The sequence below is a fragment of the Vombatus ursinus genome, unplaced genomic scaffold (assembly GCF_900497805.2).
Source record: "Vombatus ursinus unplaced genomic scaffold, bare-nosed wombat genome assembly UNPS02014807.1, whole genome shotgun sequence".
NCBI classification, from domain to species: Eukaryota; Metazoa; Chordata; class Mammalia; order Diprotodontia; family Vombatidae; genus Vombatus; species Vombatus ursinus.
In genome coordinates this window covers 50,960,417-51,032,505 of record NW_020954585.1, presented here as the reverse complement: position 1 = coordinate 51,032,505, position 72,089 = coordinate 50,960,417, and the positions used below count along the sequence as shown (strand labels likewise).

The following is a 72,089-nucleotide window of genomic DNA, read 5'->3' as shown; positions in this document are numbered from 1 at the left end:
TCACAACAGCCCCAGGACGCAGGTGCTATTATTATCCCCGTTTTGCATATTTGGAAACTGAAGCTGAGAGAGGCCAAGTGACTTGCCCCCAAGTCACACAACTAGTAAGTGTCTGAGTAAGAATTTGAACTCAAGTTTTCTTGACTCCAATCCAGTCCTCTATCCACAACCTAGCAGAACCTAGCTGCTTCAAAGTAGCCTTTGGCTATTGAAACTCTGGCCTCTCTTGGCTTTTGAGGAAAGCTGAAGACCACCTGTTTGCTTCAAACTTTTCCAATACATCACCTCTATAGAAAGAGGACAGAACATTTTCAGGGACAAAGCTCTCGGAGCCTTCACACTTGTCAGCAGTACCATCTTCTTTAGCCTTATATCAATGAACGAGCATGGACCTATGCCTATTGAAAATAAAGAGAGAGAGCTCTGGGGTATTTCATAGGATTGTGGATTTAAAATTAGAAGGGACCTCAGAGGTCATCTACTCCAGCCTCCTTTATTTTATAGGTGAAAAAGCTGAGGCCCAGAAAAGTAGAGACTTGCCTGAGCAAGTAAGAAAAGCAGGGCTGGGATGTAAACTCCACGCCACAGCTAGGTAGTACAATGGTTAGAACACCAAGCCTAGAGTCAGGGAGACTCAACTTCCTGAGTTCAAATCTGGTCTTAGACACTTACTAGCTGTGTGACCTTGGGCAACTCAACCCTGCTGGCTTCAGTTTTCTTATCTGTAAAATGAACAGGAGAAGGAAATGGCAAACCACTCCAGTATCTTTGCCAAGAAAACCCTAAGTGGGGTCACAAAGAGTCAGACGCAACCGAAATGACCGAACAACCTTTGTATGGCATAGTGGATAAGGCACTGGATTTGGAGTTAGAATGACCCTTCCTCAGACATCTACTGGCTGTGTGATTCTGGGCAAGTCACTTCACTGGATCAGTTTCTGTTGTAAAATGAAGGGGTTGGACTGGATAATCTCTGAGGTCCCTTCTTCCCCTAGATCTATGACCTGACGATGCCAAGTCTGGCACCCTTTCTGTTGTCCTTCACTGCCTTTCTTTCATCTGTGGTAGATGGGAAGACAGTATGCTGTGTGGTCCCTTTGTTTATTTATTTATTTATTTATTTATTTTTGGTAGGCAATTGGGGTTAAGTGACTTGCCCAGGGTCACACAGCTAGTAAGTGTCAAGTGTTTGGTCTGAGGTCACATTTGAACTCAGGTCCTCCTGACTTCAGGGCCGGTGCTCTATCCACTGCGCCACCTAGCTGCTCCTATGTGATCCCTTTGAAATGGCTTGCGAACTAATTTACACATTTTTCTCCTCACTTTTGAACCTCTGAAAGCAATTTACTTTCTTGCTTTTCTGTGTTCCTTTTACTGTTCCTAAGCAGTCATACTGCTATGCTCTTGACACCTCAAAGGTGATCACACATTTGGATTTCCTGACACCTCAGGCTAGTTTTTACTTTGGAGTTATGTCATTTGGTGGCTTAGATCTTCTAAGAGATGATGAATAACTGATGGGAACAGCACTTCAAACCACGTAAGGGGTTTTGTCCAACCAAGATAAAATATGTGTTATGCATATTTATGGGGTGTCTTTTACTGAAGCCCTTTGACTTTCACTTCCTGACACCCGAAAAGAAGAAACAGAGAAATCTAAATGGAAATGTCTGAAGCTTTTGCTGCATCCCAGTACACACAGACACTATCTTTCTCTGTTTCTTCCTCTCTTGTCTCTGTTTCTGTCCCTGTCCCTGTCTCTCTCTGTCTATGCCTTTCTCTTTCTCTCATTTGAACATACCAGTTCAGACCTAACAAATGAATGTGAACTGGTGAAACTCATCTGAAAAACTCTTAGAATTGAAGAGATGGAATACTACTGTGCTGTAAGAAATGATGAGCAGGTTGATTTTAGAAAAACATGGAAAGACTTGAATGAAATAATGAAGAGTGAAATGAGTGGAACCAAGAGAACATTGGATATAGTAACAGCAATATTGTTAGAAGAATAACTGTGAATCACTAAGCTTTTCTGAGTATTATAAATTTTCAAATCAGCTACAAAGGACCCATTAAGGAAGATGCCATCTACCTCTAGAGAAAGAATTGATAAATAGAAGTATGCATAGTACGGTTTTATATACCTCTCTCTTTCTCTCTTTCTCTCTCTGAGAGGTGGGGAAGGGCAGGGAGACAGTTTAAGATTTAAAATGTAACCAAAAGAATTTTTACAAAAAGAACTGAATTGAATCCTAATGGGCTTTAGGGGGGAAATGGCAGAGAACAAAAAGTCCTTTAAATATACGGGGAATTTAAACTTAAATAGCTGTTGTTTATAAGACTGTTCATGAAAGTGAGAGAATGGCTTCTGGCTCTTTGAGCTACTCTATCTAGGATTCTGTTTAAGGATTTTGTTTACTAGGAACAGAAGTGTCCTTAGCAGAGTACTTGGGATTAATTTTGTTACATAAAAATCCATCTCATATGGGGATGTATAATCCTTGCTAGTAATTTATTTACTCTTTTAAAAAATTAATATTGTTATTTTAGTGAGGCAATCAGGGTTAAGTGATTTGCCTGGGATCACACAGCTAGCAAGTGTCAAGTATCTGAGGCCAAATTTGAACTCAGGTCCTCCTGACTCCAGGGCTGGTGCTCTATCCACTGCACTACCTACCTGAACCTTAGTTTATTTATTCTTTAGGAAATCTCCTGTACTTTCTGATAGTTTACAGTCATTGTTATCAACAAATTAATCAGCAACTGATAGAGTAGAAATAATATTAAATTTAATGTCAGAGGACCTGAGTTCAAATCACTTGCAATTGGTGTGACCTTGTCTGCTCACTGAATCTCTCTGGGCTTCAATTTCTTCAACTTTAAAATAGAGGGGTGGGAATAGATGAACTTTAAGGTTCCTTTCAGCCCTGATCATAAGATAAATATTGATTGAGTATCTAAGATGTGACTGTCCTATGCTAGGTGCTCTTGAGATCTGAAAAGAAGTCCCCTCTTGTCTAAGAATTTAATCTAGCTAATGTTACAAAATTAATATATGCAAAATGATCAAGCAACAATTAAGTACCGTCTAAAATAAGTGCAATAGGAATGCAGAAAGATCATCCTTGACTGAAATCTGGTGTTCACATTGGTAGTAGGATTTGAGCTGGGACTTTAAAGGTGAGGAAGATATAGAAAAACAAAGGAGAGTAATAATTCAAGGTGGGGAAGGGAGGAGGCAATGTGAACGTAATGTTTTCCCACTCGACTCTGGAATCATACTATTACTTGGTTTTAATATTGGTAAAGTACTTGGCTTGAGCCACCATCTAGTACATTATTTACCTCCAGTCCGGGCAGGAACTATAAATCAAATAGTAAACTATTTGGTTAGGATAAAATGGCAAATTAAGTAATAAGGGATCATGGGATTATAGATGTAGGAAGGACATTAGAGGTTATCTGGACTAATGGTTCTCAAAATGTGGTCCAGGAACCTCTAGGGGTCCAGAAGGTTAAAACTATTTTCATAATAATACTAAGATATTTTAATTTCTAATATAGTAAATACTGATAAGTATATAACTCACATAAACAAGAGCTTTTGGTGGGGGGGGGGCCCCCGCAATAATTTTTAAGAATGTTAAAGGGTCCTAAGACCACAAAGTTTGAGAGCAGCTCATCTAAACCAACCCCTTTGTTTTATACGTGAAGAACTAAGTTAAAAATCAACCAATTCAATTATTCTCAGCATCTCCCTCCACCCCCATACATAAACAGGTACACTCTCTTACAGAATAACACAGCAATGGATACAGTGAACAATTTAAAAGCTGGATTTGATTTACTAGGCACTTTTGGTGCCATTATAACTTCTTAAGTAGGGAAGTGGTATAATAGAATCAGTATTTCAGGAACAATTCTCCCCCCTAAATGTTTATAGAGATATTTCTATTAATCTAACCTGGCTAAGTATGGAAAGATTCATCACAAACAGGTCTGGTTCTAGGTGATGAACTATTTTGCCATAATGACCCATGAAACCAAGAAAAAAAAATACAAAGTAGCCCTCAGGTGCTTAATAAATGCTTCTTCCCTTTCCTTCCTTTTCCCCTCAGTCTTATGTGGCCTCCTTCTTCTCCTGTGACAGGGAGACAAAAGCATTAGGAATCACACAGATTTTAGACTGTGTGTAAACATTAATTTATCGATACTCTAAACATGGGCTCTTTGTCTGATAGCCAATGAGATGAGATAATGCTAGAAGAATATAAATTGCACATAACTTGTTTTCAATCATCTCACACTTCACTCGGTAATCTATCTCTTTGGAAACCATTTTTCTCCCAGTGATGTTATCTAATTGCAAATCATGGAATATCCCAATCTGCATAGAATCAAAAGACAATAGAGAAACACAGAGAGAGCATACGTGGACTATGGAATATTGCTAACAGTGATTCACATGTAAGATATGGTATAAAAATATCACCCAGAACATGTAGGATGGGGGTCCACTACATGGTCCTTCCATATATTGAGTGATAGGTATAGTAGGTAGAGAGACCAAGACCTAGATAAAGCCCCTTTGACCTGTTGGGTAGATCCATTATGGAGGATTTCTAGGAGTAAGTGGACATAAATCATATAGGTTGAGAAGACAATCTGTACCAGTGGAGAAAGTATCGATTTGGGTGGAATCAAGAATCCAAAGAAGTATTACAGAATGCAGGTATACTTTGTTTAAAAAAAACAAACCCAAAATCTGATGCTATATATGAAAAACTGAATAATTATGATATAGATAGATAAACTGGGTGGGTGGTAGAGGTAAGGTGAAGGAGGAAGCAATACTTTCTAATGGGAAATGGATTTTTTATTTTGTTAAAAAGATGAATTCAATTAAATTCAATCCAAATCAGCAAGCACTTATTAAGTGCCTACTATGCACCAATCAGTGTGATAGAAGACTTTGGGATACAAAGACGAAAAAGGAAATAGTCCCTGTCCTTGAGGAGCTTACATTGTGTAAGGGGGTGGCGGTGGTGGTGGTGGTGGCAACATATACACAGAAAACTGAATACATAATATATTCGAAGAAGATACAAAGTAATTTCAGGCGAGTGGTATATTAACAACTGGGAGGTTTTTGATAGGCTTCCAACAGAAGGCACTTGAGTGGAGCCGTGAAGGAGGCCAGAGATTTCATAAAGCAAAGGTGAAGAGGAAATGCATTCCAGGCATTGGTGCCTGCTTATGAAAAGGCAAGGAGATGGGAAATGGAAAGGTGGATTTGGGGAGCAAGTTTGATTTTCACACACATAGAGAGTGTGAAAGAGAATAACATGAAAGAAATATGGAAAGATAGGCTGGAGCCAGCACTGTAGTACCTGAAGGACTCCTCTCTCACACATGGCAGCCCCAGGAAATCTACCTCAGGTTCAAGGAACTCTGAGAGTCTGCCTGTATACAAAACTATAGTACGTAAGCCCCACCAATGTATTTTGGTTTTTGTGTCAGGGAATACAATTAATTCAAAGCAAAGTCATTTAATGAAATAGAATAGTAAGAAAAGTTGCAATAGAGTATTGCTGCCATCATCAAAGAGTTTCTTTAGGAAGCAGGTATGGTGTATAAGAGAGGAAGGTAATGTAGTGGAAAGAGCATTGTATAGGAGTCAGGAGACTTATTTTAGAGTTTCATTTTTGGCATTTGCTAGTTGTATGATATGGGAGATATCATTAAATCAGACACTCTTGGAGGGAAGAGACCTCAAGGGTCATCTAGTCCATCCCCTCCCTGAAGCATATATCACCTCTCCAAAATTCTTGACAGGTGGTTAACCTGGTTCTTCTTCAAACCCTTCACTGACAGAAGCAACATACTGTACTACTGTCGGTAAATCTTCCTGATGATGAAATTGACCTCCCTGTGACTTCCACCCACTGGGCATAGTACTGCTTGCTGGGCTCTTCTGGGACCAAAAAGAATAGGTAGCATCATTTTAATTCCCTTCTGACCAGTTCTGAAAATCCAGTTTCTTCGTCTGTTAAATGAAACTAACATTACCTGCTCTATCAAATCACAGTGTTTTTTTGTTTGTTTCTTTGTTTTTGGCTAGGCAATGGGTGACTTGTCCAGGGTCACACAGTTAGTAAATGTTATGTGTTTGAGGCCTGATTTGAACTCAGGTCCTCCTGACTCCAGGGCCAGTGCTACAGTGTTGTTTTAAAACATTTGGGTAAAGACACAGTCTCTCCTACCAACATTGTAGACAAGATGGAAAGGTAGATAGATGACAGTACTAAATTACTGTGGTTGACTTTTTGCAGGGGAAGTAGTGTAAAATATATCATTCAGGACTTATATTTTCCTCATTAAGGAAAAGGAAATAAGCTGAAGTTAGTTGGGTTTGGAACAGGTTGAATGACCAGACCCAAAATATAATTATTAATGGGTCAAAAATAATTTGAAGGAGAGATCTAGTAGATTTTCCAGGGGACTATCATAGTTTCTATGCTATTCTATATATATATATATATATATATATATATATTTTTTGGCGAGGCAGTGAGGTGAAGTGAGTTGTCCAGGGTCACACAGCTAGTAAGCGTCAAGTGTCTGAGGTCACATTCGAACTCAGGTCTTCCTGAATCCAGGGCAGGTACTCTATCCACTGCTCTATCTAGTTGCCCCTATTCAATATTTTTAAGAGTGATTTGGATGGAGGCAGCTTCAGATTTTCAGGGAATGACAGCTAACGCTTTGAATGATAGAAGCAGAGTCTAAAAAGATCTTGAGAATCTACAACAATGGAGCTACTCTAATAAAATAAGATTTAATAGGGATGAATGTATAATTCTACATGAGCTTAAAAAAACAATCAACTTCAAAAGTACATTTTAGGGAAGATGTGGCTAGACCAGAGTTCCTGTGAGGGTTTTGGTAGATTGCAAATTCAATGTGAGGTAAAAATGTGATAGAACAGTCAAACAAGATGATGCTATCTGAGGCCACATTAAGAAATTAGTCAGTCGGTCAACAAGCATTCCTGGAAATGACTGATATAAAAACCAAAGGCAATACAAAACTTTTTTTTTAGGCATGAATGTTTATGAAAATACTCTGGAACCTTTAAAACACTTTATGATGACTGAACAACTTTTAGGAACATGCCATCTATCGCATAGTGATTTCTACCTATACTGACCTACTAATATAAATCCGTGAAGGCAGAGATCATTTCAATTTCGACGTTGTGTTCCTGGCACCTAGTAAAGTATTTGGCATATAGTAGGTGATATAAGTATTTATTGATTATGACCAATATTGAAATGTTTTATGTAACTATACATGTATAACCTATGTCAAATTGCTTGCCTTCTCAATGAGGGATGAGGGGAGAGAGGGAGGAAGAGAATTTTCAACTCAAAATTTAAAAAAAAAAAGGAATGTTAAAAATTGTTTTTATATATAATTGGGAAAAATAAAATATTAAATTTAAAAATGGTTCAAATAAATACTTTTTTCATAGAAGATTTTGCCAGTGAACTAGAGGGAGGTCTTCTAAATCGTTTAATGTTTTATGGAGTTCAATATAAGATTTAGATTATTCATTAAAAATACTTGTTGATTAAATTGCAGAGAGAAGCATAAAAGAAAAGAAGCTTTTATTTTCTGGAGAGTTTTTATTTTGCAATTAAGCAAAGATTAAGCAAATTTCCAAAATTTTTATTCTGAGGTCCAGAACTTGTACCATTGGACAGTATATTTAGTCTAACATATATTTATGAAACAGGGTTACTAGTAAATGTGCTTTTAAAAGAAACTGAATTGAATTAGATATGTGAACAACTCAATTAGATTCCACAAAGACTTATTAAGTACCTACTATGTGCAAGGCTCAGTGCTGAGTGCTGGAGGTGGGGATGGCATCTTGGTTGGAGAGTAGAGTGAATGTACAGAAACAGTGGAAGAGAAAGCTAGAAAATTAGGTCAAGGCCATATTGTGGAGGGGGTTTGAGTACCAGTCCGAGTAGTTAGGACTTTATTTGGTAGACAGTAGGGACCCATTGAAAACCTTTGAGTAGGGGAGTGACATAATTGAAACTGTGCTTCGAGGTCCTAGGAAGAGTAATTTGGCAGAAGCACTTAGGTCTCAAACTGCTCATTGTTGTAGATGTCCCTTTCTTTTAATACCACCATTTCCTCCACTGATGCTTTATAGCAGCACAGTCTCAGAAGAGGAATCAAAATCACAAATAACCCAACAGACAATGGCAGCTACAAACCCTAAAATGCCACAATCTCAGAAGAAGCATCTGAATCCCAAATTACCCAATGGGCAATGGGAAGAAGCACGGTGGATGTAAGCAGGCTGCAGCTTGTGACTAAGTGACTTTCACAGGAGAAGTTGTGTAAAAGATACAAGTGAGGAGATAGGTTGTCTCCATTGAGGAGTATTTATGAAAAGTATTTATGAAAAAACAAGGACAAAAATTGCAAGGCATGAGAAGGTGTCAGGGTTTGTGATCAGTGGAGAGAGGAGCCAAACTGATGAAAAATTATTGATCCACCATCTAATGAGAGTATAGGACGGATTGGACTGGGTAAAGACTAGAGATGGGGAGGCTATTGGAAGAGTACAATGGAAAGAAAATGATCTGAACTAGGGAGGTACTTGGGATACATGAACTATTTAGCTTTTTATCACCTGTAGTAGATAGCACTATGCCTTACATATAAGTAGGGGGTGAGGTTGGGCTGGGAGGAAAGGAGGGAATAAGCATTTATATAGTGCTTATTGTGTGCCAGGCACCATGCTAAGCACTTTTACAAATGTTATCTCATTTGATTTTCACAACAACTCTGAGAGGTAGGTACTATTATTATACCCATTTTAGAGTTGAGGAAACTGAGGCAGGCAGTGGTTAAGTGACTTGCTCAGGATCATACCACTAATAAGCGTCTGAGGCTGTAGTTTGAACTCAGGTCTTCCTAACTTCAGGCCAAGCACTCTCCCCACTTATTTGCCTCTAATAGGTGCTCAATAAATGTTTACTGAATGGAGGGAATAGATGCAAAACAAATTGGGAAAGTAGAATCTGATGAGGGATTAAGAGTATTTAGCGACTAAATGGCTTGGAGAGGACCCTGAAAGAGGTAAAGGTGAACCTGAGGTTTTGAACCTGAGTGATTGGTGGTGTCATTTCTCAGAAATGCAGAAATTAAAAAGAAAAAAAAATGGGTAAAATTTGTGAGTTTGGTTTTGTACATATGGTCAAAGATTTAAACTTGGAAGGCGCCTCAGAGGTCATCTAGACCAAACCCCTGTCCTAGTCTCATCAGGGCTATGAATGTTGGAGTTAGCAGGACACTCCTCTCCTCTAGCCTTAGTTCTTGTAAGAGTTGTGCGCTGGGGGAATACCCCCACCAACCAACTTTAAACACATCTCCCTTGGCCTCATAAGTAACCAATAATAAGTAAAGATAACAGAGTAACTGATTTGAGATTGGCCCGAATGGCCAATTGGCACAAGAAGATTAATTGAAAGCACGCTGGCCAGTTGGCAATAAAAGAAACAGCCTTATCTCACTTCAGCCTTTATCTATTTAGACCATCCAGTGTTTCATGCAAGTAGTCTGATACAGCTTATTTGGCATCAACTCCCAGATTATTGGATAGATGGTGCAGTGGATAGAGCAGGAGATCTGGAGTCAGGAAGATCTGAATTCAAATCTAGCCTCAAATGCTTAATAACTATATGACTCTGGGCAAATCATCTTTTTTTTTTGAAAATTTTTTTTTATTTATTGTTAGTTTTCAACATTCACTTCTATAAGATTTTGAGTTCTAAATTTTCTCCTCCTCCCTTCCCTTCCCCTTCCCCAAGATAGCATGCAATCTGATAGAGGCTATACATGTACATTCATATTAAATATATTTCCATATCAGTCATGTTATAAAGAAGAATTAGAACCAAAGGGAGGAACTACAATAATGAAGAAACAAAAGAAAAAAAAAACAAAAGAGAAAATAGTATACTTTGATCTGCATTCAGAATCCATAGATCTTTCTCTGAATGTGGATAGCACTTTCCATTATGAGTCTTTTGGAATTGTCTTAGATCATTGCATTGCTGAGAAGAGCTAAGTCTATCGAAGTTGGTCATCTCATAATGTTACTGTTAGTGTGTACAATGTTCTCCTGGTTCTGCTCACGTCACTCAGCATCAGTTTTTTTAAGTCTTTCCAGGTTTTTCTGAAGTCTGATGGGCAAATCATTTAACCTCTGTTTACCTCAGTTACTTCAATTGTAAAATGGGGATAATATCTACCTTGCAGGGTTGTTGTGGGGATCAAATGAACATTAATTTTTTTAATGTTGAGTTCCAAATTCTCTCCCTCTCTCTAGCCCCTTCTCCACTCATTGAGATGGCAAGCAACATGATACCCTTTATACACGTGAAGTCATGCAAAACTTTTTCATACTAGCCATGTTACAAAAAAAGCAAGAAAAATAAAGAAAGTGAAAAAAAGTGTGCTTCAATCTGCACTTAGAGTTCATCAGTTCTCTCTCTGGAGACAGATAGCATTTTTAATCTTTGGTCCTTTGGAATTGTCTTGGATTATTGTGTTGATGAGAATAGCTAAGTCTTTCACAATTGATCATTGTTACAATATTGCTGTTACTATGTACAATGCTCTCCTTGTTCTATTCACTTCACTTTGCATCAATTCATATAAGTCTTCCCAGGTTTTTCTGAAACCATCATTGAGATCAAATGAAATATTTGTCAAGTGCTTAGCAAAGTGCCTGGCACATATTAGGCACTGTGAAAATGCTTATTGCCTTTCCTTCCCCCTTCCCAAGTTGAACCCTTTGTAAAAACCTCAAATCACCCTGGCCTCTAGAAGACTGCCCTAGCTTTTACAAGAATAGTTTATAGCCATTAGAAACTATGGGCTCATTTTCCCCACTTCATTGGCAGATGGGTACTAGTGACATCTACCCCTCTGGGTTCTAGAGATATCTCTGAGGGGCAGTGGAGTTCTAATGTCCTAATGCTTGAGCTCTCATTCTATAGTGATCTCCCTAAAGTGAATATCCAGTGATTATTGCCCTGATATAATCTAATCAATTAACATCAATAAGCTTTTACAAGAAGATATTTATTGAAAAGATATATCAACAGGCAGAATACATTTTCCCAAACTGGGCATAGTCTTCCCTGTAGCACTTTAGGAGAGTGGTTTCAGACTTAATGTAGTACCATAAAACATTTGTTCTACCAAATTCACTTCCAGGTGTGGCATAGTTACTAGATGAGTTCTTTCCTTGCTGTTACACATGGAATCTTTACTTCTGGGTCGACTCACTGCTAGATTGGGTCAAACAGGTCGCTTTTCAGGCCTGGCTTCCTTCCTTGGCCACTGAACATCTGGTGGCTCTTCCTGCCTTTCAAGATTGCACAAAATCCTGTACCAGAGGAAAGAAGACACAAACAGGAGGTGGTCCTGTCCTAAACATGGGCTCATGTGCTCATGAGCCATTATAGTTGTGGGAAAAGGCACATCTCTTCCTCCTCCCCAACTCCTCGGACCTTTGGAACTCAGAGAACCATTGTTATATCTTGCAGCCAACAGGAAGAGAAGAGAGATATTTTTGGCAAGTTCATGTTTTTTGTACACAGTAGCCAGTTAAAAGACATTCCAGCATCACATAAATAAAGTAGAAATAATCACAGAATGCCTGTACGTGATCTAATGTGGAAGGCAGGACCCACATTCAGCTTTTCAAGGAACAGGTTCCTCAAGCATTTACCTGAACTGCTACCAGGCAGCGCAGACAATGCATGCTCTAATATGAAGAGCCTGGCCCTTCCTTTCCAAATCATCACAGCCTTTCAGAAACAAGTTCCCCAATATGAATTGGCACCAGGCAGAGCTGATTGTGTTTTTTTCCAGGATTGGGCATTTATTGGCCATCCTCCCACCCTCCTTTACATATACATTTTATACATGTGTGGCTCACTTTGTCCTACCCAAAATGAAAAGGCAGGGGGAGAGTGGGGACTGTTATTTCCCAATCTTTGTCCCAGAGTGCAGAGAACATCTTCCAAGGGGAGCCTGACACAGCCTCTAGCTATATCAAGAGGTTGGCTGTGCTGGGGGTGGGTGTAATTTTCCCAAAGGCTCCTGTGGGTGTCTGGTTATAACTACCCTGAGGAGTTGACAGCATAATGGGGTGGGAGATTCTATAGCAATGGCTGGGGGTCAGAATGGGGGAGTTGGACTATAATGGGTGAAGCATAGGTTCAGCTATATTGGAGACAAGACCCATGTTGCCCAGCACTAGTTATGATTCTGAGATATATTATGTGACGACTATTTGGAGACCAAACCCTACCCAAGAAAACAATTACGTAAGATTATTGTGTAATTCCTCAGACCAGAATCTGGCACAGGTCTAACCATGTCTCTCTTCTATTTAGTAAGTTCCCCTAGGATCAAATATAAACTATTTGGCATTTAAAACCTTGGCTCCAGCCTACCTTTCCAGGATTTTTGCACATTACCCTTCATCATACACTCTATTTTCCAGTCAAACTGGCTTATTTTCTATTTTCCATATATTGCATTCATTTTCCATATTTTGTAAACTGTTCCCCCACGCCCAGAACATGCTCTTCCCTCACTTACATCTCATCGTTGCATCCCTACCTTCCTTCAATAAGTGACCTTTCTTGATTTCTCTAGATCAAGGATGAGGAACCTGTGGCCTGGAGGTCCCTGCTCTAGGTGCTTGAGTCCTCCTGAACACAGAAATCACTTTGTATACACAGGGTATTCCAAAGGTCTTAGCGAAATTTTTTTCTTTTTCTTTTTGGTGAGACAATCAGGGTTAAGTGACTTGCTCAGGGTCACACAGCTAGTAAGGGTCAAGTGTCTGAGGTCATATTTGAACTCAGGTCCTCCTGACTCCAAGGCCGGAGCTCTATCCACTGCACCACCTAGCTGCCCCCTTGGCACAGTTTTAAGCTACACTATTTTAAGCTATTAAATCTGAAAACTGCACTAAGACTTTTGGAGGACCCTATATTTTGTACTTACTTATCTGTGTACTTGTTCCTTCTCATCACTTCCTCCTCCTAAAAGAATGTAAACTCCTAAGGGCAGACTGTTTCCTTATTTGTTTTTCTATCCCTAACACCTCCCACTGTGCCTGGTTTATGGTAAACACCAAATAAATGCTCCTTGAATGAATGAATGAATAGCTCTGTGTGAAAAATGATCAATGGTGCTACAAGCTAATTGAAAACACAATTAAAAGACCAAGTTTTATATGAAGCGAAAATATGAGCTTAGTGTGATCTATATTGAGAGAAGTCAACTGGTAACATTTTTCATTACTTCCTATTCCTCTGAGAAGTAGTAAATAAATAAAATCAGCATTCTTAGTTTCTTACCTTGGGCCAAGGAGAGAGATTATTTTTAAGGCTGAATTAGAAATATTATATAGAAATCCACATGGACACAGATGAATTGACAATAGAAATTAGAGAATGGAGTTTATTCCATTTTTTTCCCCTTGACTTTGTAGTACCAAGTAATTTATTTATATGCTTTGGGATCATTTAGCCCTTTCAAGGAAAGATCAGGTAGAATCATTGCCAAGGGAGCCTTGGTTTGGGTTTTTAACAAACGCAGGGCTTTGTGCCTGTTTCAACCCAATCCCTGAAATTGGGTTAAAAAGTTCCAAATAGTGTCTGGCACTTGCAGGGATTTTTTTTGGGGGCCCACAGAGATCAGTGAACACTATAAGAATAACACCAACACAGAACTATTTTTGAAAGGTGTAATGGTGTCACCAAGAAAAAAAGAAGTAAGCAAAAGGTATCATCACTCTGGATTAAGAAAGAATGTGAGATGTCAGGCCAAAGGCATTGGAATAAATGGAGTATATAATAGTTGCCAGAAAATTATTAAGTTTATAACTAACAAAAGTGAAAATGATTAGTCCTTGGCTTCTACCCGGGCTCAGCTAATTTAGAGCATTGAAGTGGAGGCCTGTTTCTATTGGCACCTGGGATGCAACCAACGGATCACAGTTGTGGAAACAGCTCTTTCTCATTAGATGCCAACTATAATTTGGGTTTGCTGGCTGGTTTGCAAGAGAGAGCAGAGAGAAGGGGAGGGGAGAGGCTGAACAACTTGCTTGCTGTCCGATGGACAGGCTTCCATTTTAGAAAATGTTCACACCCTTCTCCCCTACCTGCAGCCCCACTATGATAATTTAGAGGACTCTGTTTGCTCTTGGGGTGCAAATGGAGTATGAAGGAGAAAACCACAGAGGGGAAAACAACTCTGCTCAGTGAGGAAACATTTCCACCCTAAAACAGATGTGGAAAGATCTCAGAAAGGACAAAAGCTGTCCTTAACAGGCGAAGACCAGGAGAGGACCCAGATGGAGGAATGTGTCTGGCTCCATAGAGCTTAGCACATGGAACCACAAAGCAGTCCCTTGGGCTTGGATGGGTGACTGCTGTGTGCTTGGATAGGAGGCAAATTTATTTACTGCCAATGGAAATTAAGTTTTCAAGAGATGCAGCAGCTGTTGTAATCACTATCCAGCTGGGGTCCAAACAGCTGAGAGTCTAGGGATGCTGACTGCCATCTGGTGAAACCTGGCCATGCATCCAGGCAGTCAGTAGGCACATCTGTTCCTTCTGTGAGAGGAAGGCACTACCACGGCAAACTTTTTTAAGCTAGTTGCCTCCAGAGGCACCATGAGCACCAATGGGACAGTGGAGTCAAGGGCACAGAAACAAATGGACACAAACAGAAAATGGTGTAGTGCCAATATTCTAAAGCCCATCTCTATGTGGAGGAGTCAACAATTAGGCCATGAAGATTCTTAAAATAACCCGTTTCCCAATTTTTTTCTTTATGCTAGGCTATAGTGCCTTGAATTCCATTACTGGTACTTGAATATCCTCTATTTTTATGTGGATAAGGTAATTACTTGAAAGTTTTAAAAAACCAACAACTTGGAGGTTTTAGTGGACTGCAAGCTCAGTATGTGTCAGCAGTGTGATGTGGCAGCCAGAATAGCTCATGTGATTTGGGGCTGCATTTAGAGGGGTATAGCTTCCAGGAATAGGGAGGTGATGGTACCTTTGTACTCTGCCCTCATCAGGCTTCATCTGGGGTATTGTGTTCAGTTTGGGGTGCTTTAGTTGAGGAGGGAAATTAACAAACTGGAGAAGGTCCATAGGAGGGTGACCAGGATTGTCAAGGGCCTTGAGTTTAGGTCATATGAGGACCAGATGTAGGAAATGAGTGTATTTATCCTAGAGAAGAAACTAGGGGGGAAGGGATAGGGAGGAACATGATCACTGCTTTCAAGTATCTGAAGTACTTTCAAGTGGAAGAATGATTAGACTTTCTTCATTTGGTCCCAGAAGACAGAACCAAGAGCAATGTGTTTCAGTTATAAAGAGGATGACAGGACAGGAAAAAAAAAACTTCCTAACAATCAGAGTTGTACAAAAATGGAAAGGGCTACCTCAAGAAGTGATGTGTTCCACCCATGTAAAAGTCTTTAGGAAGAGGTTGGATGACCACTTGATGGGTATATTATAGTTATGTCATGGACCCCTTGGGTATAGTTAATACTATTAACTATATGGTAGGGATTACTTTTTGTATATGAGTCAGACCAGATCACTACTGAGGTTCCTTTCAACTCTCAAATTCTGTGAAGTAATCTGAATGTATGAGATCATAGGAACAGGATCATAGATTTAGGGCTAGAAGGGTCCCCAGAGGGCATCTAGTCTGACCCTTTCAATTGACATAGGAGGAAACCAAGGTACAGAAATGTAAAGTGACCTGCTCAAGATTACACAGATAGTAAGTAGCAGTGGTGGGATTTGAACCCTGATCTGATTCCAATACTATTGTTCTTTGTGCCAATATTAAAAGGAATACCTCTAGAGCAGGGTTTCTTAATCTTGGGTTCATGGATGACTAAGGGTTCTATGTATAGATTTCAGGGGATCTGTGAACTTGAATGGAAAAGAGATTTTGATAACTATATTTTACTACAATTTGTTTCCCTTGTAATCCTATGTGTTTATTTTTTGGTATTTAAAACCATTTCTTTAATAAAGTGTCCATAAGTTTTGCTAGATTACCAAAGGGGCTCATGACATAAAAAAGATAAAAAATCCCATTAGAGAGTTTTTTAGCTAGGCTCATTTCATGTAATCCTAGAAGGCAGAAATAGGTTAGATGGGTAGAAATTACAGGGAGGTTGATTTCTGCATAATATAAAGAAGAGCTTCCTTAAATGAGAGCTGTTAAACATAGGTTGAGTGTTCCAGCAGAGGTTTATCACCTATAGGGGATGTTATAGAATGGATCCACTGTTTTGGACTAAGATCAGACTAGTTGACCTATAAGATCTCTTTCAAAGTAGGTAGGACAGGTAGATTTTAGATAGATAGAGAATCAGAGAATGTACTATAGGTACTACAAATTGTATTTTAAGGATACCAGTGTATATAATGGAGGGTTTATATAGGACAGCAATAGGAGGTAATATAAGTTGGACTACTCTATTTTTAAAATGCTATATCTGCATTCTCCACCAGAACTATTAGTTGTTTTTTCTGTGGATATATTTCTATTATCTAAGTCAGGATCTTTTAGCTTTGGCAATAGTATATCTTGTCAGATTATATCCAACAACCCTTAGTCTCACTGGCCTTTTGAAAACAAAATTATAAATGTATTATACAGAATGAAAATATACACTGATCACATTGGGGAAATTTTTCACTCAGAGTCAAATAGGTAACACTATTAATCAAAACGGGAAGTAGATCAACCTTGAGGAACTTAGATATAACAATTTGTAAGTGTACGAAAAGTATTGCCTTAATTATTGGAGTATAAAGACTAAAGATGGCAAGCTTCACCCTATCTCCTCTAGTCTTATTAAGTGAAGCTCCAGGATAATTTGCATCACATTAGGGGCACAATGAGAGTTGAAAAGAATTTACTCACATCAACCAAAATAGCAGCAGGCCTCAGGATTTGCTACTGTAGGGAAAGCAACTCTGTTTAAAAGAGGTTTGGCTTAAGAGAATCTTGCTTTGCTGGCTTGGTATAGCTGTGGGTCTGACTCACCAAAGAGCTAGAATAATGCTAATGCTAGATTCACAGAAGGCCACATAGCTGCTGAAATTTGGTAGAGAACCAACAGATGGCAGCATAGGGGAGAAAGAAGCGTAACATCTCAGAAGCCTCTAGCTTTGTAGAGAAAACACTATAGCATATGTTACAAGGACCTCTGCTGAGAAATAAGCAGCAATTTAAAGGCAGTTGGGATACAATCCTAGAAGCATGAGACATTGAGGCCACGAATGTTTCTTTTTCCACCAGTGAGGTAGAAAGCCATGGTAGACCACGGGTGGGATTTTCCTAAACTATTCTGTTTAACTAAATGTGTTTGCTTTGAGTTAATGTGATCTCTGTTTTAATTGGATGAGGGCTTGTCAGCTGTGGTTTTAAATTGATACTGACCAAAATTATTCCTTGAACTTTGATGATCTTTCAGGGGCTCATATTTGAAAAGAGCTTGGAATACGTAATAGTAGCTTATATTATACACATATAGTTAGGCAAAGAAGCCATAAACACAAATGAAAAGTACCAAAGTTCATGTGAAGATACATGTAACCGTAAACAGAAATTGGGGAGGTTTCAACTTGCAGGGAAAGTACCCAAAGGAAGATAGAACAGAGAAATATGCTTTTTCCTGGGTTCTTTTGAACCATCATCCTTGATGAGCTGTGTATGAAATTCCTTTTTAAGAAGAGAAAGTGAAGGAGACAAAGAGAGAGAAAAGAGAGGACTAATATTTCTTTAAAACAATCAGTCAATGCAAATATTAATTTGCCTCTTTTATAGATGAGGGAATTAAAGCTTCAAAAAGTTAAGTGATTTTACTTGAGGTTTCATAGCTCATAAATTCCGAAGATGTGATATGAGTCCAAGACTTTAAATACCAAGTACTGCACTATGTCATACTAACTCCTCTGAGACAAACAGTGTGAATGATCCCCTTTGGGCCCAAGAGCAAGCTTGCCTTCAGTGAAAGGGAGAGAGAATAAGTGGTCTCTGAGCCCTTCTTCAACTGAATCCACAATTTCTATTCCTTAGTTTAAAATATTTTTCACTTTTTTTTATTAAATATTTTCCCCAATTACATGTAAAAACAATTTTTGACATTTTTTTTTACAGTTTTGAGTTCCAAATTCTCTCCCACCCTCCCTACCCTCCACTATCATTGAGAAGGCAAGCAATTTGATAAAAGTTATACATGTGCAATCATACAAAACATATTTCCATATTAGTCATGTTGTGAAAGAAAACATAGACAAAAAAAAAAACCAAGAAAAAAAGTTAAAAAAAAACAACCCAGTATGCTTCGATCTGCGTTCAGATTCCATTAGTTCTTTCTCTGGAGGTGGATAGAATTTTTTATCATAGATCTTTCAGAATTGCCTTGGATCTCTGTATTGCTGGGAATAGATAAGTGACTTACAGTTGATAATTATACAATATTGCTGTTACTGTGTACAATGTTCTCTTGGTTCTGCTAACTTCAGTTTCTATCAGTTCATGTAAGTCTTTCCAGGTTTTTCTGAAAATTCATCATTTCTTATAGCACAATAGTATTCCATCACAATCATATATCCACAACTTGTTCAGCTATTCTCCAATTGATGGGCATCCCCCCAATTTCCAATTCTTTGCCACCACAAAAAGAGCTGCTATAAATATTCTTGTTTATATAGGTCCTTTTCCTTTGATCTCTTCGGGATACATACTCAGTAGTGGTATTGCTGGGTCAAAGGGTATGTGCAGTTTGGGCATAGTTCCAAATTTCTCTCCAGAATGGTTGGATTGGTTCACAAATCCCCCAACAATACATTATTGTCCCAATTTTCCCACATAAAATATTTTTTTCAAACTGCATAGATATCATTGAAACTCCCATCAACAATCTCTCTATTTTCTATCATAAAGATATATAGGAAGTGTGTTATTTGTTCTACTACATCTCTTTCTGCTCCTGAGTGGGCTTGACATTTTTTTTCTACAAAAGCTTCTTCATAAAAGATCATTATAGAAAAGTTGGTAATCTTCAAGGTCTAGAAGAACTTTTTGTGGATGGGAAAGAAAGACAACCTTTGGAGATGCTGCACGGCCTGTATTTTTGCCAGATTCTGCCCAGATTCTGAATTATAATATAATCCTGCATAGTTTTTTCCCTCTTGTAGAATATTGTCCCCAAATGATAAATTCATTCAGCATATTTCAGAGCCAGCTAGGGCTAGGCAATTGGGGCACTCACAATGCAGTATAGAAACAACTGAGCTCAGTACTTCTTTAACAAGAATTATTAGTTAAAATGGGAAGCTACAAGTTATCAGGCTTTCCCCCTTCTATCAGCTGCGACCGCAGTGGGCTCCTCCCTACCCAGCACCACTCCGCTTTCTTCTCCCCCCTTCTTCTCACTAGTGGAAGCCTCCCTAGATGTGACCTTGAGGTGTCCAGGGCTTCTTTCCCCCTTCCGTGTCCTAGAGTCTATCTCTCTAATATCAGTGTCTTTCATGTTTCTTACCCTGACTAGCATGACGGACCCTGAAGCTCTGAGGTGGATCAGCTGTGAGGGGACTAGGAGAGTCCTACAACTCTGAAGGGGACTAGGCAAGCCTCTAATTGTTAGTTACTGATCTGGTGTGTCTTCATTCTAACCAGTCTACCGTATTTGTATTCAAACAAGTGGGGTGCACTTTTCAAGCATGGAAAACAATAGAGTTCTCAGAGAAGCCCTGACAGACTTGTAAGAGAACTAAGAGAGACCAGCCCTATAGAGTCAGATTGCTTGGAAATGACAAAGTGACGGAGAGGGGAAGAAGTGAAGGCGATGAGCGCAGACTGCTTTTTCTGGTTTGGATGTGTGAGGGAGGGGAATAGTAGGGTCAAGTCAAGTTTTTTTAAAAAAATTATTATTATTATTATTTTAGGGGAGACCTGGGCGTGCTTGGTAGGCATCAGGGAAGAAGTCAAAAGACAATAGAAAAGGAGATAGTCGAAGCTATGAGTTCTCTGAGGGAGAGACCACAGAAAAAAGAGCATCTGGCCGAGGATTACATTTTAAGGAATAAACACAGATGGTGAAAAGGACGAAGGAGAGTCACTGAAGAAAACAGGAGCCGCTGGAGAAATAGAAGAACGAGGACAGCGTAGTGTGGGACACTAGAGAAAGAGTTTCAAGGATAATCAACGGTGTTAAATTCTGCAGAAGGGTTGAAGAAAAGGTCATTGGATTTAGTGCTCATTATTGAAAGGGGCGATTTAATCTGGGGCTTTAGTGATCACAGGATATCTGGATCTCTCTAGCTAAAGCTAACATTTCTCAGACGAACTCTTGCCCCATTCGAGTTGATTTTTATCATTTCCCCAGTTGCAATGGATGTTTCTAAATTAGCAAAGATTGTAACTGATAACAGACGTTGCAATAAACGGAAAATAAACTGATTACCCCTTTGGGTGGGTCCTTTTCTGGGATGAGGAAGTTAGCAAAGGGCTAAGCACATAAACGGGCAGACAGCTGCCGACCTCTGCCAGTTTCTTAACCCCACCCCCTTCTCTTTCCAAGCACCAACTAAGACAGTGGGAGGCGGGCACGCGACTTAAGGCGGAGCTGAAGGGGGCGGGGACAGAAAAACCCTAGAGGATTGGCTGGAGAGAGAGGGGGCGGAGCTTGGTAAGCCAGGTGGACGGTGCTCATCTCAAATCATAAATAAGGCGCCACATGGCAGGGGAGGGGAAGAACCGACGGTGGGGAGAAGGAAAAGGGAGGGATTTAAAAAAAAAAAGGCAAAAGAAGGAGCTAGAGACGTCGGCGCAGGCGCAATATCGCATCTTTCGGATCCAATTCCCTCTAGCTCCGCCTCTTTCTCGCGAGAATCCGGAGTCGGAGGCGGTGCCTTTCGGCGGCCGGGGGGGCGGGGCCCGGGAAATGGGGCGGCCTCTTTATGATCCGCTACTCGCGGGGCGGCGGCGCGACTGACTGACGAGGAGAGGTGAGGCGAGGCGGGCGGGCGGCGCGAGGCGGGCGGCGGGCAACGGCCGAGGGAGCGGCGAGGCTGGGAGAGGAGAGGAGGGGAGAGGCGAGGCGAGGTCCGGGGCAGTGAGGCGGGAGGAGGAGGGCGGGAGCCGGGAGCCGGGAGGGGCGGCCGGCGGCGAGCGGCCGGGGACCTCAGCCCCGCACCGACGAGCTGCTGCCTAACGGTTCTTGTTGCCCGGCGGGTCTCGGCTCTTGCTGGATCCGCTCGAGGGGCACCGGAGCTCGGGGCTCGCCTGGTCTCCTAGCAGCTGCGGGGGGCTGCCGTGACCTGCTGCAGCTGAGGGGTCTGGCCCCCTCACTCGCGCACCACTCGCACACCCTTGCATTCACACTCATCCTTGCACTCACACACAGCACGCAAGCACACACACACACACACACACGCGCACACGCACACACACGCACACTGGGCGCAGGGTCCGTGCGGATGCCGGTGCCTCGCACCCCTGCACCGGGACCATCCCACCGAGAGGAATGCCTGGAGCCCGGGGCGGCTCGGACACACCTCTCCAGCTGCCCGGTCTCCACCCTTCAGTCACTGAACATTTAGTCCGGGCGAGTGTGAGTGGCTCGGGGCCAGGTGCTCCATCCAGCCCACCTTCCTCGCCCTCTTCAGGGCTAATCATCCTCCTCCTCCTCCTCCTCCTCCTTTTCCCTCCTTCCTTCACTCCCTCTCGAAGGTATTAAGAAATCAGCACGTAGGAGGGCGTGGAAAGGGAAAGTGCAAACACAACGGGTCTTGGCTTCCCCTCGAGAGGAAGGGAAACGGAGGAGGTGGTAGGAAGCATCCTTTTGTATCAGCAAGAACCTTGGATACAAAGTTATGTAGAGAGAAAGCCGGCCCTCGTGTCCCCCACCACCTCCTTGCTTCACGGGTTATAGTGTGCCCTAGTTTCCTATTCATAGGAATGAGGAGCTGTAGGGTCCATTTGTTCCTTCAGGACTGTGTGTGTGTGTGTGTATGTGTATATATTTACAGTTTCCGTAACATCTGTGGAGACCTTTTGTAATGTACATTCAAATAAGTGCCTTTGAAAATTAGTATTGGGAAACTATTTCATATATGTATGTATGTATGTGTGTATGTGTGTATATATACATATATGTGTATAAATGTGTATCTATATATAACATGTTATATATAAAATACACAAATACAGTTTTATATAACGTTATACATGCATACAATGCTGTATGTAATATATGCATGTGTATATATCTATATGAGTATATGCACATGCATATTTGTATATGTACATAATACACACATATAACAAATGCTGTATAATATATATGGTGTTATATACAATATACTATATATGTATACATATATACACATGTGCATATATGTATATATACATACATGCATTGTGTATATGCATTGTGGGGCCGCTGGGTGGTGCAGTGGATAGAGTGCTGGGTCTGGAGTCAGGAAGACTTGAATTCAAATCCAGCCTCAGGCACTTACTAGCTGTGTGACCCTGGACAAGTCACTTAACCTTGTTTGCCTCAATTTCCTCATCTCTAAAACAAGCTGGAGAAGGAAATGACAAAATGTCTCCAGTTTGAGTGGAAATAAATACATTTGCAAAGAAAACCCTAAAAAGGAGTCACAAAGAGTTTTACATGACTAAACAACACAAATATGCACATGTGCATATATGTATATATGTGTGTATAATATCAGCATATACATGTATGTATGCATGTACATATATGTGTAGATTGATAGACGGAATTTCCACTCAGGATTTACCTTTGAACTTGTTAACTTCAAACCCCATCTCTTTGAACTAATAATCCTGAGCCTCCAGGTATTGCAGATTCACTGCTATATGTCTAACCTTTCCATTGGTGCCTGGGCCTATTTTTCTTTTTTATTTCTTCTTCTTCTTCCTCTCCTTCCTCAACTACCAGCCAGATTTTTAAAACATTTACTAAGTACTAGTACAATTGTGTTGGTCTTTGCATTGAGAAAAGTTAAATCTGTATGGGGGTGGGGAATGGAGATTGGATAGCCAATATTTTTTGGAGCTTTTATTTGCACGTTTATTAATTTGTTTACTGTTTCTGACTCAGCAAAGAAAAAAAAGTATTTATTAAATAGCACAAAGATGCTTCAGTATTATAGATGGTGTTTTCATTAAGTTTGTGTTTTTTTTTTCCCAGTTTAGTTCACTTTCAATTTCAGCAGAGAAAAGACTACGTCCTCAGTCATGGAATCTTACCTAATCTTACCACTAGTTACTGAAGTTGAATAAATCCATTCGGTTCTGTTGGGATACTTTCAAATGATAACAATCTTCCTTTGGTAAAGCAGTGACTATGTAGTAGAGTCTAGTGTGATGTATTTAGGTTGTGGAATAGTGTTTCATAAGTGACCTTTTGCTCCAGAAAGTTTTACCTCTTCAGCTAAAGGAAACCATGTATTAGTTGTTAACAGCAAAATTTATATCTTCCATTTGGGCTCTTAGCCACTAAGACATCATTGGCAGACTGTTGGCGTTTGTAGAGATTCAATCTGGCACCAAACACAACAAACCATAGTGTTTTGTGTAATTATTAAATTATTTATTTTATATTCAACAACATGAATAAGAAAGTGAGTGGCAAGCAGAGTAGTTGCATTAGTTTCTTTATGAGTTAGTGCTGCCTAAACTGTGCCTATGCCAGAGATGACAAAACCAGGATTTCAGGTAGACTTCATTAACCCCCTCAATCTTTCCTTTGGTTTAATGAGAGAAGAGAGAACTTGGGGTAGGCATCATGTACAACTGTCATATGTACTCTGAATTATTTCTTTTCTTTCAAGTATTTTTTTTTATGATGTGATACTTTATTCTCCATACCTTACATTTCAGTCATTTATGTGCCTGTAGAGGATCGATTGTGTAAGCCTAACTCAAATTTTCATAAAAGATATTTTGATATATCACCAGCTACCTTATGACCCAGACCAGAAATTGAGCCCTGCAGGTTTTAATCCTTCATCCCCAAGACATCTGCTCTGGGGCTCTACTGTCCTGATTAGTATGTACCTCGATGGGCCTATAGCCACAGCCATGCTTCATTTTACTTCTTTCTCCCTAACTGTTCTTGTTGCCATCCAAGGGTCAGCACCTACTTTCCTGTCCTGAAATGATTATCAAATTAACACTGCTCTTGTTCCTGGAAAGGGATATATGTCAATCTACTCCCCTATTACCAAAATTATTCTGACTGGTTCCACTACACATTTATATTATTTAATCTCAACTGGGCCCTCACTGTAGGTAAGCATATTACTCCTTTCTAATTGATTCATTATCCCAATTCTCCAGAGGTGTTCCAAACCTCTTCTTCTTCTTCTTTTTTTTTTTTTGGAAATATATTTTATTTATTTTTTTGTTTTCAACATTTACTTCCACAAGATTTTGAGTTCCAAATTTTCACCCCATCTTGCCCCTCCCCCCACCCCAAGATGGCATGCATTCTAAATACCCCTTCCCCTAGTGTGCCTTCCCTTCTGTCTCTCCCTTCTCTTATCCCTTTTCCCTTCAATTTTCCTGTAGGGCATGATGGATTTTTGTACCCCATTTCCTGTATTTCTTATTTCCCAGTTGCATGTGAAAACATTTTTTTTAAACATGTGTTTTTAAAACTTTGGGTTCCAAATTTTCTTCCTCCCTCCCCACCCACCCTCATTGATAAGGCAAGCAACTAAATGTAGGTTATGTATGTGCAGTTATGCAAAACACTTCCATAGTAGACATGCTGTGAAAAACTAACTCTATTTCCCTTAATCCTATCCCACCCACCCATTTATTCTATTCTTTCTTTTGACCCTGACCCTCCTCAGAAGTATTTGCTTCTGATTACTCCCTTTCCTAATCTGCCCTCCTCTCTATTGTTCCCCTGCTCTCTTGTCCCCTCCCCCTCTGTTTTCCTATAGGGTAAGACAGATTTCCACACCCAATTGATTGTGTATGTTATTCCTTCTTTAAGTCAAATCCTATGAGAATAAGATTCACTCATTCCCTCTCACCTTCCCCTGTTTCCCCTCCACTGTAAGAGCCTTTTCTTTTCTGGGGTTTTTTTTTGTGGGATAATTTACCCCGTTCTACCTCTCCCTTTCTCCTTCTCTTAGTATATTCCTCTCTCACCCCTTAATTTTATTCTCCAGATATGACCCCTTCATTTTCAACTCACCCTGTGCCATCTATCTATCTATATCTATATATAGATACTTATATTTTTTTCCTCTCCAACTACCCTAATACTGACAAAGGTCTCATGAGTTACAAATATCATCTTTCCATGCAGGAACGTAAACAGTTCAACCTTAATAAGTCTCTTATGATTTTCTCTTTCCTGTTTACCTCTTCACGTTCCACTCGAGTCTTGTATTTGAAAATCAAATTTTCTATTCAACTCTGGTCTTTTCATCAAGAATGCTTGAAAGTCCTCTGTTTCACTGAATGACCATTTTTTCCCCTGCAGGATTATACTCAGTTTTGCTGGGTAGGTGATTCTTGGTTGTAATCCTATCTCCTTTGCCCTGTGGAATATTATATTCCATGCCCTGTGGTTCCTTAATGTAGAAGCAGCTAAATCTTGTGTTATTCGGATTGTGTTTCCACAATACTTGAATTGTTTCTTTTTGGCTGCTTGTAATATTTTCTCCTTGACCTGGGAACTCTGGAATTTGGCTACAATATTCCTAGGAGTTTTCCTTTGGGGATCTCTTTCAGGAGGAGATGGGTGAATTCTTTCAATTTCTATTTTGCCCCCTGGTTCTAAAAAATCAAGACAGTTTTCCTTGATCATTTCTTGAAAGATGATGTCTAGGCTCTTTTTTTGATCATGGCTTTCAGATAGTCCAATAATTTTTAAATTCTCTCTCCTGGATCTTTTTTCCAGGTCAGTTGTTTTTCCAATGAGATATTTCACATTGTTTTCTAATTTTTCATTCTTCTGGATTTGTTTTACAGTGTCTTGATTTCTCATAAAGTCACTAGCTTCCAATTGCTCTATTCTAATTTTTAAGGAAGTATTTTCTTCAGTAATCTTTTGGACTTCCTTTTCCATTTGGCCAATTTTCCTTTTTAGGGCATTCTTCTCCTCATTGGCTTTTTGGACCTCTTTTGCCATTTGGGTTAGACTATTTTTTAAGGTGTTATTTTCATCAATATTTTTTTGGGTCTCCTTTAGCAAGCTGACTTGTTTTTCATGATTTTCTTGCATCACTCTCAGTTTTTCCTCTACTTCTCTTACTTGCTTCTCAAAATCCCTTTTGAGCTCTTCCAAGGCCTGGGACTGATTCATATTTTTCTTGTAGGCTTTGGATGTAGGAGCTTTGACTTTGTTGTCTTCTTCTGGTTGTATGTTTTGATCTTCTTTGTCACCAAAGTAAGATAATATAGTCTGACTCTTTTTGTGCTGCTTACTCATGATCCCGGCTAATTACTTGAGTTTTAAACTCTTTGTTAAGGTAACCATGCTTCCAATGTGAAGAGTGTACTGTCCCAAGCTTCAGGGGTTTGTACAGCTGTTTTCAGAGGTACTTCTAGGGACCTGTAAATTTTTGGTTCTTCCAAGGTGGTATGATAAGGGGCGAGGTGTTTTCTCTCTACCACCACAACAAGCTCCACTGCATCAGAGTTCCTCCTTGCCCCAGGACCGCCCCTCAGAACTGTGACCCAGATCCAAGCATGGGAAGTGCAAGAGATTCCTGCCTCAGCACTGGCAAAGAGATCCTTGCAATCCCCCTCTGATCAGCTACTCGATTCCCCCTCATTCTGTGGGCTGGAAGCTCAGGAAAAAGCCAAGGCCCCGGGCCTCGCTCGAGACTTGAGACTGAGACCTAGCTCCTCTCTCACCGCAGCACAGACTTTTCCCACTGACCTTCTAAGTTGTCTTTGGCGTTCAGGGGTTGAGAAGTCTGGAAACCGCCACAACTGCCCACAATTCAGTCCTCTGAGGCCTGCTCCAGGTTCGCTGTGGCCTGCACACCCACACCAAATTGCGCTCCTCTCCCCGCCCGGCGTGATATACCTTTCTGATCAACCATCCACGACGTCTTTGGCTGGAAATTTGTTTCACTCTGTCTTTCTGCTACTTTAGAATTTGTTTAGAGCCATTTTTTTTTTAGGTATTTGGAGGGCTTTGGGAGAGAGCTCAAGACAGTCATTGCTTTCCCTCTGACATCTTGGCTCCGCCCCTCTTTCAAGTATTTGAAGGGCTGTTATGTGGAAGAATGTTTGGATTTGTTCTGTTTGCCTTCAAGAGGCAAAACTAGAAGCAGTTGAGTTTAAGTTGCAGAAAGGCAGATTAGGTGACAATGTAAGGAAAAACTTGGAGCTGTGGGTAAAATGGATTGGCTCAGGAGTTTGTAGGCTCCCTTTTCTAGAAGTTTTCCTGACAAAGGCTGGGTATGTTATAGATGGGATTCCTGTTCTGGAATTGGTTGGACTAGATGACTTTGGTGGGGGTGGGGGGGTTGAGGGGGGAGGATGTCCTTCCAACTCTGTGATTTTGTGCTTTCCCACTCTCTCTGTAATCTGATTTGGGGATGGCTCAGTGCTAGTATCTGGGTACAGAGGAAGAGAGAATAGAGATATTAATAAATCACAACTTAAAAGTAGGAATACTTATGTCTTGGAAATTGCCTGAATATCTTTTGCATATGTTATTACTCTAACATCTGTGAAGAACTTTGTAATTTACATGCAAATGATTGTGCTACCCAGCTATTAGATATGCGTCTTTGAAAATTAGTATTGGGAAACTATTGCTTTAAAAAGGCTTGTCATTTTGATCTTACTTTATTAATAAGTTGATTTGACAATTGGACATCTAAAAATTATCATTATTGCTTTTAGTAATAAGACTTGGAGGGAGCAAGAATACTACTTACTTTCTGTGCTATCCTGAACTATTTCAGACTGCTGATTAATCTTCCTCTTCCCTTGAAATCTTAATGCTGTACTTATTATTAATGGAAGGGAGAGTGACTGTTTACATGCTAAACAATATTAAAGGTGATGGTGCTAAGTAATTATTTTTATGTTACATTATTCCATCCATTTTCTGAATTACTTTTGGGTATACTTACTCTTTTGTACTTTGAAAACAAAAGGTGGTTGTTTATTTCATAAGACACTTTGCACAGGCACGTGATGTCTAGATGGATCAGGAAGTTTCCCTTTGTGTCAACAGTTGTCTTTTCTGGCTAACCTTGAAACTGACAGTATTTCCTGCCTATATCCATAGCAGTTGCCATCCTTAGATTCTTAAAATGTCCTAAAGACAAGCGCCCTATTCTGTTTTCAGGTGACCCTAATCTTGGCTCTGCTGCTTCTCACACCTAGGCAGATCAATCAGCTTACCCCATTTCTCAGTGGGGTTGAGAATTTAATTGCTTTCTAGTTTTATCTTCATTGTACTCATTGTTGTGTTACACCTTATCATCTTGTCTATATGTTATTGACTTGGTTCCTTATTTGCTCCTGGATTATTAATCACTCTGGTCTGAGTAATCTGTTGTTACTTTTTCTTTTTGAGATGAGTTGAATTGTTTTTGTGATTTTTTGCATAGAAGCTGTTTTATTTTCCCTTAAAACTTGCAATAGTTGGGCATCCAACCCCATGGTAGGTGGCAACAGACAGTACAGAAATCAAGGTCCTAACCTTCGAGGGACTTACAGTCTAGTTAAAGAAACAATTTTCATTAATTATTTCATTTGAATTGTTTCAAAAATTTTATATCATCTTTTTTTCTGAATACATCCCTCCCCATTCTTTACCTAATGAGTCCCCCTTTGTATCAAAGAAAGATAAGGCAAAAACAGTTTAGCAAAACTAATCAAACCATCAACCAACTCTGATGGTCCCTCATCTTTGCTTAGAAGAGAAGGCTTTACAATTATTTTAATCACTAAATTGACAATGATATAGGAGTTCAGAGCGGGGAGAAATCTCTGTGGATATGGTGGACCTTTGTTCCACTCCTGGTTTTGCTGTATGACCTTGGACAAATCAGATACCTTCGTTGGATTTGCTTTTTCATTTGGAAAATGAATATGTTGGATGAGATCTCTGAGGTCCCTTCCAGCTATAACTTTCTGTGCTTACAAAAGCACATCAATTAAACAACCACCTTCAATGAGAAGGTGGGGTTTTGAATTGGACCTTGAAGAATGGGTACGATTTGAAAAGAGTCAAGGAATGGCAGTCTAGGATGAAAAACAGTTAGCACAGTCATAGAGGTTAGAAATTAACATGGCTTATGTTGGAGATACTGAGGAAGCTAGCCTGGCTTGTCTAAAGTATTAAACAAAGGTGGGAAATTAGATTCGGTAGGTTAGGGCCAAATTCTGGAGAGCCTTGAAAATCAGGTGAAAGAATTTGGACTTGATATGAGAGAGTATCTGGGAAGATAAGTATATATATAGTCAAAGAAAATAGAGGAGTGTGTGTGTGTGTGTGTGTGTGTGTGTGTGTGTGTGTGTGTAAGGCACTAGCAGCTAGAGGGATTAGGAAAGGTTTTATATAGAAGGTGGCACTTGGGCACAGTTTTGAAAGAAACAAGTGATTCTAGAGTGGTAGGAGTGAGATGGGAATGCATTCTAGGTGTTATGGATAGCCAGTGGAATGGCTTGGGGATGGAAGATGAATTGGACATCATATTAAGAGCAAGAAGGCCAATTTGGTTATAATGATTTTAGGCTGATAGTAGTTGGCTATTAGTTGAAAATGTATGGATGATTTCATGCAGGATTGTAAACGCTGAATACTTTACAGAGAAAAATTGTGAATATTAGAGATTCTTAGTAAATCTGTTAGCCTTTTGCTAATGTGAATTATAGATTAGTACAACTGCATTTTTTACAGTTTGGTAAATCTTCAAACAAAAAGACAGGGAATGGAAGAGAATAAGCTTTTATGTAGCTACTACTATGTACTGGGCACTGTGCTAGGCACTTTTACAAATATTCTCATTGGATCCTCCAACAATCTTGCAAGGTAGTTGCAGTTATCCCCATTTTACAGTTGAGGAAACTGAGGCAAATGGCTTAAGTGGACTTGCCCAGGATCGTCTATCTAGTAAGTGTTGGTGGCTGGATTAGAACTCAAGTCTTGCTGACTCTAGGCTGAGTGCTTTACTGTGCTACCGGCTGCCTCTGAGAAGCATTGTATCCTCACATAACAGTCACTTTGATACATCTCAGGACCTTCTGTACATGTAGTTGGAAAAACCTGTATGTATCTTCTTGTGCAATATTTCCTGACTTTAAAAGAATCTCAGGGGCAGCTAGGTGGCGCAGTGGATAGAACACTGGCTCTGGATTCAGGAGGACCTGAGTTCAAATGTGACCCTAGACATGTAACACTTACTAGCTGTGTGACCCTGGGCAAGTCACTTAATCCCATTGCCTAGCCACCCCTCCCCCCAAAAAAGAATCTCAGCTTGAGCTGTGTTTTAGAAGCTGCCAAGTTATTTTGATGTATTCTCCTGAATGAAGAATACCAGTCAAAATGCAATAATTATTCCCTTGCCCTAGAATTTCAGTGAAATCCCTTTCATTTGAACTTTGCCCCTCATTGGCAGACATAATACTTTCCCTCTCAAAATTCAGTGTTTAATTCTCACTTATTCGGTTGATTATAGCAAAAAATTAACCAGATAATTGTCACCCATTCTCCCTTCTTATCCTCTGTAATTCTCCAAGCTGTCTTATGTCTTCTACAGAGGATTTATAGTGTGATGGAGGCCTTCCTGTAGGTCCTTGAAGATTTTGTAGGTATCTGTTTAACATTCAACCTGTCACTGGTGCAACGTTGATTAGCCTACCTTCTTTTCCTGCATTTCCTGCCTTATGTCCTTTAAGCCATTTCAAAATGAACAGTTCACAGGATGAACTAAATATACTTCAAGCAATTTTTTTATAGAAATCACCTCATAGACTATTGATGTGACATGAAAATCAGTTTTTAAATAAGGATTTTAACATGGAATCAGAGTAAATGAGGTGGCTTTGAAGAGTTCTTTAAAATTTAGCAATCAGGGGACATCTTTTCCAGGCAAGAGTGACTAAACATAACTATCTTCATATTTAGTTCTATGCTTAGCAGTACAGGGTTCTTCAGTGAACCAAAGCAGTACTTAGATTCCCTTACTTACCAGAGACAAACACATTTCTTCAACAGCTCCTCCACCCCCTATTGGTCTGAACAATCATTTGACAAGCACGAGGCCTTGTATGGCAGCACAGAGTGCTTCCACAGGACTGCCAAGCCAGCCGTTGGCTGGCGATCGTGTAATGTTGCCTGCCCCTCCCTGGGAGTCTTAATAAGCAGTACCACCCCATATTCAAAAACAACCCTAACTTTCAATTACAGCATTTTAATTTTAATCTTAAATTTTTTCTGTATTTTATTCTTGTAAAAGGGATTATACAAGCCCCTAAGACCTTTCTTAGTTCCACATCCTGATACTTGTTTATTATCTCTGTAGTAAAATATCAAAAAAGATGATAGGCTTTTCCCTGTGAATCTTTTTGATGGTTAAACTTGATTGAAATACAGAAAGTTGATTGTTTACACACACTCTTGTTCTTGGCAGCTTGTGAAGTGCAGAGATTTTTGGTTGGAAATAATTTCCTGACTGATTTGGATGAAAAAATCATTTTTTGAGGCAGGGTCTCAGTTACACTTTTTTTTGAAACCTTCAGGTTCATAAATTCAACTATCAACTTTACCTTCCTGTTGTACCTTTTCTTCTTGATACTATGGTAGATCTCCTACCTCTTAAAATGGGATGAGGTGTTAAATACATTGTGGCAGGTTTAGGCCATTTAGGCTCCAGTGTCAGTAATTTAAGATGCTTAAGTGGTTTTTTTTTGTTTTGTTTTTTTTGTGAAATTGATAGTTGATAATTTTACATTCTGTTTATCAATTATTCTTTAACCCAAACCCCCTTCCCAGCTTTCTACATCTGTTGCCAATTCTGAGAGCTATTTTAAATCTGACCACAAGCTAATTTATATTTTATGTAAGTATTTTGGAAAGAAAGCAACCAGACTACTTTAAAAAAGGTTCCTTTCACAGGTATGTTTCATACACTCAGTAGTTTTGTTTTGGTAACTGCTATTTATGTGGTTTGTTTTGAAATTAGAAATTACTACAGAAATATGAACATAAAATACTGCCTTTCTACTTAATTTTTAAAAATTGAATTTTTAAAAATTCTTTTGTGTTCACAAAGAAAACAATGCTTTTAGTTACTTATTATCTGACTTTGAAAAGTCAGGAACCATAAATGTTAGCTAGATTCCTCGGTGCCCCCTTGCCTTTTTGGTCAAGACTGGAAAGAGCAGAAGCAAAACTGGTTTAACTACTAAACTTCAAGTTTTAAAGTTGATTAGTTAGACAGGCAAAGCTTATGCAATTAATTGTATTAGTAAACTCCTTTTATTTAAAAACCACAAGAGTTATGTCACTCTTTTATCTTTTCCTTTTCATTTATGCCTCTTTTTTTTCCAGTAAGTTATATATGGACCAAGCCTCTGTGTGTGTGTTTATATATGCAGCATATGTTTATGTATACACACACACATATATGCAGAAAAGGAGGCAAAATAATATTTGTTAGTAATTTACTTTGTTCTTAGCGTGAAGATGAGCTGTGGTTCCAAGAAATGACTTTTGATTTCAGGATTCTGATTACACATAGCTTCACTGTTCTTAAATCTTATATTTAGGTTATTTTGTTTAGACTTTTAATACAGTAACCAATATTTCAAGAGGAAAATTTAGATGTTTTAATGCCATATGGAATTTTAAAACTGGAAGAAATTTGTGCGTGTGGTTCAGCTTTTTCAGTTTAAAAAATGAAGAAACTGAGGTCCGGAAAAGTGATTTATTTAAGATCACACAGTAGCAGAAATAAGTAATAGAAATGGGACTAAAAATCACCTCAACTTGATTCCTTATCCAAATTTCTTTCCAGCACACTGTGTTTTCAGCATTATAATGGGCTATGGGTTGAAAGATTTAAAATAATTAATAAATAAAGCAAATGTAAAGGAGGAAAAATTTGAATTACTTGAAAAAATAATAAGCATCATCCATTTAAACAAAAGAAAACACATAGCTTTGAGCTGTGGTCTCAGTTTGAATAAACAATAAAATGTCAAATGACTCAACTCTGGCACAATCCATTTTCAGAAATGGATATTGAGTTGAATACAGGAAGGGAAAATTTATTATTAAAGTTCCAGCTAGATATAAATTCTAAGAATGTATCTGAACTTATTGTAAGGAAAATATCAAAATAGAGTTGTAATTGTGCAATTTTGTGTCTTCTTTGTTACCGAAAGATCAAAGACTTGGCTTCTGGTGAATGTGAAACTGCCAGGAAGTGAAACAATTTGCTTTTCATATAACAAAGAAGCACAATTCAGCTGAATATACAAGTAAACTTGTCTTCCTTCCTTGTTATTGATTAAACTTAGCACTGAAAAATAAGAATATTGCCACCTGTGTATAAGATCCCTGGGAAGGACTGGAAAAACATGGACCATGCATTTCTGTTAAAATATATTGCTTCTGTTGGTAGGGGACAGCTGTTACCACCAGAAAAATTGTGGACCTATCAATGAAAATTTTAATACACTGCTTGGTAATGCATCTATAAAAATAGGACCACTTTTCTTTCTTGCATTTAAATTGAAAATAAAATTTTAATAATTTTCTACAAAATTTTGTAAATGTTCAAACTAATTACTACTTTGTCCATCACTCAATCAACCAGCATTTATTAAACTCCAGCTGTGTTCCAGGCATCGAACTAGGTAGTGAGGACACAAAGAGAAAATTAAAACTGTCCCTGCCTTCAAGAGGCTCTGGCCCTAATGGGGGAGACAATATGCACCTAAATGAGGGGGAAGGGAAGGGAATAAGTATTTATATAGCACCTACTGTGGTTCTAGGTGCTTTGCTAAGCACTTTTTTTTTTTGCTAAACTCTTTTCATGACAACTTTGTGAGATAGGTGATATTATTGTCCCCATTTTACAGTTGAAACTGGAGGTTAAGTGACTTGCCCAGGGTCACAGCTAGTAATGTGCCTGAGGTTGGCTTTGAACCCATGTCTTCCTGATTCCAGTCCTGGTGCTATATCCTGGTGTACTGTCAGCTGCCTTCAGATTACACAACACACCAATTGGATACAAGGTAAGCTTTAGGGGTTGGGGTGGGTTGGGGTAGTGGAAGGTACCTGTAGCTAAGGAGCAGGAAAGGCCTCATGCTGAAAGTGGTGCTTGAGCTATGTCTTAAAAGAAGCAAACCAGATATTCCAGAAAAGAAACCAGAGGTGAGGAGGATTCAAGGAATTCTTGAATCATTCAAGGAATCATTCAAGGAGGAACAGCCAGTAAAAAGGCAGATTGAGTATCATTTGTGGGGACGAACAAGGAAGAGAGTAGAGCTAGCTAGACCATAGAATATGTGGAAGGGAGTAAGCTGTAGTATGGCTAGAGAGGTAGGATGGAGCCAGGTTGTAAAGAACTTTAAGTGCCAAAAGTATAATTTATGTGTAGTAATAGGGAGCCAAAATGTTTATTGATCATAGGATCATAAATCTAGAGTTGGAAGGGTTCTCAGAAGCCACCTAGTTTAAACCCCTTAATTTACATATGAGAAAACTGAGGCCCAGAGAAGTTAAGGGACTTGCCAAAGGTTGCACAGGTAATCATTGTCACAGGTAAGATTTCAACCCATATCCTCTGAATCTGGAGCCTCCATTCTTTTGGGAAATGACTTGATCAGATAAATTGAAATGGGGAATGACTTGAGACTGGTAGGCCAGTTGGAAGGCTGTTGCAATAGTCCAGATGAGAAATGGTGAGGGCCTGAATCTAACTTTGATTAGAGAGAAGATGATAGATGCAGGGGATGCTGTGGAAGCAGAAACATGAGATCTGTGGGATGAGAGTGAGGAGAAGAGAATGTGTTGTGAACCTCAGTAACTGGAAGGATGGTGTTCTTAACAGAAATCGGGAAGTTTGGAGGAGAGGCAGATTTTTTGGGGAAATAAGATGAGTTCTGTTTGGACATGCTGAATTTGAGATACCTGTAGAGCATCCAGTCCAGTAGGCAGTTGATAATGCAGGGCAGGAACTCAGGAGACATACCAGGACCGAATATATAGATTGGAGCATTCTTTATAGAGATGATAATTGACCTGATGGTCACCACGTGGGAGTATAGTATAGAGAGAAAAGAGAAGAAGGTCTAAGACAGAATTTTGCAGTACATTCACAGTTGGAGGCATGGCATTGATTTTCTAGCCAAAGTGTACGACATATGTAATATTCCCAGTATGATTAAATATACATAGCTCCCTCTTATCCCCTCCTCCTCATCTCACACCACTCAGATGCTTTCAGCCATTATCTCCTTCTCCTGTCTCATGTGAAGAGGTAGCCCTTCACAAGGAAAACCTCTATACAAGCACAAGTGACTTTCTCCAGCAGATTGCTCCCTCTGTAATCCCATTCTTTCACTTATCTTTAGTGTCTTCCTATCTTCTAGCTGCTTCACTACTGACTACATGCTCATGTCTCTCCCATTTTCAAAAACACTCACTTGATCTGACTATCCCTGATAGCTATTGTCTCATATCTTTCCTCCCTTTTGTGGCTAAACTCATTAAAAAGGCCATATATAATAGATACCTCTACTTTACTTTCTTCTTACTCTCCTCTTGTCTCAGTCACTTCATTCAACGAAAACTGCTTTCTTGAAAGTTATCAGTGATCTCTTAATTGACAAATCTTATGGCCTTTTCTCATTCTTCATCCCTTTTTGGCCTCTTGGCAACATCTGACACTGTTGGTCACTTCTTTTCCTTTTTTTTTAAGGCAATTGGGGTTAAGTGACTTGCCCAGGGTCACACAGCTAGTGTCAAGTGTTTGGTCTGAGGCTGGATTTGAATTCAGGTACTCCTGACTTCAGGGCCGGTGCTCTATAGCTGCCCCTACCTCTTTTCCTTGATAATATATCTTTTCTAGTTTTTCAGGACAGTACTCTCTCTCGATTCTCCTTCTATCTGTCTGAAGGCTCCTTGTCCTTTTCTGGATCTTCATCCAGGTCACAACACTGGGGATGTCCCACAGGGTTCTGCCTTGGTCCCTCCCTCTTCTCTTCTTCCTCTATACTAGTGGTGTCCAATTCAAATAGAAACTGAATCTCTGGGTGCCACATGTTGACTTAGAAAACCACAAGTTAGCATTATGTTATGTTAATTTTAATTTATTTTGTCAAACATTTCCCAATTACATTTTAATCTGATCATAGGACACTTGACTGTGTTTGCACCTCTGTTCTATACTATTTTATTTACTGATCTCATCAGCTCTTCTGGATTCAAATCATCTCTGCAATGATGATTCTCAAATCTACTTATTCATCCCTAGCCTCTCTGCTGACCTCCAGTTTCTCATTTTTAGGCATTTTAAACTTCATAAAACTTGCTTTGTTGATAACAGAACTCTTCATAAAAACCTTCCCCTTCCTAACTTTCCTGTTACTGGGTTTTTGGGTTTTTTTTGGCAAAGCAATTGGGGTTAAGTGACTTGCCCAGAGTCACACAGCTAGTCACAGACAGCTAACACACTAGTGTTAGTGTCTGAGGCTGGATTTGAGCTCAGGTCCTCCTAACTGCAGGATCAGTGCTTTATCCACTGCACCACCTAGCTGCCCCCTTTCCTATTACTATTGAGGGTATTACTGTCCTCCTCGTCACCAAGGCTTGAAACCTAGGCATCATCCTCAAATCTTTACTCTCTTCACCTCACTACCCTCTGTAACCAATCTGTTGTCAAGATGGGTAGGTTTGTAGCCTCTCTTGTAAATGTCTCTTCTGACACAGTCACTACCCTGGTACAAGTCCTCATTGCCTTGTTCCTAGACTACTGCAATGGTTTGCTAGTTGGTCTCCTGCCTCACGTCTTTCTAGTCCATCCTCTACTCAGCTCTCAAAATGATTTCCTAAAGTCCAAGACTGAATGGGTCACTTCTTGTTCAGTAAACTCCAATGACTCCCTCTCACTTTTAGATTCAAATATAAATCCTCAGGCTTTTAAAGCCCTTCGTACCCTGGCCCCTTGCTACCTTTCCAGCCTTTTTACATCTTATTCTTCATCACATGGGCAGCTGGGTGGTGCAGTGGATAGAGTGCCGGGCCTGGAGTCAGGAAGACTTACCTTCCTGAGTTCAAATCTGGCCTTAGACACTTAACTAGCTGTGACCCTGAGCGAGTCACTTCACTCCGTTTGCCTTAGTTTCCTCATCTGTAAAATGAGCTGGTGAAGGAAATGGCAAACCACTCTAGTATTTTTGCCTAGAGAACTCCAAACGAGGTCATGAAAAGTTAGACAAGACTGAAAAATGACTCAATAACTCCCTCAGATCCTCAGCACTCCAGTGACATTGGCCTCCTTGCTGTTCCTTAGCACATGACACTCCATATTCCCTTTCCATGCAGTTTCACTGATTGTCCCCATGCCTGAAATTCTCTGCCTCTTCATCTCCACCTCCTGGCTTCCTTCACGTCTCAGTTCAAATCTTACTTTCTGCAAGAAGCCTTCCTTGATTCTCCTTAATACTAATACTCCAGAAGTTGAGGAAAAGAAACAGAGGGAAAAGAAAGGGGAGAAGAAGGAAGGGAGAAGAAGGAAGGGAGAAGAAAACCAGCCTTAAAATATGTCATGTAAAAGGTATCATTTTGCATGTTCAAATTTCAGAGTGTAATATTTTAATGGGATTTGCAGAATTACCATTTCAATAATCAATAGTCAAGATACTCTGGTTCTAGTATTGATTCTAATAGGTCCATTAATTATTTGTACAAGCTAGGGTAAGTTAATTGGACTCTCTGAGTCTTGGTTTTCTCATCTTTAAAGTGAGTGACTAGATGATCCCCTATAGCTATAGTTTTTCTTCTATTAAGTGAGCACTGTACACAGTTATGAAGTTTAAGTAGTTTGGATTACAGTAACCCTATGCTTGTAGTCCTGTGCAATAATAATAATGCAGCATTCTTTATGAATACGAAAAGAAAATGTAGATGTTGAAGAAAAAATAAATAAAAACTATGAACTAAAAAGAATACTAATACCTTTCCTCTGTAATAGTTGTTTGAATGCTGTCCCCCTCATTAGACTGTGAGTTCTCTGTGAGCCAGGACTGTCCTTTGCCTTTCTTTGTATCCCCAGTGCTTGGCAGAGTACTTGACACTTGGTAGGTACTGATTAAGTGCTTTTTGACTGACTTTTTGATTGACTGACATAACAACTTAAGTTGTCAGATTGTTTTACTTCTTAAAATAAAGAGTAATGTTATATGCTAAAAGAATTGTGACATACAGGAAATAGGTTTTGCTTTTTTTTTTTTTTTGCTTTTTGGTGAAGCAGTTGGAGTAAATGACTTGCCCAAGGACACACAACTAGTAAGTGTCAAGTGCCTGAGGCTGGATTCGAACTCAGGTCCTCCCTGACTCCAAGGCCAAAGCTCTATCCACTGCACCACCTAGCTGCCCCAACATACAGAAATATGACTAGACTGAACATTAGGAGATTTGAGTTTGATGTTCAGCTCTGCCTCTTACTGGCTTGCATGATCTTCAGCAAGTCTGAGGTTCAGTTTTGCCCTTAAGTTTTTTTATAAATTTTTAAATTTTTAAAAAAATTTTTAGGCAGTTGGAATTAAGTGACTTGCCCAGGGTCACACAGCTAGTGTCAAGTGTTTGGTCTGAGGCCGGATTTGAACTGAGGTCCTCCTGACTTCAAGGCCAGTGCTCTATCCACTGTGACATTTAGCCGCCTGGAGATGAGGTTTGTTTGCCTACCTCATAGTACTGTTGTGAGGATAAAATGAGATTATGTAAAGTGCTTTGTACTGTCTTATCATAAAATGATAGTGCCTCTGGGTGTTTGAAGGCTCTGGTAAATCCTGTCCAGCTTGAAATGCCTGATGACATGCTGTATTTGTTCCCTGAGGACTAGCCTTGTTAAGCTGAGGACAGGCTCATCCCCTGGATGACTGCCTGTTGAGCTAGTACACTTCCTGAAGACTGTTTGCTAAGTTGTTAATGGATTCTAATCTGTGTTGTTAGAGGGAGAGCTCACATCTGTGAAATCACAGGTCCTTGAAAACTAATGATTAAAATGCATTCATTATTAATATTAAAAAGTCAATTAAATTGTTTAATTTTGCAAACCTGGCTTAATTTCATATTCACTGATATGGCTCTATTAAACTTAAAATTAAATGTATTTCACTTACTACGATATAGGATTTTAAAATTCTCTTTGAATTAATTTGATGTGTTATAAGATTCTTTCCTTTCTCAAGCTTTTAGGAAAGCCCTGTTTCTTCCTTTTTTGATGCTGGTTTTATCTTTGTTGCATCTGAAAACTATATATTTATAATAATGCTCTAATATCTCAAAAAGGGCTTTAAACTAGCTTGATTTCCTCTTTACTTTTATAGTGCCTGTACAAAATGGTGGGAAATAAGCTGTTAAATTTCACAGTCACAGAATTTCATTGTTGGAAGGCATCTCAGTAGCCATCTAGAGCAACCTATAACTGAAAAAGAATCTTCTCTACAATATCTGACAGCAAAGGGAGGAGAGGGCCAACTTGCTGTGGACCAGCAGGAGCAGACTTTGGTGAACCCTCCTCCTCTTATTGCCAGTTCCCACTTGACACTGGATATTCACCTGTGTAACCCCCTGCGCCTGAACCCCATTTTATTTTATTCTAACCTTTGGGCCCCCCTTTCCCCCTACTCAGTAGTTATTGCTTGGATCCTTTTGCCCCATTGCTCCCTAAGACCATGGGGTCTTACTATCTTCCCAGCTGCTTTGCATGCTGGATTCTTAAGTACCACCAGGCATTTCTATCTGCCATGAAGCCAAATCCACCTTTATGTGTTATCATCCTTAATTAGAACGTGAACTCCCTGAGAGTAGGGGCTTTTATTTGTATCCTCAGTGTTTGGCTCATAGGAAGTGCTTAATAAATGTTTTCCCATTCCATGACACCCAGTCTTTGCTTAGAGACCTCCAGTAAGGGAAAACTCTGCCGCCTCCTGGGGCAGCCCATTCCTCTTTTGAATAGCTCTTTTTGTTAGGAAATTTTTCCTTATGAGAACCTTAAATTTACCTCTTTGCCAAGTCTACCCATTATTAGTTGTGCTGTCTGACACAAAGCAGAACAAATCTAATCCTATAGGACAGCTTTTTAACTACTTGAAGACAACTATGATATGTCATTATTAAGTCTCTTATTTCTTAGGTCAAACATCTCCAGTCTTTTCAGTTTATCTTTATGGTCTCAAGGCATCAAGCCTAGTTGCCTTCATTTGCACACTCTCTAGCTTATTAATACTCCTCCTAAAATGTGATGCCCTGAACAACATATTATTCCAGATGTAGTCTGATTGGGGGTAGAGTACAGTAAGACAGACTTCTTTGTTCTTGGAAGCTTTTTCTTATGTAGTCAAAGATTGCATTAGCTTTCTTGGCTGCCGTATCGTACTGTTGACTTATATTAGTCTGCTAAAATTGCCAGTTTTTTTTTTCAGACAAACTGCTGTCTAGCTATACCTCCCCATCTTGTACTTGTCTTTTTTTTTTAACTCAAGTATATAACTTTTACATTTATCCCCATTAAATTGTATCTTACTAGATGTGATCTAATGTTCTAATTTTCAGGATCTTTTTGAATCATTACTCTGTCATCTACTGTGTTACGTTTCCTCATCTGTATTTTCATCATCTGTAAATGTAATAATCATGCCATCTATACTTTATGTCCAAGTCTTTTATAAAAATGTTAAACAGCACAGGGCCAAGCACAGATCCCTAGAACATTCTACTGAAAACCTTCCAAGTAGACATGAACCATTAATGAATATTCTGGCAAATAGTTAATGAAACCCATCTTATTCTTCTTGGTAGAAGGACAGGAGACTATGAAGGCAAAATGTTGCATGCATTGTCAGACACAGTAACTTCATAGATTTTTTTTGCATAGCTGTTTTTCTTTATTATAAGGGAAGGTTCAGATTTGCTGGGGAGGAACTGGTTCAGTCGTTCAACCATTTTCCAAATCCCCCCAATTGTATTCTATTGTGTGTCTATTCCACAATTCTCCATGTTTTCTACAAGAGTAGTAGGAGAGACTTTGTCAAATGTTTTGCTAAAATCTAGCTTAACTTTACAACATTCCTTAGTAACCCTATCAAAAAATAAAAATAAGAGTAGCTTCATATTACTTGTTCTTGATGAAGCTATGCTGGTTCTCAGTGATCTTCCTTTTTTTTTTGAAGCTGTTCACTATGTCTTTTAATAGTATATTCTAGAATTTTGCCTGGAATCAAATGAAGTTAAACTTATCTAGCATGTGCAGACTCTAGTCTTGTCTCCTTTTTTTGGAAATTTTACCCTTTTACAGTGCTTCGGTATTTCTCCCTTTCTCCATCTTGGGGGAAAAGTTTATATTTATGCTTTTTGTTTTTACCTTACAATCATTTATTGATACTGCCCTTTCTCATAAAAAAGAATACCAATTAAGCAAAAGTAACTATACAGTTATTGTGTCTGACAATGTATACAGCATTCAGCATTCAAAATCCCCCTGCCTTTCAACCAATACGAGGGAGGCATATTTTCTTACCTGTTTTCCAGGACCATGATTGGTTTTTCAGTTTCCCACAGCCTTTCCAATACCAATTTCATACCCGTAATCTTTTAAAGATCAATGATAGTAGCTTAGTTATACTTGTCAGTTCTTTCTTTATAAAAAATTTTTTTTCAATCAGCAAAAATTTGTCCCTCTCCCTTCCAGTTAAGTAAGAAAGAAAAACATAAACCCTATTGCAAATATGTATAGTCCAGCAAAGTAAATTCCCTCATTGGCCATGTCAATTAAAAAAAAAAAGTTTCATTCTGCTGAGTCCTTCACCTCTCTGTCAGTAGGTGGATTGTTTGTTTCATAACCAGTCTTCCTTCCCTTCTTTCTTCCCTTTCCCTCCCCTTCCTTCCCTTTTTATTGAGGCATTGGCTTGGGGGAGAATTTGTTTACCTATTTCACCTAAGCTGGAAGCACAAGAGCCTCTTATGGGCCCAGTCCCACTACTGATTAGCTTTGAGGCTTTGACCTGCTTTGTTTCGGACCTGGGCTAGTCTCTGTCACCTTCCCCCTCCCCAAGGCAGCATGATGGCACTGTGCCCCTGGGACTCACCATAATGGTGTTGAGCTTAGTGCGTTCACCTGATTGACTTTTACACCCTTCTGAAGTTTTGAATTCAATTGATCTATTGGCTTTGTCCTCCCTGGTGGTAGTGATTATAGGTGTGTGCCACCATGACCAGCCACCCTTCTAACAAAGTGAGCAAAACAAATTGACCATTTCTGACGAACCTTTGCCTCATTCTTCAGTTATAGTCCATTCTCACTTCTTTGTTGAAAAGAGGTGGATATGTCAGATCATCAGTCTTCTGGAATTAAGCTTGGTCATTTCATTAAAATGGGATTCCCAGAACTGCCAGGGGCCTTCAAGGTGTGGTATGAATGTAGACACTGTGCTTCTTTGAACTTGGCAGAAGACCACCTTGGCTATTTGTTACCAAAACATCTAAGTCTTTATTTTTTCCACCTCCCATCTCCTGCCTTTGCGAAGGCTAAGCGCTCCTGAAATATTTTCTCTCCTTAGTTCTGCCTCTTGGATCTCCCTTCAAGGCTTAGCTTGTGTCACCATCTGTAGTAAGTCTTTCTTGATTCCTTTGATTTTTAGTGTTTCCTTTCCTGAAATTATTTTACATTTATATTTGTGTATTTTATATATATTTTACATTCAAATAATTGAAATTGTTTTACATTTATACACTTCTTGGTATATCTGTTCTACTTTCTCCTTTCCATCCCCACCTCCACATCCTGTTAAATTTCTTGAGGGCAGGGACTTTTTTTTTGCCTTGTTATGCACAGTGCCTAGCACAGAATAGGGACTTAAGAAATGTTTGTTGGATTTGTTTGAATAGAATTTTTCATATTGATACTAAGCCTGGACTCTCCTTCTTTATTTATAGAGGCACCATTGTAACCCCACTTAGAATTCCAGAGTTGTTATCAGGAAGACCAGGGCTCAAATCTTTTCTTTGCCACTACTATGTGTGATCCTGGGCAATTCACTTAACTTTTACGTATCTCAGGGAACTCCCAGGCTTATCAATAAAAGATAGTTAAGATCTGGGATCTGCCTGGATAGGAGTTTCCATGATCAGAGTCTCTGTCACTGACAAAAATCAGATTCTTTGCATGTGTCATGTACTGTATTGATTCTTATAGCATTCAAGATTTCCTTGAATCCCGAGTCTGTTAATAATCCACATATAGGAAAGGTGACTAAAAAGAGATATAAAAATAATCTTTAAGAAGATTTACTACCCCACTAAATTTTAAATAATCTGAAAATTTTATTAGTTTTCAATCTAAGTATTTATCCACATTATTGATTAAAATGTTGATAGGACAGGGTCACAGCCAGAACTTTGTGATGCTACTAAAGAATTCTTTCTAGATTGTTATCAAGCCCTTAGCTTATGCTTTGTGGTAGTAATTGTTTGACCACATAATTCTGTCATCCAAATCAAATTTTTTTCCTTGTTTGTGAGGCTATCATGAAAGACTCTCAGATATCTTGTTGAAATACCTTTTAACATTCCCCAGCCTACTAGTCTAATAACCCTATCGAATAAGGACATGAGGTTTAATGAGTATGATTCATTCTTCCTGAACACATTCTAATGTTATCCCTGCTTCCTTTTCTATGTGCTCAAAATTTGTTTAATAGTCTATTCTAAATAGTCTAATATTCTAAATAATCTATTCTAAAATTTTATCCAATATTAACATCAAAGTCACTGGTCTAGATTTTGAGGGACCCATTTTTTTTTTTTTGAAAATTGTAACATTTGACTAACTTTAATCTTTGGGTTCTTCTCTTTTTGTCCGCCTCTCTTAATTCCTTGAAGAGTATGTGACTGAAGACATATTGTCAGGATTTTTTTTAGTGCTCTGGGTTGGGAAAGTTCAACATTTATCTTTTGTATTTAAATTTACTTAAAACAGCTAAGAGTTCTCATACCACCTCCTCACCCATTTTGGGGTTCAGTTCCTTCTCACTTGTGTGTTCTCTTCCCTCCTACCCCCAGGTTTGAAGTTTATTCTCCTTGATTGGAGACAAATAGTGGACCAGGACTTCAGGAGTTCTGCTTTCTGTCTGTCATTTGTTAAAATGGTGTCTTCCCCCCAGGACAGCGTCCTGTCCTTTCTTTGTTCTTATTCTAAACCTCTAAATGTAGCTTTAAAAAAAAGTTTCATTTTGTTCTTGCCTTTTTTTTTTTTTTTGCCTGATTCAACTTATTCTGGTCTTTAGCCTTTCTGACACTATTTCTATGCGATTCTGTCACTCTTTATAGTTGTCTTAGTGCCTTTTCTTCCATTTTTTTTTTGGTATATCAAAAATTTAAACGTATGAGATGATGTCCTTTGTAATTATATAAGCTCTTCAGGTGTCTCTTCTCTTTCTTCTTTAATGTTATGATAAAAGGATTTCAAAGTAGGTTTATTTTCCTCCTTATTCCCAAATGTTAGGTACAACTTGTGGAGCTAAATGTCAATCTGTTATCAGTTTCAACCTGAGTTTTGTTAAGAACCTAACTAATTTGTCACTGATGTAGAAAGTGAAGATATATTAAAGGGAAGCTATTATTTTTCAAGGTTCCCATTGGATTCAGAGACTGTAAGAGAGAGTTTAATTTTTAACCTTATTTTCTTATTACCTTCTAGGCTCCTCACTACAGCACAATGTCTGATCCCTGTGTTAAGCAGAAGTGAACCTGAGTGAAAGGGGGGAGGTTCCCCTTACCATCACAGACAGAATGACCAAGATGAGACTCTTGAGACTTTGGATTGTCCTGGGATCTGTCTTTATGATCCTTTTGATTATTGTTTACTGGGACAATGTGGGTACAGCGCACTTCTACTTGCACACTTCATTTTCCAGACCTCATCCTCCAGGGGCCCTCCCCACCACTGGAAAGGATGAAGAGAGAGAATTTATATCAGACGTAGATGAATTTCTAGATAAACTGCTTAGTTCTAGTGGGAGACAGAATGACCCTTTGAGAAAAAAGACTGAGCAGCCTCCTCTTCATGGCTCTAGTAAACCTATTTTGGGCAATATGGAAGAGAGTGTGAGAGGTTATGATTGGTCTACCCATGATGCTAAGCAGAACCCAGATCAGGAAAAACTCCAGGCAGAGAGGAGAAATATGTTGCGGGAATTTTGTGCCAACTCCAGCTTCGTCTTCCCTACCAAGAATCGTTCATTTGATGACATTCCCAATTATGAATTGAATCACCTAATTGTGGATGACCGCCATGGAATCATTTATTGCTATGTGCCAAAGGTGGCCTGCACCAATTGGAAACGAGTGATGATTGTTTTGAGTGAGAGCCTGTTGGATCAGGGAATCCCATATAAAGACCCTTTAGACATTCCCCGGGAGCATGTTCACAACACTAGTACTCATCTCACTTTCAATAAATTCTGGCGACGATATGGGAAATTTTCACGCCACCTCATGAAGATTAAGCTGAAGAAGTATACTAAATTTTTATTTGTTCGTGACCCCTTTGTGCGTCTCATCTCAGCCTTTCGGAGCAAGTTTGAGCTGGAGAATGATGAGTTCTACAGGAGATTTGCGGTTCCCATGCTGAAACTGTATTCTAACCACACTAGCCTGCCCACCTCTGTCAGTGAGGCCTTCAGTGCTGGACTGAAGGTCTCATTTCCTGACTTCATCCAGTACTTAATTGATCCACGGACAGAAAAGCTGGCACCCTTCAATGAGCATTGGAGACAGGTATACCGCCTGTGTCACCCTTGCCAGATTGACTATGACTTTGTGGGGAAGCTAGAGACCCTGGATGAAGATGCAGCTCAACTGCTGCAGCTTCTCAAAGTGGACAAACTCCTTCATTTTCCCCCTAGTTATAGGAACAGGACTGCTAGTAGCTGGGAGGAAGACTGGTTTGCCAAAATCCCTCTAGCCTGGAGACAACAGCTTTATAAACTTTATGAGGCTGACTTTGTTCTCTTTGGGTACCCCAAGCCTGAGAACCTACTTAAAGACTAAGCAACATGGGAAAAGCTCCCCTAAACCAAAAAACTTGTATTTTTATTTTAAAATAAAATTAAGGATCTTTAACATCGTGATTTTTTCCTACTGAAAACAGAACAATTAAGTATCATGGATATATACATACATATATATGTATATGTGTGTGTGTGTATGTATTCTTTTTCCCCCTACTGCGTTTCCCTTCCTGTTTGTACTTTTCTAGGGTGCTCCTACCAGTGGAGCCACTGAAAAATCTGAAATTGACTGCAAACAATCCAGTTTTTATTTTTTAATAACCTAGCACTTTGCAATCTAGACACATTCTTCACTCCATTGCCTATGTTCTTTGAGTTCCTCTGTTAATATTGTTTTTAAAATTAATATATTTCAGATATTTAATATGAAATATGGAAAAGGAAGTGATGGAGTAAAATATCACATCTGTTTTTTTGTTGCCTTTTGTGATTATTCTTCCAGCTAAGTAATGAATGCATATGTGCAAGCTTAAATATTTTTGTTGCTGAAACGGCCATAGGAAACCTAAGGTTAAAGTTTAGTTAGTTTTTATTAAGATTTCTAGAAAGTGGGGGGCAGCTAGGTGGCGCAGTGGATAGAGCACCAGCCCTGGATTCAGGAGGACCTGAGTTCAAATCTGGCCTCAGACACATAGCACTTACTAGCTGTGTGACCCTGGGCAAGTCACTTAACCCCAATTGCCTAAAAAAAAAAAAGATTTCTAGAAAGTGGAGAGCTAACCTTTTAGTCAAGATGTCACACCTGTATTTCCAAAATTAAAAAACCAACTCCATGGAAGGTGAACAGTTAACTTAAAATAGTATAAGTGGCTTATTTCACTAAAAAAAAAATTGAACTATGAAATTTGACCATTGAAGTATAAAAGTTATTAACAGGATTTTTGTCTCCTGGCCTATATTCCAATGCAAAACTTTGGTATATATTATTGTCTTTTTTGGAATAATATTTTTCCCAATTATATATAAAAACAAATTTTAATATTTTTTAAAAATTTTGACTTCCAAATCCTCTCCCTTCTTCCTTCCCTTCCATTCTTCCTGAGATGGTAAGTAATCTGATTGAAGTTATACATTGCAATCATGCAAAATATTTCCATGTTAGTCATGTGAAAAAAAAACAGACAACTCTCTCAAAAGAATATTATTGCTTTTTGATATAAAACAAGAAGGAATACATGCTAAAATTTAAAAAAATTTCACAAATAGGCATTCTCAGTTGGCAACAGTGGGAAAACTTACATGATAACTCTAGAAATTTTCTTTTTTCTATTAATTGATTGATCTCAGGCATTAAGTTTGATCTTTGATTTATTGATAATTAATATCGTTCCTACTCTGAAAGTCCTAAAGATTAAATTTTAAAAGAAAATTTTTTTAAACACAGGACTGAAAATTTCTTAGCTGCTTTAAAATTTTAGATTGTTAACTGACTAGAATTTTGCAGGTAGTAAAAATATAGTGTCTGATCTTTTGCATAGTCACCCCTGTGTTGGTTGATAATGTTGCTGAGTTTCTGAAAGCAGAGCCAGCTAGTAATTAGGATGTCAAAGTAAAGCATCATCATGTCTTGCTCTGTGTCTTTCTGTCTTAGGTATAAAACTCATTCTGTGGCCTTCAGAGTGGCTAATCCTGTTAAGCCCTAGCCTCGAAAGTGACCGTGAATGACACACTCACCTTATACTATCATTTCACTTCTTCTGTTCTTCCTGTCAGAGCTCATCTAGTAGATGGAGCACTGAAGCGAGTCAAGAAGACCTAGATGAGGCTTCCACCCGAGCTGCTTCAAAGCTGTCTGATCCTTGGTCTCAGATTCTGAAGTGGGAAAATGGGGATGTTAATAATAGCACCTAAATCATAGGATTGTTGTGAGGATCGGATGGATAATGTTTTAAAGCTGTTTACTAGCCTTAAAGTGCTATATAATTGTATGTTATAACTATTTTTAAAAGTAATGGTCTGACTTTCATCTTCAAATGAAATCTTCATCAAACTCATATTCTATTGGAGGGATAAATTTACTCTGGTGCATAAATACAATGTAATTTGAGGAGAGTCATGCAAGTAAGAGGAGAATCAGGAGAGAGCCGTGTCTTAAAAATTAAAGGAGAGTATCCAGGAGGCTGGAGTGTGGTCAACAGTGTTAGAGGGCACGGATGTCAAAAAAGGATGGGAACGGAGAAAAAGCCTCTGGGTTAGCAATTAAAGAGATTTCCAGTAACCTCGGAGCGAATAGTTTCAGTTGAGTGGTGGGATCAGAAGCCAGATTTTAGAGGGTTGAGACGTGAGGGAGAGTTGAAGAAGTGGAGGCAAAGAATACAGATGGCTTTTTGTAGAAGTTTAGTTGTGAAAGGGAAGAAAGAAGATGATGGTTTGAGGGATGTTATAGTCAAATGAAAGGGTTTTTTTTTTAAAGATAGGGAACACCTATGTTTGTAGGTAATGGAGGCAATAGTTAAGGAGAGATTGAAGATGAGGGGTGGTGATTGAAGGGGCAAGCTTCTAGAGAAGATTTGAAGGGTTTTGGGGTCTAGGTCTCAAAATAATTGAGTCTTCTGTTTGAATGTTAAATTGTCTGTTCAGTTCTTATATTTTCATCAGGAATGCTTGGAAGTCCTCTGCTTCATTAAATATCTATTTCCCCCCAGAAGGATTATACTCAGTTTTGCTGGGTAGGTTTCCTTGGTTGTAATCCTAGCTCCTTTGCCTTCTGGAGTATCATAATTAAAGTCCTCTACTGCTTTAAGAAGCAGCTAAATCTTGTATGATTCTGACTGTGGCTCCATGACATTTGAATGCTTTCTTTCTGGCTGCTTGCAACATATATTCCTCCTGACCTGGCAGCTCTGGAATTTGGCTGTACTATTCCTGGGAGTTTTCATTTTGGAATTTCTTTCAGGAGGTGAAATTTAAATAATAATGTAGGTGATGAATGGATTTTTTCAATTTTTAATTATAAGAATTAAATTATATATAAATATTTCTTTATTTTGTGTTCTAGTTCTGGGATATCAGGGTAGTTTTTCTTTGTAATTTCCTGAAATATGGTGTCTAGGCTCTTTTTTTGATCATGGCTTTCAGGTAGTCTAATAATTCTTAAATTATCTCTCCTCTGTTTTCCAGGTCAGTTGTTTTTCTGATGAGATATTTCATATTTTCTTCTATTTTTCATTCTTTTGACTTTATTTTATTGTTTCTTGAAGTCTCATGGAATCATTAGCTTCCACTTGCCCAATTATAATTTTTAAGAAATTATTTTGTACTTCTTTTTCCATTTGGTCATTTCTTTTTAAGGAGGACTTTTCTTCAGTGAATTTCTGCACCTCCTTTCCCATTTGGCCTATTCGGCTTTTAAAGGAGTTCTTTTCTTCAGTGAATTTTTGTGCCTCTTTACCATTAGGCCAATTCTGTTCTTTAAGTTGTTATTTTTTCAATATTTTCTGTGCTTCTTTTACCAATATGTTAATTCTCTTTTAATAATTTTCTTGCGTTATTCTTATTTCTTTTCTCAATTTTTTCTCTACCACTCATTGCTTTCTTTAACTCTTCCAGGAATTCTTGCAGGCATTGGGTCCAATTAGCATTTTCCTTTGAGGTTTTGCTTGTAGCTGTTTTCACATTGTTGTCTTCTTCTAAGTTTATATCTTGATCTTCCCTGATCCCGTAATAGCTTTTTATGGTCAAGTTTTTTTTTTTGTTTGTTTTTTTTTTTGTTTGCTCGTTTGCCCAGCCTTTTTCTTTACTTTGACCTTCATGTTAAAGTTAGGCTCTGTTCACCTAGGGGTGGAGAGGCACCATGCCAAGCTTCAGACTTCTTCATGCTGCTGTTTTCTGAGCTAGTTCTGGGGTTCTACAAGTTTTTGGTGCTTCCAAGGTGGTGTTATCCTGAGAGAGGTGTGGTCATTGCTCTCCTGGTCTGTGCTCTGGTTTTAATTCAGGAAGGCTCCCTGCTTCCCTGCAGCCACAAATACTCTTCTTGGCTCTCAAACTGTGACCAGGGCCCTTACTCCCTTGTGACCAATCACAAGTGCTCCTCTTTACCCTGGAACTGCAACCCAAAACTGCTTAGGGGCAATAGGGTTGCCAATAATACTAGCTTCAAGTACTTGCAAGGGGTCCCTTGTAATCTCTCACTGACTAGTTGTCCATCCCCTTTGCCATCTCTGGGCTGAGAGGTCCAGAAGCTGCTGCTGTTGCCATCACAACTGGTGCTCTTGCCATTTCAAGGCCTGTGCCCACCGCAGTGTTACAGACCTCTCCTCCAGACCTCCTTGGTTGTCTTCAGCTGGAAAACTTTCTCCCTGTGGCTTTTGGTTGGCTCTGCTGCTCCAAAGTTTCATTTGAGGTGTTATTTCGAAGTCATTTGAAGGGGAGTGTTGAGAGAGTTCATACGGGTCCCGGACTGTATGCCACCTTCGTGGCTCCCTTTGCATGTTTTCTCACAGGGTGCTCACCCTTCATTTTCCATCAGTTGACACAATGTATTCTTAAAATAGTGGAGGAATTTGTTCTTGTGCCTTTATACCTTTGTGATGGTGCCAGATCCCAAAGAATGCTCAAGTGGCTTTATCACCTCACCAAGTTTGAGTAAACTATGAATCTTGATGTCTGCTGCAAGTGAAATGAAGGCACACAGAGCTGTTAAGATTGACACCCTCCTTGGTGGGAAGAGAAGTTATCTGACATTTTGAATTTGAGGTGCGAGTGAGGCAGTGGATAGAGTACTGAATTTATGGTCAGAAGATGTGGCCTGAAGTTTTGTTTCTGATACATACTTCCTTTGGGACTGTATAATTCATTTAACCTGTCTAGGCCTCAGTTCCTCACCTGTAAAATGAGATTAAGCTAGATGATCTCTAAGGTCCCTTCCTGTTCTAATCCCATGTCCAGTGGGCAGTTAGAAATGTGGGACTAGAGTTCTGGGAGAGAGAGGTTGGAGGTAGAGATTTAGATTGAAGTCTTCTGCATAAAGGTGGCAATTTAAATAGAAACCGTGGCAGTTGATGAAGAAGGAGAAGAGGACTAAGGAAGAGCCTTGGGTGAAACCCATGTTTAAGGCAAGGCTGTGGTTTTGTATTTTGTTTATTTTTAAGGTTGGTAGTGTAGTTCACCCAGTCAATGGGGTTTTGTGATTTCCTCCAGCAATGTGCTAGGAACATTTGGGCCTGTTTATTGTCAGAGAGGAAGAAGCCAGTAGCAAGGGAGAGGCTGACAGTGTATGAAACAGAGGTAATGATTGATAGAACAAGCTTCTAAGGGAGATAATAGAGGATGGGATCAAAGCCACAGCAGAGGGAGCTAACTGTGTCAAAGAGGAGGACTACCTCATCCTTTCATCCTGAAGAGGAGGAGAGGATCTGTGAGAACATTGTTTAAACAAGGGGAATTGAGGGGGATTTCACATAGGGTAGCCCTGGAGCAAGGTCAGCTGTTGAGAGTAAGAGGGCGAGGTGACAGTGTTGGAGACTTGAGAAGGGAAGGTTTGCAACTAATTACTCTAGGGGGTTGGTGGTGATTGAATGTAATAGTAAGAGATGAATAAAAGGATTCACATGCAGTAGTGAAGGCTCAGTTGAAGTTAGTATAAATTTTGTAGTGCACCCAGTCAATGGGTCTTCATGATTTCCTCCAGCAACTTACTACTTATGGAACCTGGCAACTTTTAGATAGGATTTTTTTTTAAAAGCAATTTCAGTTACAATACAGAATGCTAACTACATTGAAAGGGCAAGAGGAAGAGGCAGAATATTTGCCAGAAATATGTGTACTTCTGGCACTTAATGTTTTCCATTTCACCTATCAGAATCACCACCTTGTTTGTACCTCCAGTGGTCAGTGAGTATATGACAAGTTTGAGAGGGATAAGAAAATGACTGCTAGGAAACTCAGGATAGAGGTAGAAAAATAAAGATAAAACTAGAAATATACAACAAGGAAGGCAAAGAATTTAAGGAATATAAGGACTTAAATTTGGAAGGATATAAGAGGGAAAGCCCAAATTTTTCCTTTTATAGAAGACACTGATACTCTAAGAGGGGAAACAACTTTCCCCAAATTCCACAATGAATATCAAAACTAGGACTAGAAAATGTGTTTTTTTTTCCTGTAGGTCATTGATCTCTCCATTACATCATTTGGAAAAATGAAATTGATAGATAACATCTTGAAGGGAAGCAGCTTTTTAAGCTGTTTCCTACCCTGAAAAGTAATTAATTTGGGTGCAGATATCCTATTTAGGTTACAGAAACTGACATGGATTTTTCATTAATGGAATAATGCACTGAGATCATATGCTTATTTGTAGATAATCCCTCATACTTATATAGCACTTTATAATTTTATAAGATACACTCACATCCATTATCTAATTTGATTCCTCATAACAATTCTGGTAGGTTGTGTAGATGTTCATATTCTCATTTTATAGGGGAGGAAATAGGTTTTGAGAGGCTTTGAGTTCAAGGATGAATGGCTAGTAAATGGAGACCTGGAACTTTAACCCAGGCTCCCTTGTTCTATGTATTTTATGCTATTATGCCAACGTATTATTCTTGGTGGCATTTCACTATTCTGAGATTTATTATTTTTCCCTTCCTTTGAGATTTTTAGAAGATACTTTGAATCTCTTCCATCTTCCCAAAGACTGAGAAAAAGTAGGAATTGTTACTTATTAAATTTGACTTTATCTTTTTTTTGAATAATTTTTGAATCATTCCATTGAATGCATTCAGTTTCATCCAGCTCATTAAGATGTGTATCTCTTTGACCATCTTCTATGCTGAATTATGATGCTGAGCAGTGTAGGTGACGTAAGAGTTGCAATATAAATAAAGGATTATTGACACTAAACTTTTTCTTTGTTCTAAATTAGATTACTTTCCTTTAAAGGAACCAAGTTAGACAATTATAAAGGGAGAAAGATTAGTCATTTGGATCAGAGAGAGGTGAAGGGGAAAAAATGTTTTGGTAGTTTGACCTGGGTTTAGTCCTTGATTGGTCACTAGCTTGTTGGTGACATTGGATACGTAACTTATTTATACTTTATTTTCTTCCTCTGTAAAATGAGAGGTTTGGACTAGATGATCTCTAAAATCTACTTTAAAGTTGATTAATTATAGAAGATTTTTCTTCTGTGATATCAGTGATGAAATGGATGCAAATTTAAACTACTGTGAGAGCATAGATGTTTGATGTATACCATGATCTTCTGGTTGGCACTGTTTCTTACCTGAAGGCAGCTTTGGAAGCTGCTTAGTAGGTATATCTTTCTGATCCCTAAAGGGAAGGTTGTGTTGCATCAGCTGCTTTTGTTACAGTGTTTGTTATAGTGACCTACTATAGGCCAATTGTGTAACCCCTTCTCATTAACTCTGCTTGTTTAATGAATTCACCATGGAAACTCTTAAGGCACTAGGAGCAAATTACCAGTGTTAGCAGTGTCCTCTGAATTAAACCTCTTCAAGGGAAAATGAGGTTTTACTGGTGTCGTTTGAGCTTCTTGGCATGCTCCCCTACCCCACTAGAAGTTTCATTCCTTCCCTGGGAATGAAATGCAGAGGCTGCTCCTAGGAACCACATCATACTTTTGGCAGAGAGTTTAGTAGGATTTGTACTGTAAAGGGAGATGTTTGGTCTGGTACCCCACCCTTAAAAGCAACACAGAAGTTCATGGTACCAGCTAAATTGTGGAACTCTGATAACTTTCAGAGTGGGCTACAGGGTCACCTAGAGAGTTATTGAATATTTTGTCAGTAAACAATTCCATTATTCCACTCCACCACAACCTCTCCCCCCCCCAAAAAAAAATTCCTTAAGCTTAATGTAACACTTGAACAGAGGCATAATTGCACTAAGATAGCTGTGGTTGTTTTGGTACTCAATATTGTCATTTTGGCAATTTTAGAGATGGACCAATAGGTAATACTAGATTTAGGAGATAAGTTCAGGACCTAGCTTGATCACTTAGCAGCTGTGTAGCTAGAGGGTGACAGAAAATTGTTAATATAATGACAGAAAATTGTTAATACCAAATGTTACTTGCCACTCCCTTATTGATCCTAGTAATGTCAGAATTTCAGTAATGTCTTTACATTCCTACTCTTAAGATATTGTCAACTTTGGTAACAGATAACCAAAGAGTCACAGAGGTTTTGCAACTGCTGTTAACCCCCAAAATACCAAAGAGCTCATACAGGTTATAAGTAAACAGCTTTCTTTATTGCACCTGGGAAGTGAAATCAGACACGTGTCAAGGCCTCCTCTAGTAGGAGACCTGAGGCAGTGGGGCTAAACCTTGATTTATATATTTGTGGTGAGAGAAAGAATCAAACAGTGTGGTGTAGCAACAGTGAGGCAAGGTTGTCTAGTGACAAAAAGTCCATTCATAGCAGGGTTTCATGTCTGGGCCTGTTGGTGCTTGCCTGAGCTCAGGGACCATTACTTCTGTGATTTAGTTGCAGCCGCATTCATCCAGAGGGTGAGCGCAAAGGATTGTTGTTATGCTAAGCTCAGGGCTTGTGGGCCTTAAATTCTGGAAAACAGTGTGACTCCTAAAAAGAGAGGGGTGGTCTTGGATCATGATAATACTTACTCTTGATTAGGTTGAGCTGAACTACACCTTAAGTCCCCCTACCCAGAGATTTTTACCTTGTAAAGGAACCTTGTATTTGTTGGTCCTTCAATCTCTCTTTTTTTTTTAAACAATTGGAGTTAAGTGACTTGCCTAGGGTCACACAACTAGTAAGTGACAAGTGTTTTGGTCTGAGACCGCATTTGAACTCAGGTCCTCCTGACTTCAGGGCTAGTGCTCTATCCACTGCACCACTTATCTGCCCTGGTCCTTCGTTCTCAAAGAGGACCAATGACATCAGGAGGGGGATGTCTTGACTTGCAAGTGGGTGGGATTTAAGTGAGGCAGGGCTGTACAAAGTCACCAGCCCCATTCTCTCCTCCAGAGTCATTGAAATTCAGTGATGGGTCAGGACGACTGGCGATGGCCCAGGATGTAGTAGGAGACCTTGGCCTTTTTAAGGTAAAGTCTTTCCCAGGTCTCTGTTTGTCTGAGGCAATGCCCATTCAGTGATTAAGGCTAGGTAAGAATTGAGATAAAAGATGGCCTACTTTGCTTTCAATCAATCAGGGAGGGGAAGATCCTCAGAGTTTCTGTCCGGAACAGAAATAATTGCTATCTATACTCGCTCAGAGTCATGAAAACCAGAACAATGAGCAAGTGAGGGTTGGTCTGGGGCCAACCAATGGCCAATCACTGAGAACCAGAGTGATTTGGAATTAAAGGCATAGTCAAGTAGCTCCATTTGAATCCCAATGGGCTTTCTCCAAGCATGGTTTTTCAGAGCTACACCTCAAGAAATCATAAATGAAAACTGCATGAGACAAAAGAGTTAATTGTCCCAGTTTAAAAAAAAATCCAATAAAACAACCTTGAGATAAATAAGTGGGGAAGAAAAAATCTAGCTCCCAACCCCCAAGATACCTTTCAAAGTCTAAGTTGATTAAAATTTATATTCCTTAGGATAGAGTAAGAGTATGACTTCCTGTGTGGAAGAGGAGAAGGCAGAGGAAGAAGAGGAAGAGAGCTAAAGGAACCCAACTTAAGCTGGATCTCAGCCTCTAATGTCCTTGTCCCCTTCTGTTGGGATTCATGGCATGAAGGGCAAAACAGCCAGAATGAAGTGGTTTTCCTTGCCTAGACTGCCAAGGGCCGCTGGGGTCTAATGATCAGGCCTTGCTACCTCATACTTCCTCCTCCCCCTCTCTTCCTAAAGGTATAAGAAGCTTTTGCATGGGTCTTGGAGCAAGGAAATCCAATGTGCTCTGCACTCATGGACATCCCCTAGGATGGCAGGTTTGCTACCCTGTTATCTCAATTAAAGATGTCTTATTCTTCAACTCATGGCTTTGATGTATTTCAGAATTTGATAAGGGGTAAGTCATTTAAACTCTGAGCCTCAGTTTCTTCATCTATAAAGTAGTGATAATAATACTTAGCCTCCCTTACTGGGTGATTGTGAAACAAGCACTTGGTAAACTGGAAAGCGTTATATAAACAGTAATAAGCAAATACTATATAGTATTTACCAAATATTCCATTTACCAAGTGCTTACCATTAATAAAAGAACATTTATTAATGAAGAGAATCATGGAATTTAAAAGAGACCCCAGGGGCCATCCAGACCAACCTATACATGATTAAGAAGACTTTCTATAACATAGGATCAATGCTCTTCTAGCCTTGACTAGATGACAGTGAGGGGGAACCCACTGCCTACAAAGGCTACCCTTTAGGACCTCTCTAATCATTGAGAGATTTTTTTCCTTAGTCAAAACTCTGTCTCTTTGTATCTTTCAGATAATGCTCCTAATTCTGCCCTCTAAACTTGGGCAGAACAGGTATCATCCCTCTTGTGCATGGCAGCCCTTCAGATACTTTGGAGACAGCTATCATGTCACTCACTCCTAAGTCTTCATTCAGCTGCCTGATGTTGAGGCCTTTCACCATCCTTATCAATGCCCTTACTAAATAAAATGTATCCAGAATGGAGTCTCATGATACTCCAGTTGTGATCTGCACAGGCTAGAGTACAGTGAGAATATCATCTCTCTCTTGGACATTATGCCTCTCAATGTAACTCAAGTATTTCATTAATTAGCTTTTGGGGTTGCCTATATCACACTGTGATGATAATATTAATCATAATAATATTAATAAGCACTGTTCATACAGTGCTTTAAGATTTGCAAAGTATTTCATATACATTCTCAGTTAATCCTTAGAACAACCCTGTGAGTAGGTGCTATTATTACTTCCATTTTACAGATGAGGAAATGAATGTTCAGAGACTAATCTCTTACTTGTCTGATATCATACAGGGTTATATAAATTGATATTTCAGTAAAAGACCCAAATTATCTGCCCCACTGTATATATAGGTATGACTACATATATAGATAATTATTTATCATTATGAAATGTCATAAACATTTCCTTCCTTTGCCAAAATTTAGTGGCTAGGGCAAAGGTACCCCAAGCACCATTACAGCACATTGGCTCAAGTGAGCAGAGAGATGAATTAAATAGTAGACATCTTTCTTTGGGATGCTACATTTCTTTTTGTTTATTTGGATCACAGATTTCAAATGATGAGAGTTGTCATGAGACCCAAGTAATGAGGAGAAGATGACAGGTGATTTGTATTTAGTTGTATTTTTTTTTTTACCTTGTTTGATTCTGCTTGGCATTATCCATCCTTTTTAGGAAAGAGAATGTTTTTTCTTGTGCAGCTTGGTCTAAGTTACTTAACTTGATTGCCTTAGTTTACCATATAGGCCATATTTATGTGCTTTAATGGCACTGCCAGACTTTTTGCATTAAGATTTGTTAAATAGACTTTGAAAATAATGTATCAGCAGAATTCATTTCTTGTCCGCACATTGCTTATTTTTAGAATGGAGATTTGAAGCATTGGGCAACAGCTGGGGATTAAAGGGTCCGTGTATTGGCAGTGGAAAGGGAACTTGTATTTCTTTTAAAAAACATAGACCAAGTATATCTGATCAGTCTAGTCACTAAGGCATATTGGACTTGAAATATTAAATTCTGTGCCTACTATGTCTGGGAGAAAAATTATTCATTTTTTCTTTGTGACTCTATTTCCCCTTTTTATAAAGTCAGGGATACTTCATCACAGGTATGCTGTACAGATAAAATTATTTATTCTCCCTTTAAAAGAGCCTTGAATGAAAAAGGTCAGAACCATATAGAAATCAGGACTGCAAAGCAGAGATATTTATCTGAGACTGCCAACTAACATACATTTATTCCCCACCATTTCATTTTTGGTTGGTAGGGTAGTACTTTTGCCTGCTACTGGGCTTAGTGGTGGATAACAGATGTCAGCTAACCCTGCTTTTATGTCCCAAGAGTGAATTTCTAGGCCCTAAGTATGAAGGGCTCGTATTGGGTGGGTGGATTAACCTTGGTCAGTCAAAAGGAGCCCAGCCCACTGAGGTCTCAAGAATTCCCACAGTCCCCAGAGAGCAAGCCAAACCAGGAAGGAAAGAATGTTTGTATGTGTGTCAGAGCTTTATTTAGCATTTGATGTCTGGGCCAGCATCCAGACTCTGCCAGATGTTAAAAACAAAACAGCTGCAGCTTTTCTATGTTCTCACCCAGTGGTGACTGATCTTTCTTCCCTGTTTTGTGCTAGTAACAGGAAGCTTTTGGTTTATTTGTTACCTCCAGTTAACAGAGCAATGGGAAATTAATTTTTCATTTTCCAATTCTTCTATTACAATGTTAAAGTTACATATTTAAAGCAAGTTTAAAGAGTTTTTAGATGTCCAATGAAAGTCAAAGTCAAAGGATTAAAAATTAAAAATTACATTTTCACTTGCAATAATAATAATTAACATTGATATAGTCCTTTAAAGTTTGAAATATACTTTATATAGATTATCTTCTTTGAACCCCATAATGACCCTGTGAGGTAAGTGCTATAAATGTTATCCTCTCCACTTGATAGGTGGGTAAACCATGGCACAGAGAGGTTAAAATGACATATTCTTGGTCATATGAGTAATAAATGCTGGGTGCAGGATCTGGACTTGAGTCTCTTGGTTATAAATTCAGCATTCTTTCCATTCTACCAAGCTGCCTCTCATGTATAAAATTCTAGTTCTCAAGGTAGAGAAGATCATGTAAATCTGCTTTTTCCCCTTCTTTTTAGAACATAAGTTCTGTGATGTCATTTATCTTTTTCATTTGAGATTTCAGTGCCATCCCTTCACTTGAGGGGCTTATGGTTTTGAAAAACTTTGTGTTGAGTATATGAAAAATGAAACTGTTATTACCTTAGTAACAGCCTAAGGTTTCAGTTCTCAACTGCCGCAACAGAAAAACGTGCATTTGCTTGCCCATGAGAAAATTTACTCTTTTTCACTGGGGTGTGAGGAGGAGGTGGCAGAAGACCAGATGCCACATATTAGTCAAGAAAACATTTCAGGGTAGCTTTTGGCTTGAGGTATCTATGTCTTAGTTGTAGAATAGGATACTGGACTGGAAAGCACCTTTGTCAAAGCCAGGGCAAAATTTTCCCCTTAAGGGTCTTAGGACAATAAAATTGCTCTACTCTTTGGGAAAAAAAAAGATTAGAGAGAAAAGGATCAACAGATTCTGTATTATCATTTTTTCCATTCAACAATTGTTAAATACCTGCCATGCCTGCAGAGTATTATACTAGGTGGAGATATAGAGAGACAGAGAGACAGAGAGAGAGACACACACAGAGACACAGAGAGACAGAAAGACACAGAGAGGCAGAGAGAGAGAGAAACAGAGCAGAGAGATAGAGACAGAGAGAAGAAAGACAGACACACAGAGAAAGAGAGAGACATACACACAGAGAGAAAGAGATAAATAGAATATGATGAGAAACAACCCGATCTAGTGGAAAGAGCAGCAGGTTTGTAGCCATAGGACTGGAGTTTTCAATCCTGACCAAGCCACTTCGCCTCTAGATGATCTCTAAGTGATGAACGGGATGGTTTCAAGGAAATCTGGAAAAACTTGTATGAACTGATGCAGAGTGAAGTGAGCAGAACCAAGAGAACTATTTATACAATAACATTGTAAAGAAAAATAACCTTGGAAGACTTTGGTTTTAGAGGGCAGGTGATGAATTGTGGTGGTGATGAATTAGAGTGGTGATGGTCTCAAGGTATAGAATGAGACATGCATGTCCAATGTGAGGATGTTGGGGTGTTTTGCCTGACTATGCTTCTTTATGCCTTAGTTCAAGGATTTTTGTTTTCCTTTCCTTTTGTTTTTCCCCCCAATTTGGAGGGCAAGTGGGCAGGGAGAGGAGGGCTAACAACAGAGTTTCAGAAGAAAAGAAAAGAATTGAAACATTTAAAATGGACATAAATGAACAAAAGTTCAGAAGAAAACACAGGTAAACAGAACAGTTTTGAAAGTTACATATTGAATTACGTACTTAAAAGGAAAAGCAAGCAGTACATAACAATCTGTGGTTTTATGTACAATCCTTACGATATGCTGTTTTGAATATGGAAATGCTGATTTTATTTTGTGTTAAGATCAAAATAAATTTTTTTTAGAGGAGTGATGTTTTCATTTATAGAACTCAATAAATCAGGAGGAACTGATTTGCACTGTTAGGGAAGAGAGAACAAGCTTTGTTCTAGATATTTGCCATTGAGATATATAGGTGGAAATGTCCAGATGGAAATCTGAAATTTGAGAGAGAAGTCGGAGCCATAGAAATGGATTTTGGAGCCACGTGCACAGATGTAATAGTTATTATAAAAGTATGGAAGTGGATGAGATAGAGGGAGAATATGTAGAAGTGTGTAACTGTAGCTTTAAAAATATTGAATTTTTATATGACTTAAATTTCTTGATACCAGTTCCCCTAACCTTTTTGTAAAAGAAACACAATTAAGTAAAATAAACCAGCATATTGACCATATCTGATAGTATATACTTTATTCTATACCTGTAGTATTCTATACCTATTTCCATAGAGAAAAGGGAGATATGTTTCATTATCAGTCCTTTGGAGTCAGGATTGGTCATTGTATTTTATTGATCTGAGTTCTGATTTTTTTTAGATGTCTCTCATATGCAAGGGATATCTCTCATATGCAAGCTCCCAAAAAAGCTATTTTTTGGGTCATAGTGCACTCAAAACCATAGCTCACATGTTCCCACCAATGTGTTTACTTTTTCTTACCTGTTAGAAAACATAGATTAAACAAAAAGACATTTAGTCAAACAGCATAACAACAAATAAAGTGATAAGAAAAGATGCTCCCACATATACATAGAGTATTCTTTCCCATAGGTTACCATTTCCCCCAATAGCATGAACTTGATATGTATAACTAGGGAACATGTACATAGAGAACACATGTAAGGAACACATGTGACAAGGAGATGTGTGGCCATGGCTCATACCTCACATTCTGAGGTGTTGGTAGTGTCTTTTGGTAATGTTATCACAGTGCTCTCTGCTAGGTTATTGGCTTTGCTAAATTCATTGTTTTTTCTAGTTTTGTGGTCTCCAAGCTTTTCTTTCTGCTGCCATTTTCTGGGCTTCATCTTTTCAGGGCCATCTGCAAGGATTTCAGCTTCCATTTGCAGGGGTAATAATGCTTAGAAAGCCTCTCCCAGAAAAGAACAGGCTAACAGCTTGTCCCAATCCAAAGCTATAAACTGCCATGACCACCTGGCCAACAAAACCAACAAAAGCCAGTTGAAGTACCCTAGGCTGAGATTGTCAATTCTTTTTGATGGCTTATGCCTGATACTGATTCAGAATCTGTGGTTCTAGACAGCTCCTTGACTTAAGTTTGAAAAAATTCCTTGTAACTCCATATAAACCCTTATGGATACCATGTACACCCCAAATCATTTTGGGGGCTTCAGTACGGCACCTTTCTTTTTGTCTTTGATCTCCTAGGAGTACGCATTCCTTCTATAACGTTCTTCTCCAGGATATCAGAGCAGCTGTCAGAAACAGAATACTAGATTGCACAGGTCATTGGTCTGACTCATCAAGTTCTTATGTATTTTATCTATCTAGGTTTTTGTTCTTAAACAAATCCAAGTACTGTGATGAAATTTTAGTTTGAAAGTAGTTTTCAAACCATATTGGTTTTTTACAAATAGTTTATATTAAAGGAATTTTGTTTCAAACTGGACTTTTCCCTAAACGTTTTGGCTATAATTGTGTTTCCAGAATATTTTTGTTTGAAAAATTTTGGAACTATAAAGTTAATTTTTAAAATGTTTAGGTTTTAGACTATCTTGGCTTTAGGATCATTTGGTTTCTAAAAGGTTTGGTTGAAAAATGTTTTAACTCCAAAATAGTTTTTAGAACATATTCTTTTGGAAATACTTTGGGAGTTGGATTAGGGTAGGATACTGGGATGGAGAAAATTATGGCAGGATGTTTTCAGGGTATAAGTAAGTTTTCTGAGTAAGTTTTCAGTTTCTCATATAGGCTTATAAGATGGGATTTGAGAATTGTGAAGGAATGTGGTGTGGTAAAAAGAACAATGAATTTGAATCAGGGGCACTGTGTTCAAATCCTGGTTCTACTATTCACTATTTGTGTGATTTTAGAGAAATCGATGTACCTTTCTGTACCTCAGTTTCCTTATCTGTAAAATAAGGGATCAGACTACATCATCTCTGAGATCATTTCAACTCCTAATTTATGAACTTATTATTTGGAAATGGTTTTGGGACAGGAATTTTAAAACCATTTTAGGGCTTGGTTGGGAAAGTGCATGAGGATGGCTTTGGTTTAAGTCATTTGGGGTTTCTTTAGTCTAGTGCAATCATAAAGTTTCAGAATATTACAGCTGGAAGGGATTTTAGAGCATCTAGTCCAATCCTCCCATTTTATAGGTGAGGAAAGAGAAGCCTGAAAGGGAGAAATGATTTACTTAATTACATAGCCTTGTGACTCCCAATCCAGGGTTTCTCTGACCCTTCCCACCTCTCCACTTTTTCTTTTGATAGCTTTATCTAGATTTCCCCAGCCTTGCTTTCTAAAGGGCTTACTTAAAGCTATGTCTTAAGCTCCCTGAGAATAGTTGTTTTGCCATTGAAACATTGAACCATTATTCTGAGTGCCCTATCATTAGCTATATTATATCAGCCTTTGAAATTCCTAGAGACAAGGTCAGATACAGTGTTTTAATGATCTTGGGGTTCTAAAGACCTTGAGATCTAGTATGACTTTCCATGGAAGATCCTGAGAGTAACTACAGGGTAAAGGCATGACTTACTTTGGTCCAGGAAACCTAAATCTGACCTTGTCATGAAGCATTTTCTTTTTCTTTTTAAATAAAATTTTATTAATATATTTTTATATCATTAATATTTTCCCCCAATATCTCTATTCCTTCTCTCTCCCATAGAGCCATTCTATATAATAATAATGTTCTTAAATTTTAAAAAGAGGGTAAAAATCAGCAACACTGATCAATATATTGAAGAAGTCTAAAAATATATTTAATGTACCATACCTGTGGACTTCTCACCTCTGCAAAGGAGTTCTGTGGGATTGTCTTCTCATATCTCTTCTTTGGAGCCATGCTTGGTTTGGTGGTTTTTTGGTTTGTTTGTAATTTTGCATCATTCACTTGTTATTGTTTTGTGATTATTATTTCCTTTTGCATTGTTGTAATCCTTGTATATATTGTTTTCTTGGTTCTATTTACTTCACTCTTCATCAGTTCATGTAAATCTTTTGATGACTCTGTATTCTTCATATTTGTTGTTTCTTATAGCACAGTAAGAATGTAATTCCATTACATTCATGTACTAGTTTGTTCATTCCCAAATTGATGGTTATCTACTTTGTTTCCAATTCTTTGTTATAAAAATAAGTGCTGTTATAAATATACATTACTGGTATATATGGAAAATTTTTCTTATCAGTGATCTCTTTGGGAGCCTAGTAGTGGAATCTCTAGGTCAAAACATATGGACATTTTAGTCACTTTATTTGTTTAATTCCAAGTTAGTCACAGCTCCATCAACAGTACACTAGTACAGGAATTTCATTTTTATTCTAGAGACCCTTCAGCCCTACTTAAGACAAGGTGTTTGTATAGGCAAAATTTGAAAATTGCATCTCTCTCCCACCCTCACCTCCATTTGAAAATTGATCCCTTTTTGTGTAAATCTCCAATGTGGACCTTGAACTTAACTCAAGGCAGATATCTACCATGCCTTGAAGAGCAGGATTTTCTGGCTTAAAAATATGTGCATTTATAAAAAGTAATGAAAGATGTTTCTTGAATGAATCTTCCTATCTTATTTTCAAAGGTGGGAGGCTATGGATGTGTAACATATGTGCTTATATTATCAAACTTGGTTGATAAGTTTGGTTTTGCTGACTTGTTCCTTTCTCCCTTTTTTTCTTTCCTTTTAATTTTGTTATAAGAACTGGGTTTCTAAAACAGAGGGGGAAAGGAGAAATTTGAAAGTGAAGATGAGGTAAAAACAAAATATATCAATATACATTTTAGAAAAATAAAAGTGTCTTTTCTTATATATATATATACATATATATATACACATATATACATATATATACATATCTATATCTATATCTATCTATATATATCTATATCTATATCTATCTATCTATCTATCTATCTATATATATATATATATATGTATACTTCACGTTCTCCTCCTCCAACCCTCCAAACATGTTGTTCCCTAAGCTTCTGCCTTCCTTACCTACCCCTAGTCCTGGCTCTTCTCTCATCTCTGTTTGTAAGAGACTTAGAGCAGCAATGTGAAAAGGCCTGAAGAGAGGCAACAGCAGTGGGATTTGTGTTTGGCTTGGATGCTGGACAGTTCACTGTGGAAAAGTGAGAGGTTGACTGGAAAGTGCAAACAGCCAGCACAGAGCCCTGAGCCAGCAGTGGGCTCTGGTCAGAGGCATGGAGCACTGTGGGCATGGACAACTGACAGCATGTTTTCCACTGAGGAAAAGTCCAAAGCAAGAGGGGAGGAGAAAGGAAAAATCCAGCAATTTATTAAAAACAGCTCTAGCCAAAGAATGAATATAGTGGAGCAACCAGGGTGTTGACTCCCTCACATCCCTTTCATACCATTGTTGCTACTGATTGAGTACAGAAAAATGTGTCCAAGGTTTTGAAAAGTACAATTCAAGGCTGGATAGCTGGTCTATAAACAAAATTGTGTATTAGTCACTGCGTAACTCCCTCTCCCCTCCTATCTCCCTTCCCATCCTAAGCATTCCATTCCCTCTGACGATTAGGACTCATCACCCAGGCCTGTCCATCCCATGGCAGTGCTGGGGGCTCTGGACCCCTCTATCTACCTGCTGCAAGCTTGGTAGGGTTTGGAAAGAATCTGATATGCTAATTAACACAAAAGTGCTAATGTCAGCTAAAGCTTCAGCTCTTCCTGGAGTATTTAGATTAATGGAGTTTAGTCAGATTTGGAAGGGCGCTTAGAGAGCCAATCTAATCCTCTCATTTTAAGGAGGAGGCAACACCCCTAGAAAAGTAAAGTGAGGTGACCAATCGAACAGAGATAACACAGCAAGTTGGCAACAAGAGTGGGGAAGGTTCTAGAATCAAGCTACTGTGACTTCCAATTCAGTGATTTGGATACACAGCATGCCTTCCCCCAGAGAAATGCCAGGAATAGATCTTGAATGATGGAATTTTAACCATCAGCAAGGGCTTTTAGGGGAGACCTTTCAAAGGTAAATTCCAGAGATCAAAAGTTTCTTCCTTTTCTTAGTCTGACATTTATCCTAATCACTTCAAGGAGGATTCCTTCCTGGTTTGCCTCCAGGTGAGTTAGAAACTGGTTAGGCATTCCACAGGAATGATGCAAAAATATGTCCATTCAGGAAGTTGTTTTCCTAGAAGGTTGAAGTGCTGATAAAGTTTTCTTCATTCACATAAGTCTGGAAATGACTTCAGACTGGATAAACATTTATTTCCTAATATTTTCAAAAGAGAGAGGAAAGATGTAGTGGGTGGCATAGGGAGAGTGTGTGTGTGTGTGTGTGTGTGTGTGTGTGTGTAGTTAGTATGTTTCCATGACTGGCTCATCTCAAAGTCCCCTTCTAGCTCTAACCATTAGCAAGAACTTTGAGAGAATACTTTTTTAGGTTGGGTGGAAAGATAAGACCTAGCTCTAAAGTTTTATGAATTTCTGGTTCTGTGTAAGGATAGGGAAGAACTAGGGGATGGACTTCAATTTCAATAAACATTTATTAAGCCCCTTCTATGTGGAGAGTACTAAGTTAGGTGCTAGGAGAGATACAAAGATTAAGTCTTAATAGAATAACAGAATTTTAAAACCTGTAAGGCGCCTCAATAGCTATATAGTTCAATCTAGACCTGAATTAGAATTCCCACTATAACATATGAGAGGGAAAACTGAAAAAGAGTATGGCAGAAACTAGGCGTAGACCAAAATCTTACACTGTATACCAAAATAAAGTCAAAACGGGTTCACAATTTAGCTATAAAGGTTGATACTATCAGCAAACTGGGAAAGCAAGGAATAGTTTACCTGTCAGATTTATGGAGAACAGAAGAATTTATGACCAAACAAGAGATAGATAGCATTATGAAATGCAAAATGGATAATTTTTATTACATTAAATTGAAAAGTTTTTGCACAAACAAAGCCAATGCAACTTAGATTAGGAGGGAAGCAGAAAACTGGAAAAGAATTTTTACAACCAGTGTCTTTGATAAGGGCCTCATTTATAAGAATACAAGTCATTCCCCAATTGATAAATGGTCAAAGGATATGAACAGGCATTTTTCAGATGAAGACATTAAAGCTATCTATAGTCATATGAAAAAATGCTCTAAATCACTATTGATCAGAGAAATGCAAATCAAAACAACTCTGAGGCACCACATCACACCTATCAGATTGGCCAGCATGACAAAACAGGAAAATGATAAATGTTGGAGAAGATGTGGGAAAATTGGAACACTAATGCATTGCTGGTGGAGTTGTGAAATGATCCAACCATTTTGGAGAGCAATTTGGAGCTATGCCCAAAGGGCTATCAAAATGTGCATACCCTTGGACCCAGCAATAGCACTTATAGGGCTATATCCCAAAGAGATCAAACAAATGGGAAAAGGACCCACATGTACAAAAATATGTATAGCAGTTCTTTCTGTGGTGGCAAAGAATTGGAAATTCAGGGGATGCCCATCAATTGAGGAATGGCTGAACAAATTGTGGCATGTGAATGTAATGGAATACTGTTGTGCTATAAGAAATGATGAGCAGGCAGACTTCAGGGAAACTTGGAAGAATTTATATGAACTAATGCAGAGTGAGATGAGCAGAACCAGGAGAACGTTGTACACAGTAACAGCCACGTTGTATGATGACTAACCTTGATAGACTTAGCTCTTCTCAGCAATGCAAGGAACTGAGACATCTCTAAAAGTCTCATGCTGGAAAATGCTGTCCACATCCCTAGAAAGAACTATAGAGTTTGAACACAGATTGAAGCATATTTTTTTGTTCTTTTTTTCCTTCTGTTTTGTTTTGTTTCTTCTTTATTGTGGTTCCTCCTATTGGTTCTAATTCTTCTTTACAACATGACTAATGTGAAAATATGATTAATAGGAATGTACATGTATAGCCTATTATCAGATTGCATGCCTTCTTGGGGAGGGAGGTGAAGAGGGAGGGAGAGAAAATTTAAAACTCAAAGCTTATGAAGCGATTGTTGAAAACTAAAAATAAATAAATTAATTTAAAAAGTATGAGAAAAGTGGTCATCCAGTCTCTGTTTGAAGACCTCTAATGAGAGGGAATCTACTAGCTCCCAAGACAACCCATTTGGCTTTGGGGCATCTATAGTGGTTATGACTTTTCGCAACACATCTAGATTCAATTTGCCTCTTAGTCACTTCTACCCTTTGTTTTTGATTCTGCATACTGAGCCCAAACAGAAGTCTAATCCTCTTTCCCAACTATAGCCCTTAAAATATTTGGACAGCTAGCATGTCCTCTTCCTACCACTCCTTCTTCCTCCCACCTTCTCCTCGAGTCTTCTTATCATCAGGATGAGCATCCAAAGTTCCTTTAAGCTCTTTTCATATGACATGGTCCTTCACTATTCTGAGTACCTTCCTCTAGGTACTCTCCAGTTTACTGTTGGGGTGCCCCAAAGCGAACACAGTATTTTAAGTAGTTTGACCAGGACAGAGGACAGTACGACTATGAATTCTTTATTCCTGAAAGGTGTACCTCTCTTTATGTAGCCCAAGTTTGCATTAATTAATTAATTAATTAATTAATTTTTTGACCTGTATGAGAGGCAGTAGGAAGACTTGTGTTCAAAATCTGTCTTTGTCATGTGCTATGTGACCCTGGGTGAATTGCTTAAACTTTCAGTGTTCTGGGCCAGAGGTGTTAAACATTCAGGGATGGGGTGGGGAGAGGGCAATCAGATGGAAATGTTTAACAAAATAAATAAAAGTACAATTTTTTGTTCAGTCATTTCATTCATGACCCTATCGGGGGTGTTCTTGGCAAAAATAATAGAGTGGTTTGCCATTTCCTGCTCCAGCTCATTTTGCAGATGAGGAAACTTAGACCAACAAGGTAAAGTGACTTGCCCAGGGTCACACAGCTAGTAAGTATTTGAGGCCAGATTTGAACTCGGGAAGATGAGTCTTCCTGACTCCAGGCCTGGTGCTCTATCCATCAACAATGAATTAAGTTAGTTCTGTACATAGACTATTTGGCTTATAGCCCTGAGGGGTGGAGAACCTTCGGCCTCGAAGCCACATGTGACCTTCTAGGTCCTCAAGTGCAGCCCTTCACATTTGAGGACCTAGAGGACCACATGTGGCCTCTAGGCTACAGGTGTCTCATCCCCCCTCACCGGCCGTTCTAGGGTCTTTCCAAAGGAGACAGAGATAGAAAGATAGAGTATTTATTAAGCAGTTATTATGTGTCAGACACTGTGCTGAATGTGGGATACGAGGCATTTACATTGTAATAGACAGCTACAGTACAGGAAGGGGAGCTAGCAGGGTAGAGGAAGAGGTCCACATATGGCAACATGGTTTGGAAATAGTGTCAGGCCTTCTGCTGAAGAAGCAAGATCGTGAACTCTACATGCACCTGGACAGACTAGAAATCACTCCATAAATACGTGGATTCTAAGTGTGTATGTGAGACTTTTAAAAGTAATCGTTTTATTCTGAATTCGTGTCAAAATCCCATGGTTGATAAAATTTTCAAAAAGAAGAGAGACATTTTAAATGATTGCTTTAGTCCTTTTATAACCTTTGTTTTGTTTGAAAGAAAAGTGTCCTCAGCAAAGGAACAAGATAGCAGAGTCCTCCACACCTGGGAATTTATTTACTGTGAGAAAGGAGGGGAGTGTAAACAGGCATGAGGTCAAGCTGTGCAGCATTGTAGTCATTGAGCATCAATACACTGGACTCATCATGTAGGAATACAAATTGTCATTTTTGCTCCAAAATGTACTTTTTACAGCAACAGAATAAACTTACATACAACTTGCATTAGACATAAAATAAATGTAAGCTTTTTTTTATATGCCTGGAGAGATTTAAGAAAAATGTTCCCATGCATTCAATAGGTGAGGAAGTGAGAATTACATGCAAAGACTTTTAATCCATTATTTTGTCTATAACTCTCTAAAAACGGGCCAAAACAAAAAGAGGCAAGAGGACAATTGAAAAAAGGGGGTCATAAAATCCTGTTTTGTTTTGTCAAAACTAATAACTCAAGTCCTTTATACTTATAAGATCACAGGCTACAAATCTGTAAGGTCCCATTAATTGGAAACCACTGTAATAGAATTCCTTACTCAATGAGGACGCCCACGACCTCGCTAGAATATAGCAGGACAAATAGGAATAGAAATGATAGAAAGGGATCATTGTTCTATTTAATCATGCCACTATCCACACTGTCTGCCCCCAACCTTGATTCACATATCTATGCACATGGAATATAACAATAATACTTCTCATTTGTAAAGTACATTAGGCTTTAAAGAAAGCCTTTCCCACAACAGCCCTATAAGGTTGGCATTGCAGATAGTATTATATCTGTAGATGAGGAAACTGAAATTTAAAGAGAGTAGGTGACTTGCCCAGGGTCATTAGGGTTAGGTCTTGAAACAGAGGCCATCCTCCTGATCTGAAGTTAAAAATAAAAGATTTTTCTTTTTTAAGTCTAGGCTATAATACCCCATTGGGGATGTTCTGATAACAAGCCTCATAAGCATCCATACTCAATGTTTCAATAAACACTGGTACACCAGGTCAAGCCTTGAATTAAGAGTTAAGAGATCCCAAGGATCCCTGGGTGGGGCAGGGCTTCCCAAGGTCCAGTGGCGGTCAGTTCTGCCATATCCCCTCATCTCTCTGCGTCTCAGATTTCTCACCCGAGAAGTGGAGATGCTAATACCTATACTCAAGATGCTAATACCTATACTATCATCAATAAAGTGTTTTGTAAAATAAAAATTAATATAAAAATACAAGCTACTTGAGTTTTTAAAGAGACTTAGAGGCAATGTGCATAGTGGATAGAGAACAGCACACAGTGGAAAGAAGTCCTTTCTCCCAGTGCTGCCTTGGACACATACTAGCAAAGTCATTCAGCCTCTGAGTGCCCCTGGCACTTGATTCACCTACTAATTGCACAGTAGTTACTGACTTGGTAGAGATAGCTTCCTCACTTGGAGATGCTTACCCTGATGGAACCACTGATGTAGATTCCCCACTATCTCTGCTTAGCAATATGTCTTGTCATTCTGGTTCTGAATTTTTCCCATCTGTGCATGTTGGCTCTGTCTCCCAACCTTGATGTGGCCTCCATTTTTTTCTGTTGGAAATAGGTATGATATAGCCAGTAATAAAGAACAGAGGCCCAAAGCCCATAAGCCAAGAATGATTTTTTTAATACTTTAAAATAAAGTTTTGTTGTATTTAAAAAATTTTAAACTATTCTTGCCTCAGGCTGCATAAAAACAGGTCATGGGCTGAATGGTTCCCCACAGGTAATAGTTTATCAACCCCTGATATACAATATTATTCATCAATGCAGTACACAGGTTATTTTTAGCATATCCATTTAAACCTATGCCTAAGCTATTTACTTTTGTGAAAGTAAAAAAAAAATCAATACTTAAGATGTCAACTTTAGTTCTTATTGTTGGTAGTTAAATTATTATTAAATGATTATACTATTTGAAAAACAAAACAAACCAGAAAAAAAAAAAGGAAAGGAAAGTAGGAACCTGGTTCTGGTCAAGATAAGGTGAATGTTCACTATCAGAACCCAGCATCCAGGAGGCAGAGATAAACTGAAACATTCTTGTGGAGGACATTAAGTGTTGAGGAATTTAGCTTATCAATTCATCAAGACCCTTAACCCTAGCTTTTCCATCTGGGGCACTGATGAGACCCATTCCCAATGGGACTAGAGAACCATAAAATCCAATTTTGAGTTAGTGTTAGTTGTATTTGTTAACAGTTTTATAAGTGAAATCTGGTTAGAGTGAATGGCAAAAATAGTTGTAGAGGAGATGAATAGATGTCTCTTGTGCAATATGATGGAGAGGTTAGAAGAAAGATATGTAGGGAAGAAGTATAGACAGGAGAAACAGGGATAAGGAATAGATAGTATGGTTACGTGTTGTGCCTCGTATTTGCTAATCATATTCTCTCTTCTCCAGAAACCAATCACTATGCAGCTGCTAACCCAATGTAGCCCTAGGGATGGCTCTGGCCCTAAATATTCACTAATAGAAGCTATTTTCATGGGCCAGCTGCAGAGCTGAATACAGAATTAGAAATGCTAGGATTTGGGTCTAGATGGTTAGAAAAGTTTTCATGACCAATGTTCTGGTTTCTTCATTTTTAAAGCCCTTTCTACTTGACTGCTTCCTTGAGTTTTTCCTAGGATAAACTGGAAGTAGAAGGGTACTTGCAAAGTTCTAGAAGTTTCTTAGTGAAAGACTCTGAAAGATGC

At 38.8% G+C, this 72,089-nt stretch overlaps 1 protein-coding gene across 2 annotated transcripts; it reads left to right on the top strand.

Annotated features, from left to right (window-relative positions):
• Positions 1 to 21,139: 21,139 nt before the first annotated feature.
• Positions 21,140 to 46,537, top strand: CHST12 (carbohydrate sulfotransferase 12). Of its 2 annotated transcripts, none has more exons than XM_027874856.1 (2): positions 21,140 to 21,167; positions 45,114 to 46,537. In XM_027874856.1, the coding sequence occupies exon 2, from the start codon at positions 45,206 to 45,208 to the stop codon at positions 46,463 to 46,465; it is 1,260 nt and encodes a 419-aa protein (XP_027730657.1). In that variant the 5' UTR covers positions 21,140 to 21,167; positions 45,114 to 45,205; the 3' UTR covers positions 46,466 to 46,537. The 2 variants fall into 2 exon arrangements, with proteins under 2 accessions (XP_027730657.1, XP_027730656.1); XM_027874855.1 differs by lacking the exon at positions 21,140 to 21,167 and adding an exon at positions 34,270 to 34,425.
• Positions 46,538 to 72,089: the final 25,552 nt, after the last annotated feature.

Coding starts and splice junctions, on each gene's coding strand:
- CHST12 (XM_027874856.1), top strand. CDS start 45,206: ATGACCAAGATGAGACTCTTGAGACTTTGGATTGTCCTGGGATCTGTC.